Genomic DNA, 71,791 nt, shown 5'->3' on the forward strand with positions numbered 1-71,791 from the left:
TGATGGTAATAACCAGGCTGACTGACTCACCAGGGAAGCTGCTCAAGAGGGGAGTCCATGGGATCCACCCAAAACATAATCATTGGCACTGTGACCTGACTAAAGAGTTTAAGATTATGAAGGGGTTCAATAATCCAAATAGGGATTTCATGAAAAACTTTACCCAGTGAGTGGTGAGAATGTGGAATTCGTTACCACAGCGAGTGGTTGAGGTGAATAGCGTGAATACATTTAAGGAGAAGCTAGATACGTAAATGAGGGAGAAAGGAATAAAAGGATATGCTGATGGGGGAAGTGAAGAGGGGTGGGAGGAGGCTCATGTGGAGCATAAATACTGACACAGACCAGTTGAGCTGACTGGCCTGGCCCTGTGCTGTAGAGTCAATGGAACAGGGACAAATTTATTTTATAGCTACCTGTAGTGGTAGATACAGAGTCACCAAAGAAATTTGGCCAGACTTAGCAAGGGCCATGGCATTGTGAGCTCACTTAACAGAGTATGGAGCAGCCACAGCATCTCGATTACAACAAACATGTGTCTTGTGAAAGCCCTTGTGTGGCCGGTGACAATGTACGAGTGTGAAAGCTGGACTATCAAGAAGAATGAGGAGGCTCGAATGAGAGCTTTTGAAATGAAAGGCCTTAGACGAATATTCCGTGTGTCATGGACGGCGAGGAGGACAGACAAGTGGGTGCTCGAGATAGCTGGTGTTAAGAGGAACTTGTTTGAGGCAGTGATATCAGGGAAGCTCACAGAGTTTGGACACGTGATGTGAACAGGAGGCGAGTGTTTGGAAAAAGAGGTAATGCAAGAACAAACACCTGGAAAATGTGCACAAGGAAGCCCCAAGATGGAATAGATGGATAATATCAGAAGGTGGACTGACCTCTCAATGGGACAGGCAGTGGGGGCAGCAGAGAATAGAAATCAGTGGAGAAAGATTATTCATAGTGTGGCAACACTCGAAACAAAGACAGGTGAAAAACAAGATAAGACACCTGTAGTATAGGAAAAACACTATTTACTGCGCATGTTAAAATAAATGTACTTCATCTGCCTTTGTTGATCATTTCATTGGAAATGTGCACTCCCAGGCTCAAAGAGCATCAGTCCACTGGAAGGAAAGTCATAAAACCGGCCAGTCCGGCAGAGAGAAACCCTCTGACCCTCCCACTTCTCTAACTGTCAGAAGAAACATGGTTCAGTCCTGGATGTGATTAACAGCAGCAATAACGGCAGAATCCAACCCCTGTAATCACCTGTGAACTCTCTGGTGTCTCAGCCAGTGGAATGAATCACTGAATCCCTTCCCACAATCAGAGCAGGCGAATGGTTTCTGCCTGGAGTGAACTCGCCAGTGTTTCAGCAGATTGGAAGACTGAGTGAATCCCTTCCCACACAGAGTGCAGGTGATTGGCCTTTCCTCTGTGTGAACATGCTGATGTGCCAGCAGGGTGGGTGAATGAGTGAATCCCTTCCCACACACGGAACAGGTGAACGGCCTAAACCCAGTGTGAACTCTCTAGTGTCTCAGCAGGTGAAATGAATCACTGAATCCCTTCCCACACTCAGAACAGGTGAACGGCTTCTGTCAGGAGTGAACTCGCCGGTGTTTCAGCAGATTTGAAGACTGAGTGAATCCCTTCCCACACATGGAGCAGATGAATGGTTTCTCTCCGCTATGAACTCGCTGGTGTGTTAGCAGTGAGGATGAATCCTTAAATCCCTTCCCACAGTCAGAGCAGGTGAACAGCCTCTCCCCAGTGTGAACTCGCTGGTGTCTCAGGAGAAGGGATGAATTAGTGAATCCTTTCCCACATTGAGAACAGGTGAATGGCCTCTCTCTGCTGTGAACTCGCTGGTGTGTCAGCAGTGTGGATGACTGAGCGAATCCCTTCCCACACTTCGAGCAGATGAATGGCCTTTCCCCGGTGTGACTGCATCGATGAGTTTCCAGCTCAGACGGGGTTCTGAATCCCTTCCCACAGTCCCCACATTTCCACGGTTTCTCCATGGTGCTGGTGTCCTTGTGTCTCCCCCGGTTGGATAATCAGTTGAACCCTCGTCTACACTCAGAACACGTGTACAGGGTCTCCCTACTGTGAATGGTGTGATGTTTTTCAGGTAGTGTAACAGGTTAAAGCTCTTTCCACAGCCAGTGCACTAGAACACTCTCACTTGGGTGTGAGACTTGGTGCTGTTCCAGTCAAACTGATGTTAAAATGGTCAATGGTATTCACATCCCAACGAGTCAAGTGATGTCAAATTGTGATGTGACATTTGTTTTGTGATTTCGGTCTCCAAATCGCCCCTTCTAATATCCTGTAAAATGAATTTACAGAAAGTCATCACCATCAGTACAGGATGGAAATTCAGAACAGACAATTCCAGTTTCTATGGAACATTCTTTCCTCTCTCGTTCCCCAAAAGCTGTAAATCTCTGCCCCACACCCTCTCCCTCCATTCTCACTCTGCTGTACCTAATATACACCCTCCCCATTCTCCTAAAGGTGCTGCTTTAAGCTGACTGACAGATCAATACACACTACTTTCTGTCCTCGGCACAGAGATCATAACATCATAAGAAATACGAGGAGTAGGCCATTTGGCCCATCGAGCCTACTCTTTCATTCAGTAGGATCATGGTTGATCTGTTTGTGACCTTAACTCCAATTTCCTGTCTCTTGTCAGTCAAAAGTCTGTATAATTCAGCATTGAATATAATCAATGACTCGGCCTCCATTACTGTCTGGGGAAGAGAATTCCACAGAATAATGACCCTATGATAGAAGAAATTTCTCAATTCCATGTTAAATGAGACACCCCTTATTTTGTGCCTCTGCTCCCCTAGTTCTAGAATCCCCACGAGGGGAAACAGCCTCTCTTCATCTACCCTGAAAACCCCCCTCAGAATCTTATAGGTTTCAGTAAGATCACCTCTCGTTCTTCTAAACTCCATTGAGTACAGGCCCAACCATACTTCACAAGACAACATCTTCATCCTAGGAATCAGTCTGGTGATCCTTCTCTGAACTGCTCCCAAATTATCCTAAGGAATAACTCCCCTTAATTAAGGACACCAAAACTGTACACAGTACTCCAGGTATTGTGATTTGAAAGCCATTACAGGGACATAGCTGCAAGATGACAAAGGCTGGGTCCTGAATATTCAAGGGCACATGACATTTCAGAAGGACAGGAATATAGGAAAAGGTGGATGGGTAGATCTGTCAGTTAAGGATAACATGAGTACAACAGAGAGAGATGACTGTAGTTCTGGAGATCAAGATGCTGAATCAGATTGGGTAGTGACAAGAAATAGTAAAGGTGGGAAGTCACTTGTGGGAGTAGTTCAAAGGTCCCCTAACAGTAACCACACTGTACAGGAAGAAATAATAGGGGCTTGGGAGAAAGATACAGCAACAATCATGAGCGATTTTAACTTACATATAGATTGGATGAATCCGAATGACAAAGTTAACCTGGAAGATGAGTTCATCGAGTGTTTTTGGAACAATTTCTTGGAGCAGCATGTGCTACAGACAATCAGAAAGCAGGCTATTCTTGATCTGGTAATGTGTAATAGGAGGGGATTAATTAGTGGCCTCATAGTAAAGGTGCCCCTAGGTAGCAGTGATCATAATATGATGAATTTGTATTTAGTTCGAGGGAGAGAGGAATGGGTCTCAGACTAGTGTTTTGTACTTAAATAAGGACAATTATGAGGGTATGAAGACAGAGCTGGCCAAAACGAACTGGGAAATTAGACTAAGGGATAAGTCAGTAGAGATGCAGTGGCAGACATTTAAGGAGATATTTCATAACACTCAGAAAGGTACAGTCCATGAGAAAAAAGACTCTAGGGGAAAGACGTACCATACGTGGCTAACTAAGACAGTTAAAGATAGTATCAAATTGAAAGAAAAAGTGTAGAGTTATGTGAAGATTAGTGACAGGTTAGAAGATTGGACATAATATTAAAAATAACAAAGAACGGCTAAAAAATTAGGAAGAATTTAGAGTACAAGCAAAAGCTAGATGGAAATATGAAAGTACAGTTTCTACAGGTATTCAAAAAGGAAAATAGTAAGTAAAGTGAACATTGGTCCTCTGCAGGATGAGTCTGGGAATTATTAATGGAAAATAAGGAAATGGAAGATGAATTGAACACATAGTTTGCATCAGTCTTCACTGTAGAGGTAAATAGATGAAAGGAAGGGAGGAACTTAAAACAATTACAATCACCAGGGAAAGGGCACTGAGAAAATTATTAGAACTGAAAGCTGAAAACTCCCTGGGTCCTGATAGTCTTCAACCTAGAATCTTAAAGGAAATAGTTGCTCAGACAGTAGATGCATTTGTTTTAATTTTCCAAAATTCCCTAAATTCTGGAATGGTCCCAACAGGTTGGAAAATTGCTAAGGTAACACCTTAATTCAACAAAAGAGGGGGACAGAATGCAGGAAATTATAGCCCAACAAATTTAACATACGTCACTGGGAAAATGCTGGAATATATTATTAAGAAGGTTAGAGTGGGGTACTTAGAAAATCTCAATGCAATCAGGCAGAATCAACATGGTTTTGTGAAAGGGAAATTGTGTTTGAGGAAGTAACAAGCAATGTGGATAAGGGAGAATCTGTGGATGTGATGTACTAGGTTTCCAGGAATGACAAGGTGCCACATCAAAGGTTACTATACAAAATAAACTCATGGTGTTCAGGATAACATATTAGCATGGATAGGGGATCGATTAGCTAACAGGAAACAGAGAGTTGGCATAAATGGGTCATTTTTGGGTTGGCAAAATGTAAAGAGTGAAGTGCCACAGGCATCAGTGCTGGGCTTCAACTATCTATGACCCATATTAATGGTTTGGATGATAGGACTGAATGTATGGTTGCTAAATCTGTTGATGACATAAGGATAAGTAGAGGTACAATTTGCCAAAAATCATAAGGAGTCTGTAAAGTGATATAGATAGGTTAAGTGAGTGGGCAAAAATTTCGCAGATGGATTATAATGTAGGAAAACGTGAACCAGTGCACTTTGGCAGGAAGAATAGAAAAGGAGCATATTATTTGAACGGAGAGACTGCAATACTCTGAGATACAGAAGGATCTGGGTGTCCAGTATCGGAATAACAAAATGTTAGTGTGTAGTTACAGCAACTGATTAGGAAGGCAAATTGAATGTTTTGATTTATTGCAAGGGGAATGGAATATAAAAGTTGGAATGTTTTGCTTCAGTTGGACAGGTTGTTAGTAAGACCACATCTAGAGTACTGTGTACAGTTTTGGTCTCCATATTCAAGAAAGGGTATAAATGCATTAGAAGCAGTTCAGAGAAGGTTCACTCGAATGATCCCTGGGATTGGGGGTTATCTTACAAGGAAAGGTTGGACAGGCTCGTCCAGTATACACAGGAGTTTAGAAGAATGAGAGGTGATCTTATTGAAACATATAAGATCCTGAGGGGCCTTGACAGGGTGGATGCTGAAATGATGTTGTGGGGGAGACTAGAAATAGGGGACACAGCTTAAAACTAAGAGGCCTCCTATTTAAGGTAGAGATGAGATTTTTTTTCTCTCAGAGGGTCGTGAATCTTTGCAATTTGTTTCCCCAGAGAGCGGTGGAGAATGGGTCTATCAATATTTTTAAGGCAAAAGTTATATAGACTCTTGACTAACAAGGGGGTGTAAGATTTCAGAGGAAGGCAGAATGTGAACTGAAGGTTACAGTCAGATCAGCCATGATCTTATTGAATGGTGGAGCAGGTCGAAGGGCCGAATGGCCTATTCCTGCTCCTAATTCCCGCTCACCGAACAATCCCCGCCCACTCCCTCTTCCCTCACCAAGATGGCCACCCACAAACCTCGCTCCCTGAACAAGCCCCGCCTTCCTCTCTCAAGATGGCGGTCTGTTGCCTGGATAACTCGGGCCCGTCACCTGTGAGGAAGCTCCGCCTCCCTGATCCGCCCTGACTTGCAATATGGCGGCCAGTAAGCCCGCTACCCGGCCTTGTCATCACGGGTAAACGCGGGGCCATTGGCCTGTTATTCAGGGCCTAGAGCCTACCCCAGAAATTGATCCAGTTCCTAGTCCAGCCGCGGTTTCCATTCCTACCCTGTGCTCACAATCGCCTCCCGAACCGTCGCTCCTCCTCACTCTGTCACCATGACTGACACTGAGCATGCTCAGAGCGCACACCCACGCTGCACCTGCGCACTGGACTCCTAGAGTCATTGAAAGGGGACTTTCTGCAGCGCGGGGTGTTGTGGGTAAACAAAGCACCATTGACAGCTTGAACCGCTGACTGATAATCAATGACTCGGTATCCCAAGCGAGATCGGGGCCAAAGGCGCAGTACAACGTAAGCGCCTATAATATGTCGAAAATCTAAAGCCTGGACATTCCATACCTGATACGAAGTCTGTGCAATGCACCTCATCTCCCTCACCAATATCAAATTGGAAAAGGGTCAAAAAAAGGTGATCAAGGACCAGTTCTCGTAGCACTGCTACTTGGACCTGAGAACAACTAATTCAATGTCAAAATTTGCAGCTGATACCAAACTAGGGGCATTTATCTAAAACTGAGGAAAAATGTAACATACACATTACAAAACTTCCAGCCTGGGCAGTGAAGTGGCAAGTGAACATTAACATAGATAAAAGCAAAAATTTGCAGATGCTGGAAATCCAAAACAAAAACAAAAATACCTGGAAGAACTCAGCAGGTCTGGCCGCATCTGCGGAGAGGAGCACAGTTAACGTTTCACGTCCAAATGACCCTTCAACAGAACTAAGTAAAAATAGAAGAGAGGTGAAATATAAGCTGGTTTAAGGAGGGGGTGGGACAAGTAGAACTGGATAGAGGGCCAGTGATAGATAACCAAAAGATGTCACAGACAAAAGGACAAAGAAGTGTTGAAGGTGGTGATGTTATCTAAGGAATGTGCTAATTAAGGGTAGGAAGCAGGACAAGCAAGGTACAGATAGCCCTAATGGGGGTGGGGTGGGGTGAAGGAATCAAAAAAGGCTAAAAGGTAGAGATAAAACAATGGATGGAAATACATTTAAAAATAATGGAAGTAGGTGGGAAAAGAAAAATCTATATAAATTTTTGGGAAAAAAAGGAGGGGCACCGGAAAGGGGGTAGGGATGGAGGAGAGAGTTCATGATCTAAAATTGTTGAACTCAATATTCAATTCGGAAGGCTGTAAAGTGCCTAGTCGGAAGATGAGGTTCTGTTCCTCCAGTTTGCGTTGAGCTTCACTGGAACAATGCAGCAAGCCAAGGACGGACATGTGGGCATGAGAGCAGGGTGGAGTGTTGAAATAGCAACCGACAGGGAAATCTGGGTAATGCTTGTGGACAGACCGAAGGTGTTCTACAAAGCGGTCACCCAGTTTGCGTTTGGTCTCTCCAATGTAGAGGAAACCATATTGGGAGCAACGAATGCAGTAGACTAAATTGAGGGAAGTGCAAGTGAAATGCAGCTTCACTTGAAAGCAGTGTTTGGGCCCTTGGACGGTGAGGAGAGGGGAAGTAAAGGGGCAGCTGTTGCACCTTCTGCAGTTGCATGGGAAGGTGTCATGGGAGGGGGTTGTCTAGATACAGATGCTGAGATGGATGTGTGGAGTGACAAGAAAGGACAGGATTAGAAACCAGTACATCAGGGGGTCAGTGAAGATTGTGGAAACATCAAAGAAAGTAGCTGAGAAGAGATTGAAATGGTCTGGTCATCCATTGTGGAGAGAGAGAGAGAGGAAATGTGGTGAGGTGAGTGATGGACATGGGTCTGTCAGGAAAAAGGAGAAGACAAAGGTCTAAGACCAGATGGAAAGATGTGGTGGCCAGAGACAGAAATGCAGTGGGATTGGAAGAGGAATGTGTGAGTGACAGGAGGAGATAGAGAAAGTGATCAAACAGCATTGTAGTGACCCCAAGTAAAATGGGAGGAAAAGGAAGAAGAAAAAAACATATCCCAACAAACATGGTTCATTCCTGGATGTGGTTAACAGCAAAATCAAATCATGGTAGTTACTCATGAACTCGCTGGTGTCTCAGCAGGTTGGACAAGTCAGTGAATCTCTTCCCACACTTGGAGCAGGTGAATGGCCTCTCCCCAGTGTAAATCCGCTGGTGCCTCAGCAGGTTGGCTGATTGAGTGAATCCCTTCCCACACTCAGGGCAGGTGAATGGCCTCCCTCCAGTGTGCGCGCGCTGGTGTTTCAGAAGGGTGGATAAATCAGAGAATCCCTTCCCGCACTCAGAGCAGGTGAATGGTCTCTCCCCAGTGTGAATTCATTGGTGTACAGTGAGGTTTGTTGATCACCTGAACCCAGTCCCACAGTGAGAGCACTTGAATGGTCTCTCCTCAGTGTGAACACGTTGGTGGGATATCAATTGTCCAGAACTTTTATAGCAATTCCCACAATCTGGGCATTTAAAAGGTCTTTCATCAGTGTGAACTCGCTGGTGTATAAGCAAGTCGGATGACCGAGTGAATCCCTTCTCACACTCGGAGCAGGTGAATGGCCTCTCCCCAGTGTGAACTCGCCGATGATTCAGTAGGGTGGCTGACCGAGTGAATCCCTTCCCACAGTCCTCACATTTCCATGATTTCTCCCTAATGTGACTGCGCTTGTGTCTCGACAGGCCAGGTGATCGGCTGAAGCCTCGTCCACACAGACAACACACGTACAGTTTCTCTCCATTGTGGATGGTGCTTTTCCTTTCCATATTCAAAATCCGATAATATTCATGTTAACATAAATTGGGCAACTCCATCAGATCCTGATGTGATGTTTGGTTTCACTTTTCCGACTGCAAATCGTCCCCTTCTAATACCCTGTGAAATTTAAAACAAAAAAAAGTGACAGAGAACCCACAAAAACACAGACAGACTATGAAATTGTGCTGAATGAATTTATGGGACTTGCAATTGGAAAAAAGACCATGAAAGCTGAAGGGCTGTCATAAAAACCCAACTGGTTCATTAATGTCCTTCAGGGAAGGCAAACTGTCACCCAGTCTGGACCTAAAGGGGACTTTGGGCACTATAGGAGGAAAACGAGAGAGAGAGAGCGAGAGAGAGAGAGAGAAATAGAGATATAGAAAGAGAGGTAGAGAAAGGGAGAAAGAGGAAGAGAGGGAGAGAGAGAGAGGGGCAGCGGATGAAAGAGAGTCCTTTTATAAATCTACAGTTTGGCCAAAAGGTGACAGAACCTCCCAAACCGTCAAGCTCAACCACCTGGAAGGACCAGGGTAGAAGGTGTATGTGAACACCATCGCCTGCAAGTTCCCCTTCAACTCAAACAACATCCTGACTTGTCTAACACCCACTCCTGGGTGAAGAGAAATTTCTTTCAATTAAATACTGGGAACATGATTGCCATTGTCTTCAGTCCCTGCTGCAAACTCCACTCCATAACCACTGACTCCATCCCTCTCCCCAGAAACTGTCCGAAGCTGAACTAGACTGTTCACAAGATCACTGTCATCTTTTACCCCAAACTGAGCTTCTGACCACCAATCCGCATCATCAGCAAGACCGCCTATTTCCACCTCAGTAGCATTGCTCGTCTCTTTCTAGTCTTAGCTCATCTGCTTCTGAAAATCTCCTCCATTCCTTTGTTACCTCTAGACTTACCCATCCGTATCTCTGTAATCTCCTCCAGTCACATAACGCTTTGAGATACCTGCGCTCATCTAATTGCGGCATCATGACCATTCTACATTTTAATCACACCAGCAATGGTGACCATTGCTTCAGTTGCCTAGGCCCAAGCTCTGGAATTTCCTCCTTTAATCCGTCCACTTCTTTACCTCATAGACCAAGCTTTTGGTCTCCTGCTCTAATATCACCTTATGTGACTCGGTGTCTAATGTTGCTATGTAACATTTCAGTGAATGTCTTGGAAAGTTTTATTATGTTAAAGACACAATATAAATGCAAATAATTGTCATTGATTTGGACATATATTGCCATTCCTTCATCACCACTGGGTGAATAACCTGTAACTCCTTATCTAACAGCATTGTGGGAGCACCTTCACCACATGGACTGCAACAGTTCAAGAAGGTCAAACATCAACTTCTCCACAGGTAACTGGGGATTGACAATATCTGCTGCTGGTCTTGTTAGTGTCACCCAAATTCCACAAACTTTTAAAATATGCATATGTAAAATAGATTGAAGCATCTAAAGAAATGTGTGTTCCTAAATGTCCATTTAGCAACCAGATCTCCCCTGGAATTTTCCTCTCTTGACAGTTTCACAACTAAAATCGTTGGTCCCAACTCACTTCCAAGGTCCTTGAGGTTAAACCCAGCAGCTTCTCCTCCATCTCAACTCCAGCTCAAACTGATGCAACAATACAAAGGGAATTGGATAAGATCCTGGAGAGAAAAAAAAAACTACTGGGCTATGAGGAAAGGGCAGGAGAGTGGGACCAACTGATCTGCTCTTGCAGAGAGCCAGCACGGGTACGATGGGCTAAATGGCCTCCTTCTGTATTGTAACCATTCAATGATTCTATGAAAAAGGACCCATTTTGGGGGCCGGGAATCAACCTTTGCATCAACACCCAGCCCATTACCAATCAGTTCTTAATTGGTCTATCTGTGTTTCTAGACTCAGTTCTGAGGGAAACACTTGGAATAAAACAAAAGGAAAATACTGCAGCTGCTGGAAAACTGAAATAAAAAGAGCAAGTGCTGGCATTACTCAGGTCAGGCAGTAATTGTAGAAAGAACAGTAAAGTACCAAACATAGTTAAATTACAATCACTATTGCAAGCACAGGAAGTTAGACCATGGCAGAAAGGTGATCAGGGAGGGCAGAGATGAAACAGAGCAATAGATGGACACGGACTCAGATCCACAGTAAAGGGGCCACACCAGCTCCAGAGTCATGGAGCCAGAGCACAGCACTAAAAGCTCTAAAGTGTAGATGAATGTTCAATAGTAATCACCTCCGAAACAATTTCAAATTTAAAATCTCCTGCTGGAGCCTGCAGTTGGAAAGATATCAGAAGCACTGAGTCAGGGAAAAATATCACAGTTTTCAAGTCTTTAGCTCCCTGTGAAAGGAGATCACAAGAATCATAAGTGTCAGTATTGGTTAGAAATTCAGAATAGACAAACCTTTCTCTTGAGTTGAGCTTGCTGTGTGTAAATCCTCCCCTTCTAATCCCCTGTAAAAAAAGTTTCCAATATCCATCACTGTTAGTCCAGGATAGAAATTCACAACATTCCCTCCTTTTTCCAGTCCCAGAATACTTAAGGCTTATTATTTGCAAAGGAGGCAGTTCAATAAAGGTTCACTAGTCTGATTCTTGGGATGAGGGAGTTTGTCGTTTGAAGCAAGGTTAGAGGTTGTACTCATTGGAGTTAATAAGAATGGGCGAGGATTTTATTGAAACATATAAGATTTTGAGGGCTCTAGACAAATAGATGCTGAAAGGTGTTTCCCGTCATAGGGAGAATCTAGAACTAAGGGGCAGTGTTTAAAACTAAGAAGTCTCCCATTTAACACTGAGATGAGGAGAAATTTCTTCTCTCATAAGGTCATTCGTCTGTGGAATTCTCTTCCCCAATGAGCTCGGTCAAGGGACTCAAGGATTATGGGGGCTGGAGCAACAATCAGATCAGTCATGAGTTTATTTCATCAGCGGAGCAGGCTCGATGGGCCGAATGGCATATTCCTGCTCCTAGTTCTGATGTCTTCCGTTCTTCGGATCGCCGCGCATGCGTCCTAAAGCACCTGGCTCCTGGAAAGATGGCGGTCTTTAACCCGGACCTGTCAATCTGCTGCTCACCGGGAACCTGGAGCCCCGCCCACACTCTGTTGCGTCACCAAGATTGCCGCGCACGCGCTCTGCTCAGCGCTCAACAAAGATGGTGGTCGTTAATCTGGGCCTGTTCCAGAGAAAAAGCCCCGGAAGTACAAACGCTGGACCTGCAGGGTCTAATTCGGAGCTTGTGGCCTCCAGCTGTTGTTTATAAAATCTCCCCTCTCTCCACCCGCTCCACCCAGGATTCCCGGCTCCATTCCTCACTCCGCCCCATCAGCTCTCACCCGCAGAAGAAAGCGTCCATTGCACTCACGGGGCACTGATCAAAGTGACACTGCGCATGCCCGAGATGGAAACCAGCATTGCACCTGCGCACTGGGCTCCTTTACCGTTAGTAGGGCATATTCACAGCCGCCGGGCATGTTGGGTAATACTACCGCCATTGATTCTCCAAACAGGGAATGGAAAATAATTTTATTAAAAATTGGGATACGTTAACTTAAGAAATCACATATATGCTTGTGAACGGGTGCAATGCTATGTTCTATTTCTCAACATGACTCAAACCGTTGCTCTGCTGTGGAACTACGCAGAACTTATTAAGATTTTCTTAATGGTTCCTCTCTCATTTATCTCCAGATACTGAATATTCACTGCTTTATAGAATGATACAGCACAGAGGGAAACCATTTGGCCCATCATACCTATGCTGGCTCTTTGCAAGATTTTAAAACTGATTTCACAGCCCTGCTGGTGGAGTCAGAAAAGTCTGTTATCATTCTGCTGTTGTAATGCAAAAGGTGAATGGAGAAGATTTTCCAGTTGGACAGCTCTTAGACATACTCACCCTTGTGCAAAGGTCGATTGCCCAGTGTACTAAGCAGATATGAAGATTTCACTGGTTAATTAAGCACACAGAGTTACCTGGTAGAGTTTAATTCAATAATTCTACATACCCCACATATCACAGTGACATTTTTAATACAGGGTCAATTAAGGGAGTATCGCTGATGTAATAGAGTAGATGAATTAATATCCTGCAACCTCACAATTAAGAATTGGCTGGGATGTTGCAGTATGAAAGAACCTCCCATACATGTCAGGTGAAAGAGGCCATGTACAATGAACCAGTAAAAGCCACATCACTGTTAGACTCCACTGTTCATCTGGATGGATCTTTGTTTTATGAACAAGGTCTGTGCCAGACTGGTTCTGTGTCTTTGATTCCTCATGACAGCTGTAATATCCTTATTAGATATCCACCACAATATTCACCGAGAAAGCATCATCACAGCCCTTCAAACCGTTACTGAGAGAAGCACCACCATTCTGAAAGCTCCTCTAGTTGTAATTCCCTCATGTACAATCTTTCATCCTGGCAAAAAACATATGGCTTCTCGACAACAGAAAGGAAACCACTCAGTCACCACTACAAACTCTGAATGATTCAGGACTGGTAAGTGTCCAGGACAAATTGCTGTTTGTATGGTGAAGGAACGTCAGCAGCAGGAGTTAGTGAAGAGGGTGATGGTAATAACCAGGCAGACTGGCTCACCAGGAAAGCTGCCCCAGAGGGGATTCCATGGGATCCCCCAAATCACAATCATTGGCACCTGCACCACAGCCCACAGACTCCAGGGGGATGGGAACCTGAGTGGGAGACACAGAAGAGGGAAACAAAGATAGATTTGAAAGACAGGAAAGTCAAAAGCAAAAGTGGAAGGCAGAGGAAACGGGGGGTAGCAGCAAATAGGGCAATAGTACAAAAGAAGATGCGAATAAAGAGGAGTCTAAAGGCACTGTCCCTGAATGCATGGAGCATTCACAATAAGGTAGATGAATTAATAGTGCAAACAGATGCAAACAGCTATGATATGATTGCGATTACAAAGGCACAGCAACAGGGTGACCAAGGCTGGGAACCGAATATCCAAGGGTATTCGATATTTAGGAAGGGCAGGCACAAAGGAAAAGAAAGTGGAATGGTATTGTTAGTTAAGGATTAAATCAGTGCAATAGTGAGAGAGGATATCGGCTGAGAAAATCTAGATGTAGAATCAGTCTGGGTGGAGCTAAGAAGCAACAAGGGGTGGAAAACATTAGTGGTACAGACCTCCAAACAGTGGTGGTAAGGCAGGGGACAGTATTAAAAAGGAAATTAGAGATACATATAACAAGGGTGCTACATGGGTGACTTTAATCTAATATAGACTGGGCAAATCAAATTAGCAATAACACTGTGGTGGATGAAATCCTGGAGCCTGTATGAGATGGTTTTTTTAGACCAGTATGTTGAAGAACCAACTAGGGAACAGGCTATCTTGAATTTGATTTTGTGCAATGAGAAGGGGTTAATTAATAATTCCTTTAGGGAACAGTGACCATAACATGAGAGAATTCTTCCTTAGGTTGGAAAATAAAGTAGTCCAATTCGAAACTCAGGTCCTAAATCTAAACAAAGGGAACTCAAAGGTATAAGGCATGAGTTGGTGAAGATAAATTGGGGAATTTCATTAAAAGGCATGATGGTGCATAGGCAATGTCTAATATAAAAGGAATGAATGTATGCATTGCAAAAGTTATATATTCCTTTCTGGTTTTTGTTTGAGAATTTTAAAAGTTGGTGCTTCTTAACTGGGAGCCTTTGTAAGTCAGCAAGCACAGTGGCACTGGGTGAACAAGACAGTGCGACTAAACACACAAGCAACAGAGCTTTGAATGACCTCAAGATTACAGGGATGGAGGGGAATGGATTAATGTTGAAGGCCGTCTGGGAGTGTGTTAGGATAGTTTAGCCTTGCAGTAACAAAGGAATGGATAATGGTTTCTGCAGGAGCTAAACTGAGACTAAGGTGAAGTCAGGCCATATTACTGAGGTAGAAATAGGCAGCCTTGGTGATGATGTGGATATGTGGTTGGAAGCTCATCTGGGAGTCAAATATGACACCATGGTTGTGAAGAATCTGGTTCAGCTTCAGAGGAAATTTCTGCGCATCCTGTACTTGACGTCAGACAAGTCAGGATGGTGCGTGACTTGGGTGGGAACTTGGAGGTGTGGTGTTCACATACCCTCGTCTGTCTAGGTGGTGGAATCTGAGGGTTTGTGTGATTCTGTCAACATTCTTGTCAAATTATAGATATCAAGTTTTTCTCCTTCACCACCTGCCTCTTCCACCTCTCTTTCTCTCACACACACCCTCTCTCCACCCATAGAACCAGAATCTTGTTTAGGCCCAGACCAGATTCCCACCCTGAAGGACATTAGTGAACCAGTTGGGTTTTTATGACAATCCAGCAGTTTTCATGGTCACTTTTTCCTGGAGCCGGCCCCACAAATTACCAGATTCATTCAGCTCAACTTCACAACCTGCATTTGTGTCTTCTGAGTTCTTTCTCACTCTTTTTCTGTTTTATATCAATTTCACAGGATATTGGAAGGGAAGGATTTGCAGTCAGGAAGCTGAAACCAAACATCACATTGGGATCTGACAGAGTCACTCAATTTATCATAACCAGAATATCATCGGAGTTTGAACATGGAAGGAAAAAGCACCGTTCACAGTGGAGAGAAACCGTACATGTGTTCTGTGTGTGGACGATCATCTAACCTATCAAAACACAAATGCAGCCACAACAGGGAGAAACTGTGGAAATGTGGAGACTGTGGGAACGGATATAATTATCCAGTTCAGCTGGAAAGTCACAGGTGCACTCACATTGGGGAGAGGCCATTCACCTGCTCTGACTGCGGGATAGGTTTCACTCGATCATGCCACCTGACAAGACACCAGCGAGTTCATACTGGGGAGAGGCTGTTCACCTGCTCCGAGTGTGTGAAGGGATTCACTCAGTCATCCAACCTGCTGACACACCGGTGCAATCACACTGATGAGACACGTTTTAAATGTCCAGACTGTGGGAAGTGCTTCAAAAGTTCTGGGGACTTGATGTCCCATCAAAATGTTCACACTGATGAGAGACCGTTCAGGTGCTCTCACTGTGGGACTGGGTTCAGGTGGTCATCTCAACTCACTGTACACCAGCGACTTCACACTGGAGAGAGACCATTCATCTGCTCCGATTGTGGGAAGGGATTCATGCAGTTATCAACCTTGCTGATACATCAGTAAGTTCACACTGGGATGAGGCTGTTCATCTGCTCCAAGTGCGGGTAGGGATGCACCTGGACATCCGACCAGCTGACACATCAGCAAGTTCACACTGGGGAGTGGCCATTCTCTTGCCACGTGTGTGGGAAGGGATTCACTCGGTCCTCCAGGTTGCTGATACACCAGCGAGGTCACACTGGGGAGAGACCTTTTAAATCCAGACTGCGGGAAGTGCTATAAAAGTTCCAGGGTCTTGATGTCCCATCAACGTGTTCACACTGACAAGAGACCGTTCAGGTGCTCTCACTGTGGGACTGGGTTCAGGAGATCATCTCACCTCACTGAGCACCAGCGAGTTCACACTGGGAAGAGACCATTCACCTGCCCTGAGTGTGAGAAGGGATTCACTCAGTCATCCACCCTGCTGACACACCAGTGAGTTCACAAGTAAGTATAGTGATTGGATTTTGCTGCTAATCACATCCAGGACTGAACTGGGCTCTTTTTCTGCTGATGTTAATAAACTCCAGCCTAGCTATAGGTGTTAATATTCTGGATATAATTAAAATAAATCAGCTTTGTGTTAAACACACAGTGTGCCGAGTCTTTTTAATATCTATAACACAGGTTAATTCCTTTGAAGTGCTCTCCCTTTCCTGTCTCCTCCGTTCTCAAACTCCAACTCACCAGGCTCCTTAGGCAGCACCTTCTGAACCCATGACCGCTACCATCTAGAAGGACAAAGCAAGCAGATAGATGGGTACATCGTCTCCTGGAAGTTCCCCTCCAAGCCACTTACCATCCTGACTTGGAAATATATCGCCGTTCCTTCACTGTCACTGGGTCAAAATCCTGCAACTCCCTCCCTAACAGCACTGTGGGTGTACCTACACCACAGGGCTGCCTTAAAAAGGCAGCTCACCCTCACCTTCTCAAGGAAAATTAACGATGAGCAATAAATGCTGGCCTCGACTGCAATGCCCACGTTCAATGATTGAATTAGAAAAAAACAAGTGTGAGGAGCTCATGGAGTTTCTTTGTAACTATGATTAAGACAATCCTATCAACTGCCTCTGCTGCTTTCCTCCCTTCCACTAACACATTGGGATGAACTGCCTCTCAAGCTGCTCCTTCTCCTAGCCCTGAACTCACATATTTCTTATGTTTATCTGCCATCTCTCCTCATGCCCTCTCAGAGCTCATCTTGTCCATGAGAACCACCTCCTGCTCCATTGACCCTATTTTCACTAATCTGCTGATCTTCCAACTTCCCCATTTTCACTGACATTCTTAATGGTTCTCTCTCTTCAGGTCCTGTCCCTCTGTCCTTCAAATCTGCTATCATCACCCCCTCCTCAATAAAACCAACCCTTGACCACAACATATTTACAAACTCCCATTCCATCTCCAACCTCCCTTTTGGATCCAAAGTCCTTGTCACTTCCCAAATCCATGCCTATCTTTCCAGGAATTCCATTTTTGAATCCCCCCAATATGACTGTTGCCCTTTTCACAGTGTTGAAGGAGCTCTTAGAATCACAAGTTACATTCCATGTCACCAAGACGAATTCTCCCTCCTTGTCCTTCTCGGCCTCTCTGCAGTCATTGGCACCATGAACCAAACCATCCTCCCCCAAAGCCCCTCCACTGGTGCCCAGCTAGATGGGACATCATGCTCCTAACTCCTTTCTTATCAAATTGTAGCCAGAGAATCACCTGCAGTAGCTGTGATTATTTGAATAACAATGTTATAGACTCACTCACTCAACAGGTGATCAGGTATCACTGCACTTTTATATAAAAATGTTCCATTATCACCCTCACTGGTCTGCACAGGAGGGCTGCTTTGGGCTGCATCAGAGTGCTTCAGCTGGAGTTTGATGAGAGCGGGACTTTTAAGGGTTAATTCTAGCTAAAGTATAATTTTTCTTTAATTTAGCAACTAACTAAAAGTTGTTCTTTGGGTTCGGAGAAGTTGAGTTTTAGTCCAGCTTTAAAACAGAGGTTATACAAGCTCTGCTTGCAGCTGCAGCTAGTTAATTAGTTAACTGGCTTAAACAGGTTTTCAGAAGCTAGATTCAGGCAGCATAAAAGCAAGCCATCGATAGTTATGCTTTTATATTCACTGGAGTGTTGCTTTGGGTTGCATTTGAGTGCTTAAGTTGGCATTTGGTAAGAGAGGAACATTTAAAGATTAATTTCTATCTAAAGTTTAACCATTCTTTAATTTTTTTAATCATTTATGGGATGTGGGAATCATTGGCTAGGCCAGCATTTATTGCCCATCCCTAGTTGCACTTGAGAAGATGGCGGTGAACTGCCTTCTTGAACCACTGTCGTCCACATGGTGTAGGTACACCCACAGTGCTGTCAGGGAGGAGTTCCAGGATTTTTATCCAGCAACAATGAAGGAATGGCAACATATTTCCAAGTTAGGATGATGAGCGGTTTGGAGGGGAACTTCCAGGTGGTGGTGTTCCCCTCTGTCTGCTGCCCTTGTCCTTCTAAGTATTGCTAAAAGGTTAATCTTTGGGTTGGAAGAAAGTGAGTTTTAGTCCAGCTTTAAAACCAAGATTATACAGGCTCTGCTTGCAGCTGCAGTTAGACCATTAGTTAGCTGGCTTATACAGTTAAGTCATGGCAGGACAGGTCCTCCAAGTGGAATGTGGGAAGTCAGGGACACTTCCAGTCTCCAGGTGACAAAGTATGCAGGAAATGTCTCCAGTTGCAACTACTCAAAATCCACATTTCAGAGCTGGAACTGTGGCTGGAGTCACTGTGGAGCAAAAGCAAAGAAGAGATCTTTGGATAGCACATAAGGTAAGGTGGTCATACCGCATGTATAGAGTAGTGATTGGGTGACTGCCAGACAGAGTAAAAGCATGAGGCAGGTAGTGCAGGGGTCACTGGGTCCAAGCAAAGGGGATGCAATGGCGTAGTGGTATTGTCGCTGGATGAATAATCCAGACACCCAGGGTAATGCTCTGGGGACCTGGGTTTGAATCTCGCCACGGAATTTGAATCTGATAAACAATCTAGAATTTAAAAAGTCTAAAGACCATGAAACCATTGTCGATTGTTGTGAAAACCCATTTCACTAATGTCCCTTTAGGGAAGAAAATCTGTCATCTTTACCTGGTCTGGCCTACATGTGACTCCAGACCCACAGCAATGTGGTTGACTCTTAAATGCCCTCTGAAAAGGGCAATAAATGCTGACCCAGCCAGCAATGCCCACATCCCATGAATGAATTTTAAAAAGTCTGTGGCATCACGAGTGGCTCAGCTGCACAAGGTGGGGAGAGCACAAGTGAAATATTGACAGGGGATTCAATCATAAGGGGAACAGATAGACGTTTCTGCGGCCACTGACGTGACACCAGGATGGTATGTTATCTCCCTGGTGCCAGTATCAAGGATGTCACTGAGTGGCTGCAGGACATTCTGGAGGGATGGGTGAACAGCAAGAGGTCATTGTCCATATAGGTACCGATGATGTAGGTAAAAAGAGGAATGAGGTCCTGAAAGCAGAATATAGGGAGCGGGAAATAAATTAAAAAGCAAGACCCCCAGGATTCCCCTGGAATTAGGATTACTCCAAGTGCTACGTGCTGGAAAGATAAGGAATAGGAGAATATACCAGATTAATTCATGGCTGGAGAGATGGTGCAGGAGGGAGGGATTTAGATCGCTGAGACATTGGGACTGATTCTGGGGAAGATGGGTTGCACCCCAGTAGAACTGCAACCAATATCCTCACTGGGGTGTTTGTTACTATTGTGGGGGAGGGTTTAAATTAGACTGACAGGGAGATGGGAAACTGAGCGGGGAGACACAAGAGAGGGAAACAAAGATTGGAATGAGAGACAGAAAAGTAGAAAGCAAAAGTGGAAGGCAGAGGAAACAAGGGCTAACAGTAAATAGCCACAGTACAAAAAGAATGTGTAAAAATGTTAAAAAGTCTAAAGCACAGAACATTCGCAATAAGGTAGATAGATTAACAGTGCAAGTAAATGTAAACGGATACAATATGATTGTGATTAAAGAGACATGGCTGCAGGGTGACCAAGGCTGGGAACTGAATGTCCAAGCGATATTAGGGACAGACAGGAAAAATGGAAAAGGAGGTGGTGTGGCATTGTTAGTTAAGGACAAATTCAGTGTGATAATGAGAGAGGAAATTGGCTCAGAAAATCTAGATGTAGAATCAGTCTGGTTGGAGCTAAGAAGCAACAATGGGAAGAAAATATTATTGGGTGTCGTCTGTAGGCTTCCAAACAGTAGTGATCAGGTGGGGGGCAGTATTAAACAGGAAAATAGAGATGCATGTGACAATGGTGCTATGGTATTCAGGGGTGACTTTAAGCTGCATATGGGTTGGGCAAACCAAATTAGCAATATTACTGTGGTGGATGAATTCCTGGAGTGTACAAGCTTTTTTTTAGACTCGAATGTCGAGGAACAGACTAGAGAACAGGCTATTCTATATTTGGTATTGCACAATGAAGGAGAGTGATAGATGGACTCAAAATGTTAACTCTATTTCTCTCTCTCCATAGGCGCTGTCAGACCTGCTGAGTTTTTCCAGCATTTCCTGTTTTTATTTCAGACACCCAGCATCTGCAGTATTTTGCTTTTATGCTAGCATTATGAGGAAATCTTTTCAGTAACAAGTGGTAAGAATTTGGAATTCACTATCGGATGGATACAGATTCAAGAGTGACCTTCAAAAGGGAATTGGATAAATTCTTGAAGGAGCAATGATGCTGGGATGGGGTAAAGAATGGGGGAGTGGGACTAACTGGGTCGCTTGCCGAATTTGTCAGCACAGATTTGATAGGCCAAATGGCCTCCTTCTCTGCTGTGGTTTGATGACGTCCTGTCATCTATAAAAATGGAATGATTCATAATAAACATATGATAGGATCTCACAGAGCACGGATGATGGCCATTCAGCCCATTGTGCCTGTCCTGTCTCTGAAAATGTTACCAATCCGTCACACTCCCCTGCCCTTTTCTGATCACCCTCCAAATCTTTACTTATTAAGTTGAAATTCAAATCACTTTTCAAAGTTACTACTGAATCTGCTTCTACCAGTCATTCAGACAATGACTTCAGTCTTCCCAATGTTTAATTTGAAGAAATTTCTGCACATCCACCACCAGATATCAAACAGTCTGATAATTTACCAAGAGTGGAGAAGTCGAGAGAGGTGGTGGTGAGGCAGAGTTGGGAGCTGTCAGAGTAAATGTGAGAACTGACAGTGTTTTCAGATGATATCATTGTGTGGAGCAGGTTAATGAGAAATAAGAGCAGACCAAGGCTGGATCCTCTGGGGACACCAGAGGTAACTGTGGGATTGGAAAAGGAAGACATTGCAAGTGAGACTCTGGCTATGATTAGATAGAGAAGAATGGAACCAGGAGAGATTGGCCCCACCCAGCTTGACGACAGGGGAGAGGCAAAGGTGCAGAATGATGTGGTCAACATTGTCAAAGGCTGCAGACAGGTCAAGGATGAGAAGGGAGAGTTTATCTTCGTCACAGTCACATAGGATGTCATTTGTGACTTTGATAAGAGTTGTTTCAGTACTGTGACGGGGTGGACACCTGATTGGAGGGATTCAAACATGGGGTTCTGGGAAAAATGGGCACAGATTTGGGAGGTAACAACATGTTCAAGGACTTGAGAGAAAAGGGAAGCTGGAGATGGGGCAATAGTTTGGAAAGATAGTGGGGTTAAGCATTTGTTTTTTGAGAAGGGTATAATGATGGGAAATCTGAAGGAGAGAGGGACAGTACCTGAGAGGGAAAACTATTAACATAGTCAGTGGACATTGGGAAGTTGAGTGATCAGCAGTTTAGTGGGAGTAGGGTCGATGGAGCAGGAGGTGGGTTTCATGGACAAGATGAGATCCGAGAGGGCAGGAGGGGAGATGGGAGAGAAATGACAGAAAGATGTGAGTTCAGGGCTCGGGTAAGGGGGAACTTTAGGGAAGGTGAGTGGAAGGGAGGGAAGCAGCAGAAGCAGTTGATTGGATTGTCTCAATCTTAGTGACAAAGAAACTCCATGAGATCCTCACACTTGTTGTTGGAGGTGAGGATGGAGGAGACAGGAGAGACGAAGAGCCCTTCAAAAGGAACTAACTTGTGTTAGTGATATTAAAAAGATTCAACACACTGTGTCTTTAACACAAAACTAATTTATTTGACTTTTCGCCAGATTAGACCCTGTAAGTGGGCTGTAGTTTATTAACATCAGCAGAAACAGGCCCCACTAAACATGATTCAGTCCTAGATGTGATGAACAGCAAAATCCCGTCACTGTCGTTACTTGTGAATTTGCTGGTGTCTCAGCAGGTGGGGTGAATGAGTGAATCTCTTACCACACTGGGCGCAGGTGAATGGTCTCTCCCCAGTGTGAACTCGCTGGTGTGTCAGCAGGTTGGATGAGGTAGTGAATCTCTTCCCACACTGAGGGCAAGTGAATGGTCTCTCCCCAGTGTGAACTCGCTGGTGTGTCAGCAGGTTAGATGAGGTAGTGAATCTCTTCCCACACTGAGGGCAGGAAAACGGCCTCTTCCCAGTGTGAATTTGCTGGTGTCTCAGCAGGCTAGATAACTGAGTGAATCCCTTCCGACACTGGGGGCAGCTAAATGGCCTCTCCCCAGTGTGAACTCGCTGGTGTGTCAGCAGGTGGGATGACCGAGTGAATCCCTTCCCACAAGTGGAGCAGGTGAATGGTCTCTCCCCCGTGTGAACTCGCTGATGTCTCAGCAGGTGGGGTGAATGAGTGAATCCCTTCCCACAAGTGGAGCAGGTGAATGGCCTCTCCCCAGTGTGAATTCGCTGGTGTACAATGAGTTGAGATGATCGCCTAAACCCAGTCCCACAGTGAGAGCATTTAAATGGTCTCTTGTCAGTGTGAACACACTGATGGTACATCAGCTCCCAGGAACTTTTAAAGCATTTCCCACAGTCTGGACATTTAAAAGGTCTCGCTTCACTGTGAACTCGCTGGTGGCTCAGCAGGTTGGATGAAAGAGTAAATCCCTTCCCACACGTGGAGCAGGTGAATGGCCTCTCCCCTGTGTGACTGCGCCGATGTATTTCCAACTCAGACGGGAATCTGAATCCCTTCCCACAGTCCCCACATTTCCACGGTTTTTCCCTGGTGTGGCTGTGTTTGTGTCTTGACAGGCCAGATGATTGGTTGAAGCTTCGTCCACACACAGAGCACGTGTACGGTTTCTCTGCGATGTGAATGGTGGTTTCTCTTTCCATGTTCAAAATCAAATGATATTCAGGTTACGATAAATTGGGTGATGTTTTGTTTCTGCTTCCTGACTGCAAATCCTCCCCTTCTAATCCCCTGTGAAATTGATTTAAAACAGAAAAAAGGGAGTGAGAGAGAACCCACAAAACCAGGTTGTGAAACTGAGCTGAATGAATCTAGTAATTTGTGGGGTTGGCACTAGGAAAAGTGACCATGAAAACTGCTGGATTGTCATAAAAACTCAACTGGTTCACTGATGTCCTTCAGGGAAGGGAACCTGTCACCTGGTCTGGGCTACACAAGATTCTGGCCTCCATGGGAGGAGAGAGAGATGTGGGAGATGCAGGGGATGAAGATGTGTTTAATACATCTTCAGCTCGACCAGAACTTTGGCAGAATCTCCCAAACCCTCAACCTCCTCCAGCTAGAAGGACCAGGGTAACAGGTGTCAGTGAACACCATCACCTCCAACTCACACACCGTCCTGACTTGTCTGACATCCAATACTGGTTGAGCAGAAATTCCCTCCATTTAAATGTTGGGAAGATGAAAGCCATTGTCTCCACTCCCTAACCAGCTCTCTGAGGCTGAACCAGAATATTCGCAATCTTGTTGTCATATTTCAGCCCAAACTGAGCCTCTGACTACAGATCACTAAAACCACCCATTTCCACCTCAGTAACATTGCCCAGCTGTACCCCTGCCTCAGAGCACAGCCTGGCCCTCATTCCAGCGCTATGGGTTCCTGTTCTCATTGACAGGGGACTTTCTGACCCATGGGGATTCTGGGTAAACCAGCCGCCATCGAGACCAATCTGTGAATGGGCATTTTTTTCCCCCATTGGTAAAATAGAAGATCCATGGATGAGGGGGATATTGGACAGGAAGTACAATGAGAGATTGGGACACTTTATTAAATACTCACAGCAGAAGCACATTAATCTGATTGGAGTTCACTTCCTCACAAGCAGCCAGCGGTGTGGAGCCTCCGGAGATTCCGGTCCCTTTCCCGTCAGTATTTACAGGAGCTGGGACACGGAAAAGAGTCTCTGTAAAATCAGGGATTTATTTGTTCACTGTTTTAAAATGGGTCTGGCCTCACACTTGAAGTTTGTGCAGCCTGTGACTCCCTGGTTTATTAACTCTCCCCCTCCAGACTCTTTGCGCTCTCTATTGTTGGACTCTCTATTGCTTTTCAATGTCCTCCTGGCCTTGTACCTGATCCAATAAAAACCCTCCTTACATCACACAAGGAACAGCTTTAGACATGTTCTGACTTTTCACCTCAATCTTATTCTGCTGAATGATCTCACTGACCGTTCCCTTTCTCTCGATCAGTCCGTCCACCATCTCTTTTCTGGATTTCACTCCTTCTTGTTCCAGGATTTCATCTCTCTGCCTTTTATTTCTTTTACTGAAGATTCCTGTCCATTGCTGCCTCACAGCCTCGTCCTGTTCCCACATATTCTCCATGTCTAAGTGCTTCCCAGCGGCCGTGTCAGCCGTGGCCCCTATTCCAGCCCAGTCACTGATCCCTCTCTTCCCTCCACCCTTTTTACTGGTGTCACTATCCCAGGGACGATCGCAGTGTTTTCCAAAAACTGCCTTAACACCGGGGTCTTGGCTACTGGGTGGTCATAGTCCACCCATCTCTCTCCCTGCATTCTGACTTCTGAAATCCCTGGATAATTCCCTTATCAACCAAACATCAAGGTCCTTGTAGATGGGATTACATAACCTTGGGGACGGGTGTGTGGTATTCAGGGCACATAGTACAGGAACTATTTTAAGTCTTGTATCATTCTGTAGGCTTTGTGATTACGAGTGATGATTAAACCATTTATGGAACCAATTCCATGTGGCAGGACAGATTGAGGGGTTATCAGTGAAGCATATGGGGTCTTGGGCTTCATAAATAGAGGTACTGAGTACAAAAACAGGGAAGTGCACCAACAGAGAGTTGTTCTGATCGGGAACTCTCTCCCTGAAAAGGTGCTAGAACCTAATTCTATGTTTAGCCTCCACCTGCTCGTCCTAGATTCCCCAACCAGTGGAAATAGTTCCTCTCTATCTATCCTGTCAGTTCCAATTAATATCCCAAAAACTTTGATCAAATCAGCTCTTAATCTTATAAATTCCAAGGATTACAACCCTCACAGTGAGGTGATGTATTTTATCAGGAGGAATAGGGAGAGGGAAAATATTATTCATGGCACAGCTCTAAAGAGTGTGCAGGGACAGAGGGACCTGAGGCTTCAAAGCTTTGATCTCTGAAGGTGATAGAATGTATTAAGAGAGGGGTTAGCAAAGTCGATTGGATCTTGAGCTTCATAAATAGTGATACTGAGAACAAAAACAGGGATTTATGTTGAATTCTTTATAAAGCTCTGGTTAGGCCACAATTTGAGAATTGCATCCTGTTCTGGTCACCTCACTTTAGGAAAGATGTGCAGGTCGTTGAGAAGGTGCAGAGGAGATTTACCAGAATGGCTCCTCCAAAGGAGATTGAGGGGAGATTGGTAGAGGTGTACGAGATTATGACAGGTTTAGATATGGTGGACAAAGAAAAGCTATTCCCATCAGCTGATCGTACAAGGACTCAAGGACAGAGGTTTAAGATTTTGGGTAAAAGGTGTGGGAGATGTGAGGAAGAATATTTTTACACAGTGAGTGGTAATGACCTGGAGGTTACTGCCTATGAGGGGTGTGGAAATGGACATGGTAGTGATTTCAAAAGGAAATTGGACAGAAGAATGAGGGAAATAAACTTGAAAGGATATGGGGATAGAGCAGGGGAATGGGATTGATTGGATTGCTCTACATAGCTGGCATGGACTCAATGAGCCTAATGGTCTCCTCTGTGCCATAATGACTCTGTGACTCTTATGTGTAATCTCAATCTGTAATTTAACCCTTGGAGCTCACATCACTCAGGTAAATATGTACTACACTCCCTCCAAGGCCATTCTATCTTTCCTGATGTTTGTTGCCCAGAACTGAACACTGTTCTTCAGGTGTGCTCTAACCAGGGTTTGTGTGTCTCTGCATTTTTCCAGTCACACCTGAAATCTTCTCAGAATCACAGAGTTACACAGTGCAGAAGAGGCCCTTCGGCCCATTGAGTCTGCACCGACACATGAGAAACACCTGACTTACCTACCTAATCCCATTTACCAGCACTTGGCCCATAGCCTTGAATGTTGGTCAAGATGTCAAGGCCCATTGGTCCCTAATGGGCCCAACTCTTTCCCTGGTTATCCTCTTCCCACTGGCATTGAAAAAAAATTAGATCCCTGCAGTTAAATCTTTCAGACACTGAATTGTAGATTTTTCACCAAATATTAATTTACAATTGTAGTAAAAGTTCATAATTTTATTGTCAAGGGGTTCCTACTGAAAGTTTTTGAAATTAAGGGGAAGGATCACAGATGGTGCTTTTAAAAAGGGACACTGCAGTCCTGAAAATCAGTGACATCTCCAGAATATTAAACTCCAGCCAGTTATAGGGTTGTTAACATCAGCAGAAACAAAATATTGCCAGACGATCAATATTAAACAAGCTTACAAGCAGCAAGATCAGCAGAATCCAACCCCTGCAGTCATTTATGAACTTGCTGATGTCTCAGGAGGCATTGTGACTGAGTGAATCCCTTCCCACACACCGAGAGTTGAATAACCTCTTTTCAGTGTGAGCACGCAGGTTGACTTTGCAAATCCCTTCCCACACATGGAGCAGGTGAATGGTCTCTCCCCAGTGTGAACTCGCTGGAGTAAGATGAAGGAGGATGCCTGTCTAAAACTCTTTCCACAGGAAGTGCAACTGAATGGCTTCTCCTCAATGTGGATTTGCTGGTGTGACAGCAGGTGGGATGACCCAGTGAATCTTTTACCACACATAGAGCAAGTGAACAGCCTCTCTCCAGTGTGAACGCTCTGGTGTGTCAGAAGGTGGAATGACTGAGTAAATCCCTTCCCACACTCAGAGCAGGTGAATGGCCTCTCCCCAGTATGATTGCGTTGGTGTACAGTGAGTGCTGAAGAGTGCCTGAACCTCTTTCCACAGGAAGTGCAGTTGAATAGCTTCTCCTCAGTGTGAATTCACTGGTGTGACCAAAGGCCAGATGACTGAGTAAATCCCTCCCCACACACAGAGCAGGTGAATGTCCTTTCCCCTGTGTGACTGTGTTGATGGTTTTCCAGCAGGGATGGGTAACTGAATCCTTTCCCACAGTCCTCACATTTCCACGGGTTCTCCATAGTGTGGGTGTCCTTGTGTCTCTCCAGGTTGAATGATCAGTTGAAGCCTTGTCCAAACACAGAACATGTGTATGGTTTCTCCTCACTGTGAACGATGTGGTGCTTTTTCAGGCTGTTTAATTGGTTAAAGCTCTTTCCAAAGTCAGTTCACTGAACACTCTCACTCGGGTGTGTGTGTGTTTGCGTCTTGGTGTTTTTCCGGTGACACCGAACTTCAAAATCTTTCCCCACTGACAGAACAAATAAACATTTCTCCTTCCACATTCAAAATCTGAGGATATTCAGGTCCTGGTGAATCGAGTGACTCTGTCAGAAGATTTTGGGTTTGAGTTTCACATCTGCAAATCCTTCCCTTTTAATACCCGGGAAAACGAGTTTATAAAAGTCATCACTGTCAGTCCAGGATGGAAATTCAGAACAGACAATTCTAGTTTTAATGGAATATTGTTTTCTCTTTTGTTCCTCCAAAGCTGTAAATTCCTGTCCCACACACTCTCCATCCTCCCTGGGCTGAAATCCAAATTTATCTCACCATCTCCACCATTTCTTTCCTCTGCTACCAGTTTTCTCCCTCCCTCTCCTCTGCCTGGGTTCAGTTCTCCAGCTCCTGTCAATGAATTAATCATTTTCCCTCCTGATCACAGACACCCTCAAGCACTGTCCACTCTCTGTTGCATCATCGAGGTGGCCATACGTGCGTCTGCTCCCAGATGAACCAAAATGACGGCCGTTAACCTGGGCCTGCTCCTGGGAAGAAGCCCCAGAGCTGCAAACGCAGGACCTGCAGGCCCTTACTTGGGGTTTGGGGTCTCCAATGAGTGCTTCTGAATCCTCCACGCCCACCTCCCAGGGTTTCCTTCCTTCCCAGAGATCAGAGTCCTCATTGATTTCAACTGCTGAACACCCTCACCCTGGCAGGACTGTACTGAGTTTCCACACATACGAACATTGGAATTAGGAGCAACATAGGCCATTCGGTCCTTCAAACCTGCTCCACCATTTGATAAGATCACGGCTGATCTGATTGTGGCCTCAACTCTATTTTCCTATTTATCCCCTATAACCTGTGACTCCTTTGGCAATCGAGAATCAATATAACTCAGCCTTGAATATATTCAATGATCCAGCCCCACTGGTCTCAGGGGAAGAGAATTCCACAGAATAATGGCCCCCTGACAATGAGTGAACTTGCTGCCTATGAGGGGGGTTGGCAATGGACCTGGTGAATGATCTCAAAAGGAAATTGGATAAACACTTGAGGGAAATAAATCTGCAAGAATACAGGGATAGAGCAGGGAAACGGGACTGACTGGATTGCTGGCATGGACTCAATGGGCTGAATGACCTCCTCTATGTCATAATGTCTTGGTGACTCTTGTGTGCAATCTCACCTTGTAAGTTAACCCTTCGGGTTCAGATATTATTCAGGTAAATCTGTGCTACACTCTCTCCAAGGCCATTCTATCCTTCCTAATGTTTGCTGCCCAGAACTGAACACGGTTCTCCAGGTGTGCTCCAGGGTTTGTGTGTCTCAGTGCTTTTCCAGTCACACTGCTTCAGGATCACATAATAGTTACAGCACAGAAGGAGGCCATTTGGCCCTTTGTGTCCGTTCTGGCTCCCTAAAGGAGATATCCGCTGTGTGCCACTCCTCTGCCTTCTCCCTGTAGCCCCGCACATTCTTTCTTTTCAAACAATACAATCATTTCCTTTCGAATGCCTCAATGGAATCTGCCTCCATCACACTCTCTGGCAGTGCATTCCAGAGTCCAAACACTGGCTGTGTGATAAAGTTTTTCCCATATGACCATTGCTTCTTTCCCCAATTCCTTCAATCTGTGTCCTCTGAATCTCTATTCTCCCATCAATGACAGCAGCTTTTCCCTGTTCACTCTGTCCAGGCCCTTCATGACTTTGAATACCTCTATCAAATCTCCTCTCAACCTTCTCTTCTCCAAGGAGAACAGTCCGGACTTCTCTAATTTATATTTGTAACTGGTCCCAGGGATGAGGGACTTCATTCTCATGAATCTTTTCTGCACTCTCTCTAATGCCTTCACATCCTTCCCAAAGTGTGGTGCCCAGAAATAGACACAATACCCCAGTTGAGACCAAACCAGTCTTGTATCCAAGTTTAACATCACAATTTTGCTCTTGTACTCAATGTCCCCATTAATAAACCCCAGGATACCGTGTGCTTTATGAACTGCTTTCTCAACCTGCCCTGCCATCTTCACCATAGACACATATACATCCAGGTCTCTCTGCTCCTATACCCACTTTAGACTTGTATTCTTTCTTTTCTATTGTCTCCCAGCATTCTTCTGACCAAAATGAATCACGTCACACTTCTCTGCGTTATATTTCATCTGCTACTCATCCACCCTGTCTACCAACCTGTCTACGTCCTTTTGAAGTTCCACACTATCGTCCTCACAGTTCACAATGCTTCCAAGTTTTGTAATGTTTGTGAATTTTGAAACTGAGCCCTGTACACCAAGGTGTAGATCATTAATCGTTTTTCAGGAATAGCAGAGCTCCTAATGCTGATCCCTTGGGAACTCCACTATAAACCTTCATCCAGTCCGAAAAACAACCATTAACCATGACTCTTTGTTTCCAGGCACTCAGCCAATTCCGTATCCATGTTGTTACTGTCCCTTTGATCACATGAGCCATAACTTTTCTCACAAGTCTGTTGTGCGGCACTTTATCATATGCCTTTTGGAAGTCCATCTACACCACATAAACAGAATTACCCTCATCACCCCTCTCTGATGCCTCATCAAAAAACTCAAGCAAGTTAGATAAGCCGGTTCTGAGAAAGAGTCATATCGGACTCGAAACATTAACTCTGTTTCTCTCTCTACAGATGCTGCCTGACTTGCAGAGTTTTTACAGAACTTTCTGTTTTTATTTTGGATAAACATGATTTGCCGTTATTAATTTTGTCCTGAATTATCGTTTCTAGAAGCTTCCACATCACAAAAGTTAAACTGATAGACCTGTAATTGCTGATCTTAAGAGTCTTTCTGTACAAGGGTGGAACCTTTGGAATTCTCCAGTCCTCTGGCATCACCCGAGTATAAGGAATACTGAAAAGTTCTAGGCAGTGCCTTCGCTCTTCCCACTCTCACTTCCCTCAGTATCCGTGGATACAAACCATCCTGGTACATTGTCCACTTTAAGTACAGACAGCCTATCCAATATCTCATCAATTTTAAACCCTTCAGGGGTCTCAACTACCTCCTCTTTCACCATGACCTGTGCACGTCTTTTTCTCTAGTAAATACAGGTGCAAAGAATTAATTTAATACCTCAGTCATGCCCCCTGCCTCTATGTGTAAATCACTTTGTGGTTCCTAATCAGCCCCACCCATCCCTTTATCATCCTTTACCTATTTATATGTCTAGAGAAGACATTTTAATTTCTTTCTATGTTAGCCATCAATCTCTTTTCATATTTTCTCTTTGCTTCTCTTAATTGCTTTTCCAATTCTGCTCTGAACCTTTCTTATTCAGTTTGGTTCTATTTTACACCTGACATCTGCAATAAAGCACACTTTTTCTTCTTCATCTTAATCTCTGTTTTTTTTGTCGTCGCAAGTGCTCTGGATTTCTTTCCCCTATCTTTTGCCTCGTGGGAATGTACCTTGACTGTGTCCAAACTATCTCTTTTTTCAAGGCAGCCAATTTTTCAGTTCCAGTTTCACCTGCCAACCTTTGATTCCAACTTAACTGGGTCAGATCCATTCTTACCCCACTGAAGTTCATTATTCTCATGCTTACCTGAAATCTTTGCCTACAGACAAGCTGTTTCACTTCTACATTCAAACGTTGGTGATATTCAGGCTCTGATGAATAGAATGACTCTGTCAGATGTTTGGATTGAGTCTGTCAATCCTCCATTGCCAGTGTCCTGTAAATTTACAATAACCATCACTATAAATCCAGGATGGAAACTGAGAAGGGACAAACATTTCTCTTGATTTGAGTTTGCTGTGTGCAAATCCTCCCCTTCTAACCCACTGTAAAGATAGTTTCCAAAATCCATCCCTATCAGTCCAGGATAGAATTTCACAATATTCTCTCTTCCTGCTGACAGGGACAGGGATGTCCGCGCATGCGCCCTGCTGCACAAGATGGCGGCCGTTAATCCGGGCCTCTCACCGAGGAACGCGGATCGGGGTAACTGCCGCCCACAGATACCAGCGAGGAACAGGTAGCTTGTTATTCTGCTTCAGAACGTCTCAAGGTGTTTACGAAACCTGCCCGTCTACCCGCCGGCTGCATCTCTCCCTCAATTCCGCCCTTTATCTTACCGGCTGCGGACATGACAAACAAGCAGCTTTCCTTCGTCCTCACTCACACTGCTCACGCTCCAAACTCGAGCCAGGATTGCACCTGCGCATTGATGTCCAGGTGCAGCAGCCACACTGCGCATGCTCTCCGTCGCAATGCCCGGGTGATTGACGGTAGCACTGGACCAATAGGAAGAGGGTGCCAGACCAAAGGGGTGCAGCTGACTCTCCAACCAATCGCAGTGAATGAGGGGCGGGGCTGAACCAGGATCTCCCTCATTGGCTGAAACTCTGCACATTTTGAAAGCTGATTTGTCTCAAACTCCAGGAGAAAGCTGGACCTATCTGTTTCTGGTTTTAAACAGATGAAACCCTGTGGCATTTCAACATTTGTCACTGAAATGTGGGAACATGATGAAACAAGGCACAAACTTAAAGGAATAACTGGGCAGACAGGGAATGTCACCACAACAAGGGGAGTCCATGGTTTCATTAAATGAACCGGCAGGAGGGGTAGGACAGGTCAGGGAGAAGGTTAATATTCAGAACAACACAGAATGTAAAGGAAAAACTGATCTCAAAGACAATTTGTTGTAATGTGGAGGGGATGTGTTGAATCAGGTTTAAAGAGGTTAAACATGTTTTCCATATTGCACAATCACATCAAAGCTTCAAAGATGAGACATGAAAGCCTTCGACAGTAATCATGACAAGTGGGAAGCTAACTGATGATTGATGCAATTGCAAACACCAGCTGTGGGCAGGAGTTCACCACCACAGCGACATGTCGTTTCAGAAAATCCAACACAGACAAACAAGGTGTCAGCAGAGATCATCCCACGAGTCAGAAATACCTTCATACGAGGCACTTTTGCTTTACAGAATCGGCTTGTTCAGCCATCAGATGAAGTGCAGCAAATCATCTCATCTGATCTGATCTCACCAAAGTTCTGAGGCTGCATTCCCATCATCTCTCACAGATGGACAGATGCTAAACATATGGGGCAATCACGTTAAAATCTGGAACTCAGATGGGAATATGGATTGGTGTTAGGTGGGAAGGTCAAGATCAATGCCTTACTCCAGGAAGCTTTAATATCAGAATTACAGCATTTCAGAAATTATTCCTGTGATATCAGTGATCCCATTCCTATCTGTTAGTAAGACCGATGGAGACAGTAGCATGCTGGAGGATGATGTACACAAGGTTTTTCTGAACTGAGGATAATAGTGAGGGGAAAGGAAGGGATCTTGAAAAAAAAAGACTCTTCATGTTGTTACAAAGGACATGGGACCTTCCACTTGGTTTGACACAACACACACACACACAAAACAACATGGATATACTTCCTATCAATCAGGTGGACCAGGTTTTGCCTCACACCGCCAACCCGACTGCTGACTAAGACTGGCAATAAAGTATCAGTATCTATAAGGACCAAAAAGTTATGGAAATTCAAATAAATGTCACCCTTCAGGGACTCAAAGCAGATTTGACTATCTATTCCCAGCACTTTCTCTGAACCTTAATCTATAATGGGCAACATCTTGAACAGACACAATGACAAAAAGCTAAGCCACCAATAGATATTAGGTGGTCAATGGCCACTCTGGTGATCAGCCCTGGCGGGAGATTTTAGACAATGTAGAACATCTTTGCATAATTACAGCCTCTAATTTCCTATTGGTATTACAGATAATTCCCCTTATATTGATTGTCTCGGTGAAGGTCAGGCCACAGAGCAGAATGGATGAAAATATAGCTCCAAACTCCCTGTAAATCTAACCCTCTGATTTCAATTTTGTAGCTATCTTTCCGTCCATCTGCTGCCTGGCCCTTCACTCCACACAGCCTGATCTTGGTCTCCTTGTACACACTGTTATGGATAACAAGCGGGTTACAAAACAGAAAATAGAGCGAAGAGGTTAAGAGTAGTGCCTCAGACTGGTAAAAGGTGGGAATTGATGTTCCATAGGGAGCAATGCTGGGACCACTGTTATTCAAATTTATATAAATGATTTGGACTCAGAAATCAGAAACCCAATTTTAAAATTTGGGAGCAGAATTACAGTAAATCACAGATAAGAATTCCCAGTTAATAAAACTTTGTTGTACAGTTCATTAAATCTTTAATTCAGTAGCACAGTGTACAATGACATGAGGAAGTGATGAACTGATTTATGAATTAATTGATTACCAAATTGGGAAGTACAGTTAATACTGAGGAAGACTGCAACAAAATCCTAGGATCTAACACACACACACATCAATATAGCAGGGAATTCTTGGAAACATGGTGTAGGTCCTTCTTTATCTGGAGATCAAATGTCTGTTGTATAATTGTCCCAGGAGTTAAAAGGATCCTGTGAATTCCTCCTTGCGTTATTTTACAACAGACTTTACACTATTTACTTTTAGCTACGTTTTACTATGTTAAAGGTGCTATGTCAATACAAGTTGTTGTTGACATTGGCTTAAAGTAGTGGACTCAGGACTGTCACCAATAAACCTTAAAAACTTCACAGAATAATCACTACAGTCATTTTTAAACTGGAGACTTATTCCTGCCACTTCAGTTTCAGTCAGGAACAGAGCACAGTTTTACACCAATCTCTGATTTAACAGCATGTTTCCAGACTGCCTGACTCAGGTTGTACAACCGCAGTTGTAAAGGAGCCTTCTGCTCTCTGCCTAGCAGCTTTGAAACACATTGGTTACAAAACAGAAATCAGAGGGTTAGATTTACAGGGAGTTTGTATTTTCCATCCATTTTTCTATGTGGCCTTGGACTCCACAGCCTGACCTTGGTCATCTTTAGGCTGTATGTACTGCACAGAAGTGGCTGTGACACATTTCTCACACACCTCAGGATTAATCCACATGTGGGTTTTGCTGTCAGTAAAGAAATATGAGCAAGACCAAAGTGTCATTTGTCCCTCTCAGTGTGACCCTGAAGGACTGTGTCCAGGCTGAAGTTCTGTTCCTGCCGTATGATCTTCCCCTAGATTGTCCTTTGAGCTTCAGCCAGGTGATGTTAAATACTCAGGTGGGAAAAACAAAATTGTACAACAATGTGTGAAAAACAAAGTTTGACATGCTATGTGACACTTATCTAGAATATTAAACAGCAGCCCATTGAAATGGTTTATTAACTTATATACGAACATACGAATTAGGAGCAGGAGTAGGCCACTCGGCACCTCGGACTTGTTCCGCCATTCAATAAGATCATGGCTGATCTGATTGTAATCTCACCTACACATTCCTGCCGACCCCGATAACCTTTCACCCCCCTGCTTATCAAGAAACTATCTTCCTCTGCCTTAAATATATTCAAAGATTCTGTCTCAACTGCCTTTTGAGGAAGAGAATTCCAAAGTCTCACAACCCTACGAGAGAAAAATAATTTCTCATCTCTGACTTAAATGGGCGACCCCTTAAAGATTGGCCCCTGGTTCAAGATTCTCTAAGAGAAAACATCCATTCCATGTCCACCCTGAGAAGACCCCTCAATATCTTATGTATTTCAATCAAGTTGCCTCTTACCCTTCTAAACTCCAGCAGATACAAGCCTAGTCTGTCCAACCTTTCTTCATAAGACAACCCGCCCATTCCTGGTTTTGATCAACTAAACCTTCACTGAACTGCTTCCAATGCATTTACATCTTTCCTTAAATAAGGAGACCAATACTACACATAGTACTCCAAATGTGGGCTCACCAGTGCTCTGTATAACTGAAGCATAACCTCTCTACTCTTGTACTCAATTTCCCTTGCAATGAACAAAAACATTCTTTCAGCTTTGCTAATTACTTGCTGTACCTTCACACTAACCTTTTGGGGTTCATGCACTGGGACACCCAGACCCTCTGCATCTCAGAGCTCTGCAATCTCTCACCATTTAAATAATGTGCTTCTTTTTTATTCGTCCTGCCAACATGAACAATGTCACATTTTCCCACATTATACTTCATTTGCCAGATTTTTGCCCACTCACCTAACCTATTTGTATCCTTTTGTAGCCTCCTTATGTCCTCTTCACAATTTATTTTCCTACCTATGTGTCATCAGCAAATTTAGCAATCACACTATTGGTTCCTTCAACCAAATCATTTATATAAATTAAAAAGAGTTGAGGTCCCAGCACTGATCCTTGTGGTCTGCTAATCACATCCTGCTAATCAGAAAAATACCCATTTATGTCTACTCTCTGTTTCCTGTTAGCTAGCTAATCTTCTATTCATGTCAATATGTTACCCCCTACACCATGAGATTTTATTTTCCATAATAACCTTTAATGAGGCACCTTATCAAATGCCTTCTGGAAATATAGGTACAGTACATCCACCAGTTCTCCTTCATCCACAGCACCTATTACTTCTTCAAAGAGCCCCAATAAATTGGTTAAGCATGATCTCCCTCTCACAAAATCTTGTTGACTCTGCCTGATTAAACTTGAAGTTATCTAAGTGCCCTGTAATAATGCTTCTAACATTGTCCCTATGACAGATGTTAAGCTAACTGGCCTATAGTTTCCTGCTCTCCATCTCCCTCCCTATTTGAATAAAGGAGTTACATTTCCTATTTTCCTATCCTTCTCCGAATCTAGCGAATGTTGGAAAATTAAAACCAATGCATCAACTATCTCACCAGCCACTTCTTTTAAGACCCAAGGATGAAATCTATCAGGACAGGGGGAGTTGTCAGCCCGCAGCTCCAACAATTTGCTCAGTACCACTTCCCTGGTGATTGTAATTTTCTTGAGCTCCTCCCTCACTTCCAATTCCTTATTTATAGCCATTCCTGGCATGTTACTTGTATCCTCCATAGTGAAGATGATGCAAAATATCTGTTCAATTCATCTGCTATCTCCTTATTTTCCATTATTAACTCCCCAGACTCACTTTCTATAGGAGCAACCCTCACTTTGTTAACTCTTTTCATTTTTAAATATCAATATTTACTTTTACTATCAGTCTTTATATTTCTACCTTGCTTTCTCTCGTACTCGACTTTTCCTCTCTTTATTAATTTTTCAGTCATTCTTTTCTTTTTTAAAATTCTATCCAGTCTTCTGAGCTGCCACCCATCTTTGCACAATTATATTTCAGCAGAAACAAACTCCAGCTGTCAGAATGAAAGAATTCAATCCTGAACAGGATTAACAGCAACAGTAACAGATTTCAATCCCCATAGTCACTTGTGAACTCGCTGATGTGTCAGCAGGGTGGATGACTGAGTGAATCCCTTCCCACACACGGAGCAGGTGAATGGCTTCTCCCCAGTGTGAGTGCGTTGGTGGTTCAGTAAATCCTTTTTACTTTTAAAGGTCTTCTCACACTCAGAACATTTAAAAGGTCTCTGATCAGTATGAACAAGTTGATGTGTCAGAAGGTGGGATGACCGAATGAAACCCTTTCCACACATGGAACATGTGAATGGCCTCTCGCCAGTGTGAACTCGCTGATGTGTCAACAGGTCAGATGAATTGGTGTATCCCTTCCCGCACATGGAGCAGGTAAATGGCCTCTCCCCAGTGTGAATTCGCTGGTGCGTCAGTAGTTTGGATGGTCGATTAAATCCCTTGCCACAGATAAAGCAGGTGTATGGACTTTCCCCAGTGTGAATTCTCTGGTGATTCAGAAGCCTGGATAATTGATTAAATCCCCCTCCACATAAGGAACAGATGAACGGACTCTCCCTTGTGTGAATGCGCTGGTGTGTCAGCAGGTAGGATGACTGAGTGAATCCCTTCCCACACACAGAGCAGGTGAATGGCCTCTCTCCACTGTGAGTTTGCTGGTGCCTCTGAAAGTTTGATGAATGACTGATTGCCTTCCCACACACAGAGCAGATGACTGAACTCTGCTCAGTGTGAATGTGCTGGTGTCTCAAAAGGTTGGATGAATTAGTGAATCCCTTCCCACATACTGAGCAGGTGAACGGCCTCTCCCCAGTGTGGCTGCGTTGATGAATTTCCAGCTTTGACGGGGAACCAAATCCCTTCCCACAGTCCCCACATTTCCATGGTTTCTCCAAGGTGCCGGTGTCCTCATGACTGTCCATGTTGGAAGGTCAGACCAAACCTCGTACACAGTTTATCCCTGCTGTGAATGATTAGATATTTTTTTCAGGCTGTGCAATTGGTTAAAACATTTCTCATTAAAGGTTCAATGATATCTAGCACCTGATGTATTGAGTGAATCTGTCAGACTTTGACATGATTTTTGGTTTGAGTTTCCTGTCAGCAAATCTTCCTGTTCACTTCCTTGAACTGCTGTGGTCCATGTGGTATCAGCGCTGTTAGGAAGAGAGTTCCAGGATTTCGACCCAGCGACAATGAAGGAACGGCAATATATTCCCTAGTCTGACTTATGATAGAAGAAAGGTTATTGATAAAGCAGCTGAAGATGGTTGGGCCTAGGATACTGACCTGATGTACTCCAGCAGTTATGTCCTAGGATTGAGATAACAAAGAATAAAAAAAAATTAAACTGATAAATGTTAAATTGTATTGTTGATAAAAGAGATTCTCATTTAATTTTTCAGAGATGAATGATTTCCCAGGGGTTCACTCTAACTCCACTTACTGACTGACTGACTCAGGGTCCAGTCCTCAATCCCCCCCCGGATTGGTGACTGAACTCGCTGCTCCCTTTGCCCCTCCTCTTGAGCTCCTCTTGCTGTTGTTTCCCAGGACAGTCAATGCCCGCTCTCCAACATGACCCTGTCAGGTGGAGTTCAGGGGCTCAGAGGAAGAAAAGAAAATGAGGCGGTGAATCTGAGTTGGGAAAAACAAGGAGAGAAACAGGATTCAATGGAGAAACTGAGCGGGGGGCGAGCGCAGCCTCAGGAACAGCGAGTGCGGCTCTCAGAGGCCGAATGAGAGCGGCCGGGCCCGGCGGCCGTGCGGTGATCTCTCCGGGCTGGGGGGTCGGGGCCGCCCATTAAAGCGATGCTGCAGCGCCTCCCCCATCCTGGCCGCCGCTTCCCGGTTTCTTCTCCCGTTTCCACCGAGTCCGACTCACAACAAAGGAGCCGCCCAGAATGCCCCGCGGCTGGTCCTGGGGAGCATGCGCACTCTCAGCGCCTGGGGAAAGGAGCGAGTTCGATAGAGCGGTTTCTGGGACGCGATGGATTGTGGGAACCGGGGCCGCCATTAGCATAAAAATCAAATAATGGTTCCACCAGAGGAGGACGACAATTGGCCCATCTGATCTTCTAGCATCACTCTCTCTCGCCTTTTCTCCATAACCCTGCAATTGATTATTGATACAGGGTCTAGGTTAATATAAACTGAGACAGGGTCTAGCGTAGGGATGACTGAGACAGGGTCCATTGCAGTGATTACTGATACAGCAGGAGGAGTAAAATAAACCAAGACCTGATCCAGTGCAGTAATGAAAAGGATGGTGCCTAGTGGAATATTAAGCAAGACACGGTCTGACTCTAGTGCAATAATAACTAAGATATATTGTGATATGACCCACTGTAATGTAACAGACAGTGGGCCCAAATTACAGTGGTACAATCGACTGCAGTAGCTGCTTTGACAGGGCCTAGTGTAGTGCAAATAGTGGGCTGGTCTTATGTGGCAATAAGTGAGCAATGCTCAAGGTAAGTTAAAAGCAAAACAGGGCCGAGTGCATTATAAACAGGGATAGGATCTAGTGCAGTAATCAGTACACCGGGTCTAGTGTACTATAAACCAGGACAGGGTCTAGTACAGTTCAAAATAATATTAAGAAATATTTGCATTTATACAGCTCATTTCATGATCACCAAATGTGTCAAAACACTTTACACCTAATTAAGTACTTTTGAATTGTTAGCAATGTTACTAGTACAGGGCCTCGTGTAATACAGGTAGATATAATTAGAGACATGGTCCAATAACTGAGACAGGGTCTAATGAAACATAAACAGAAACATGGTCTGGTTTGTAACTGAGACAGCATCTAGTTTGTAACTGAGACATAACAGGGTCATGTACAATATAAATAGAGATATGGTCAAGTCTGGTGATAATCAGAGAGGATCGACTGCAGTAATGTCTTGAATATAGCTTCAAAAAGATATCAACACCTATTCAGGCCCTAATCAGTCTTCAGGTGATTGATAGTTAACTGTCACACAGTCAGGTAAGTCAGCTACCTGAGCAACCTTTTAACTAGACTACTGAACTCAGAGAAATTAAAGAGAAAGACTTACCAGTTCAATTCCCACTGTGCAGCAAATTGCCAAGAAGCACACTCACTCTGGCTGTGTCTCACTCAGGATGAGGTCTCTCCCCTGCTCATGTGCTTCTAATAGTCCCTTTCTGAAACAGAGCTGAGGTGAGCTGAGATGACTCACACTAGGTAAGCTTCAAATAGTAATCAACACCTATTCAGGCCCTAATCAGGCAAGGTTTGATCAGGAACAGTCAGCATGGCTTTGTCAGAGGGAAGTCATGCCTAACAGATTTGACTGAACTTATTGAGGCGATGGCCTCAGATGAGGGTAGTGCAGTTTATGTAGTTTATATAGATTTCAGTAAAGCCTTTGACAAGGTCCCACATGGGAGAATTATAAAGAAGGCAAATGCACATGGGATACAGGATAATTTGATAAGGTGATTTCAGAATTGGCTTAGTTGTAGGAGACAGAGGATGATGACAGAAGGTTGCTTTCGTGATTGGAAGCCAGTGTCATACCACAGGGATCTATTATTATTCGTCATTTATAGAAACAACATAGATGACTACGTGGGGGGTAGGATTAGTAAGTTTGTGGATGACACAAAGATGGGCTGGGTGATTAACAGTGAGGTTGAGTGTCTCGGGCTACAGGAAGATATAGATGGGATGGTCAAATGGGCAGATAAGTGGCAGATGGAATTTAACCCTGAAAAGTGTGAGGTGATATACTTTGGAAGGAGTAATTTAACAAGGAGGCCACAGCTGGAGCACTGTGTGCAGTTCTGGTCACCACATTATAGAAAGGATGTGATTGCACTGGAGGTGATGCAGAGGAGATTCACCAGGATGTTGCCTGGGATGAAACATTTAAGTTATGAAGAGAGGTTGGATAGACTTGGGTTGTTTTCGTCAGAGCAGAGAAGACTGAGGGGCGACCTGATCAAGGTGTACAAGGTTATGAAGGGCACGGACAGGGTGGATAGGGAGCATCTGTTCCCCTTAGTTGAAGGGTCAGTCACAAGGGGGCATAAGTTCAAGGTGAGGGGCAGGAGGTTTAGGGGGAATCTGAGGAAAAGCTTTTTTACCCAGAGGGTGGTGAGGGTCTGGAATGCGCTGCCTGGGAGGGTGGTGGAGGTGGGTTGCCTCACATCCTTTAAAAAGTACCTGCATGAGAACTTGGTATGTCATAACATTCAAGGCTATGGGCCAAATGCTGGTAAATGGGATTAGGTAGGTAGGTCAGGTGTTTCTCACGTGTCGGTGCAGACTCGATGGGCTGTAGGGCCTCTTCTGCACTGTGATTCTGATTTATATGTATTTCAGTAATCATCCTCATAAATCTTCTCTACTCCATCTCCGGTGCCTCTCTATCCTTTTTTATAAAATGGTGACCAGACTGCACTCTTTATTATCAGTGTGGTCTAATCAAGGTTCCAGACAGCTTTAGCAGAACCTCCCAAATTTCCAATTTCATTCCTTGCAAAATAAAACCTAGTACTTGGTTTTCTCTTGTTATGGCCTTGCTCTGATTGCTGTATTTATACTCGGAGATCTCTTTGTTCCTCTACCCCACCCAGACTCAGACCAAGTAATAAGTGACCTGCTTATTCTTCTGACCAAAGTCTGCTACCTCACATTTATCTGTGTTCAATTTCATTTGCCCCATTCTCCCCACCTCTGATCTAACAAGCTGCAGCTACACTAGAGATATTTATATTTAACTTGTTCACTACATTCGTGATGACTCTGCTCAAACCGTAACCACAAGGATATCTGTGCATTGTTCTGAGTGTGAGCACAAGGCTGTGTCACTATCACACACAAATACCGTTTCCTTGGTTCACCGCCATACAAAGACCAGCTCTTTACACATTCCCTTTCTACACAATTGCAGCAGACATGAGTAAGAATGTGAGGCTCATTAATATTCACCAACATTTCATAACAGCAAAGGTTCCACTGGGACAAAGGTTCAGGCATTTTCCATTACAGGCAGAACACAGAGAAAAGAAAGACTTGCATTTATATAGCACCTTTCACCACCTCAGGGTGTCCCAAAATGCTTTACATCAAGGAAATCCTTTTGAAGTGCAGTTACTGTTGTAATTTAGGAAACACATCACAATCAGTTTGCGCACAGCAAGCTCCCACAAACGGCAATATGATAATGACCAGATCATCTGTGTTTGTCACATTGGCTGAGGAATGGACTTTGGCTGGGGCATTAGGAATAACTCCCCTGCTCGTCTTCAAAACAAAGGCCAGTGGATCTTTTACATCCACCCGAGCAGCCAGGTGGGGGCCTTGGTGTAATATTCTCAGTTGAAAGACGGCATCTCTGACAGTGAGGCCCTCCCTCAGTACTGCACTGGAGAGTCAACCTCAGTTTTTGTGCTGAGTGCCTGAAGTGGAACTTGACCCCACAACCTTCTGCTTGAGAGATGAGAGTGTTACCCACTGAGCCACGGCTGACCCAGCAACACAGCCGCACACTGGCACCTTAACATTGTCTCATCAGCCACAGTGTTTCATTAAATACATTTACTGAGTGGATTTCAATTTAAGCCAGGTTTGCAGACGTGATGCTCCATTCACACATCGAAGGTGAGAGAGATGCTGTGGGACACACACCAAGTTCAGGAGCTGAAACTGATTAACAGGTTGAGTTTTGTGTTCAGTGATCCTGAGTGTCTTACAGATGCCTTCCCTGGATCCCAAGGCTAAGAAAGACACTCTGGAACATATGGGGAGCTGGGACTTTTCCATGAGAATAACAGAAGGTAGGAGAACTGAAATACTCCAGAGGTAAAAAGGAGAAAAGGTTCTGTCCTGGATGTAATTCTCAGCAGCAAAATCAAGAAAATCAAACTTTGCCGGTGACCTGTGAACTCACTGGTGTCTCAGCAGGTGGTATGAACAAGTAAATCCCTTCCCACACTCGGAGCAGGTGAACGGACTCTCCCCAGTGTGAATTCGCTGGTGTAAAGTGAGTTAAGATGATTTCCTGAACCCAGTCCTGCAGTGAAGGCACCTAAATGGTCTTTTCTCAGTATGGACGCGTTGATGGTACACCAGTTCTCCGGAGGTTTTATGGCACTTCCCACAGAGCATTTAAAAGGTCTCTCCTCAGTATGAATGCACTGGTGTCTCAGCAGGTGGGATGACTGAGTGAATCTCTTCCCACACTCGGAGCAGAGGAACGTCCTCTCCCCACTGTGAACTCGCCGGTGCCTCAGCAAGTTGGCTAAAAGAGTGAATCCCCTCCCACCCTCAGAGCTGGTGAATGGCCTCTCCCCAGTGTGAGTGCGCTGGTGTCTCACTAGATCAGATGACCGAGTGACTCTCTTCTCACACTCGGCGCAGAGGAATGACCTCTCCCCGGAGTGAGTGCGTTGGTGTTTCACCAGATCAGATGAATGCACAAATGTCTTCCCACACTCGGAGCAGTGGAAGGGCCTCTCCCCAGTGTGAATACGCTGGTGTCTCAGCAGGTCATTGCTTCTTGTAAAGGTCTTCTCACATTCAGAACATTTGAAAGTTCTCTTATCAGAGTGAACACGTTGGTGTTCAGTGTATTGGGCAGATTCAGAAACTCTCTTGTCATACATGGAGTGGGTGAATGGCCTCTCCCCAGTGTGACCTCGCTGGTGTTTCACCGGTGTGATAACCGAGTGAATCCCTTCCCACACTCAGAGCAGGTGAACGGTCTCTCCACTGTGTGAATTTGTTGGTGTGTTAGAAGGTGGAATGAGTGAGTAAATGTCTTCCCACAGTCAGAGCAGGTGAACGGCCTCTCCCCGTGTGAACCCATTGGTGTGCCAGAAGGTTGGATGACTGAGTGAATACATTCCCACACACAGAGCAGATGAAGGGTCTCTCCCCATTGTGAACACCCTTGTGCTTCAGAAGGTAGATTGAATGGGTGAAGCTCTTGCCACGCACGGAGCAAGTGAATGGCCTCTCGCTGGTGTGAGTGTGCTGGTGTCTCAGCAGTTCAGTATCTTTTAAAGATCTTCTCACACTTTGAGCACTTAAAAGGTCTCTTATTGGAGTGAATGAGCTGGTGCTCAGTGTTGTGGGAGGACTGAGCGAATCTCTTCCCACACTGGGAGCAGCTGAACGGCCTGTCCTTGGTGTGAACTCGCTGGTGCTCAGTGATATGCACTGACTCGCTGAACGACTCCCCACAGTGAGAGCAGCTGAACGGCCTCTCGTGTGTGTGAAGGAGCTGGTGCTCCGCAAGGTGGGAGGACAGCCTGAACCTCTTCCCGCAGTGGGAGCAGCTGAACGGTCTCTTGTCAGTGTGAACTCGCTGGTGTTGGACCAGTTCCTCAGAAGTTTCAAAGCTTTTCCCAGCGTCAGACATTGAAGAGGATCCTCATCAAAGTGATCGAGCTGGTGTGCCAGCAGGTTGGATGAACACATGAATTTCTTCCCACATGGAGCAGGTGAACAGCCTCTCACTACTGTGAGCTCGCTGTCGTGTCAGCATGTTTACCAGCTGTATCAATCCCTTCACACAGGAGGATCAGGTGAATGGCCTTTCACTAGTTTCCAACTGAGACAGTCAATTAAATCCTTCAGATGTACAAATCTTCAGATGCCGATGAATTGAGAGGCTGTCAGATTTTGATGTAAAGTTTGGTTTACTTTTCCTGACTGCATATCTTCCTCTTCTTTTTTCTGTAAAATAAGTTTACAAAGAATTACATGGAACATACATTACATAAACAGGCCATTCAGTCTATCTGGTCTGTCTTGGAGTTTCTACTCCACAGGAGTTTCCTCCCATTCTGCCGACCTCATCTCAGCCTTTCAGCTTATGTTTCTAATCTCTTTCTTCTCTTGTTCTCATCTAGTTTACTTCTGAAAGCATCTAAAGGATTTGTCTCAACCACTTCCTGGAGTAGCGAGTCCCACAGTCTAACAACTGTCTGAGGGAAGAAATATCTCCCGTTTTCCTCTTGGATTTATTAGTTTCAAGAAGTGTAAACATTCTGTCCACATCTATCTGTCCAAGCCAATCAGAGTTTTAAAGACCTATATCAGAGGAGACAAATATGGTCTTGACTTGAGTTTGCTGTGTATAAATCCTCCCTTTCTAACTCCCTGTAAAAGGGGTTTCCAAAATCCATCCCTGTCAGTCCAGGGTAGAAATCCACAATATCCTCTCTTCCTGCTGACAGGGCCAGCTTGACCACGCATGCGCCTTGCTGCACTTTGACCCTGTCAAGATGGCGGCCTGTAACTGAGAACCGCGGCCCGCAGCTACCTCCCCTTTCGCTGCGAACTCGGGAGCTCTAGCTCCTTATTCAGGCGTTGAGGCCGCTAGTGAGTATTTATGAAGCCTCCCCACCAACCCTGCCGCCTCCAATCCTCCCCATCTACCGGCTTCATTTACTCGACTGGACTCGACATTTCTGTACAGCTTCGATCAGTTCCTGGTGCAGCCTCTACTGCGCATGCCGTACTCAGCGCCCGCAAAGTGCATGCTCGACTCACCCGGTAACGCGCCTGCGCAAGAAGCTCCTGCAGCGAGGATCGGGCACGTTCTGCCCCGCCGCGAATGCTGGGTAAGACTCCGGTCATTGAAACATGATATTGTTGAATAGAAAATTATGTTTTGTGATCGATTGGAGTCACAGGGCCAAGATATAATATTATAACACTAATTGAAACGGCAACCAAAGTGCACCATAGTTCTATCCTGGGTGTAATTAATGGAAATTAATACTTTAACAGATGAAAACTCAGAGTGCACTGATTGTGAATCACATCATTTGAACTTTCAAAGTTGGTGGATTGGGAGGTGAGAAAACTAAGTAAATCCTTTCTCTTTCATGAAATATGTGAAAGGTCTCTGCACTGTGACTGTGCTGCTGTGTCAGTAAATGGGATGACCAACTGAATCCCTTTCCACTTTCAGCTGGTGATATTTTCATGCTGTGATTTTACCCATCACTTTATGCTCAGAAGGGAATCTCAAACCTTCCTGAAATGATAAAGCAAAATACTGCAGATGCTGTAAATCTGCAACAAAAACAAAAAATGCTGGAAAAACTCAGCAGATCTAGCAGCATCTGTGGAGAGAGAAACCGAGTTAACTTTTTGAGCCCGTATGACACTTTTTCAGAGCTGATGAGAAGTGGAAATGTGATGAAATTTATACTGTTAAAGGAGGTGGGGCAGATGGAGCCCTCCCTCTCTGTCAGCATTCCATAGGGACTGTTCCCTCCAGGACATCCTGGCCCACTCCTCCTCCATCCCCAACAACTTATCCCCTTCCCAAGGCACCTTCCTATGCAATCAGAGGTGCAACAACCGCCCCTTTACCTCCTCCCTACTCACCGTCCAAGGGCCCAAACACTCCTTTTAAATGAAGCAGCGCTTCACTTGCACCACCTTCAATTTCATCTACTGTATCTGCTGTTCCCAATGTGGTCTCCTCTATATCAGGGAGACCAAGCACAGACTGGGTGGCCGCTCTGCAGAACACCTGTGGTCTGTCCGCAAGCATGAACCAGAACTTCTGGTCGCTTGCCATTTCAACACCCTATCCTGCTCTCATTCCCACATCTGTCCTTGGCCTGCTGCAATGTTCCAGTGAAGCCCAACGCGAACTGGAGGAACTTTACAGCCTTCTGTACTTAACATTGAGTTCAACAACTTCAGTCCTCCATTCTCACCCTTTTTTCTAATCCCCTTTTTTCTACATTCAGTTTTTTCCACATTTTTATTTTCATTTTAATTCATTTATCCATTGTTTTATCCCCTTTTTTTAAAGACCCCTTCTATCCCATTTTCTATCTTTATTTCCAGTATTTTCTGCTTTCCTGCAATGAGTTCCTCATTCTCAGCCCTCTCCAGTTAAGGAAAAGCAAAAGCAAAATCTTGCCTATGTTGGAAATCAGAAATAAAAGCAGAAAATGCTGGAGTTTTCAGCAGATCTGCTTGCATCTGCAGAGAAAGAGACATAGTTTACATTTCAGGTCAGTGACCGTTCATCAGAACTGCACTGTGTCTGTGCATCACTCTGTTCTTCAATCCACTGAAGCTGCCAGTGAAAACTGCCCTCGATTTCACTGGAAGTGCAAGGGACAAATTTGTAGGTGTAGCCTAATGTACAATGTATGATGACATTTTTAAAAAGAGCCCAAGTACCAATAGATATTTACATTAATTAACCAAACCCCTTAACCCTGAAGTCTGCTTAAATAATTCACCTCTTTAACAAAGACAGAACCATACAGCTCACACACACTCTGTCTCCAGATTTCTGGCTAAACGAGCTCCCCTGCCATTTTATAGATCTCTCACTTTCTCTCTCTTATATTCTGACCATATTAAACAAACACGGACCAGCCTTTGAACTGCCATTTCTTGAGGTGTCCTGGCAATTTCTAAAGTCCGGAATTTTAATAACCTTACCCTTACAATGTTAATCTTCCCCAAAGTCAAAATTACCTCTAAAATAATGATATGAAACATGAACAAGATGTTTATGAAAATATTTCTATGCTTTCATTGTTTCAGTGCTTCAAAATGGTGATTGTTTTCTTGTCTGTGTGTTTGTTCAATTAAATGATTGTAAAAGGTAACGGTGGAGAAAGATTGAGAGTTTTCAGTGTATGAAAGAAGTGAAATGGATGAACAAAGAAGGAACACATTTCCAATCAGAGTAGAAATAGATGACAAATACAGAATGGCTCTCCCACCTTTAATTTCTTCACTAGCTCCATTACTCTCACTTTTGCCTTGCATCATCATGCTTTTGTTATTTAATCTTGCCTGCCTTACAACCGATCACAAACCTTCTCTTCAGTTATTTACCCCTCCCCCTTTCTCTGACTGTGCATTTGTTTAAAACATCTATTGTGTGTCTTCTTTTCCAGTTCTGATGGAATTTCAGTGTCTTGAACCATTAACTGTTTCTCTCTCCACAGATTCAGTCTGACCTGTTCAGTATTCCCAGCATTTCCTTTTTGTGAATTGGACTGAGAGATGTATGGTCAGCTCCCCTTGGTCGGGAATGCTTGATACTAATTTCCATAGTGCAGTGGGCAGAATGTTTGCTTTACACATGAAATTCCTGCTTTGAGCCAACGTGGAAACTTTGTGTTTCAATTGCTAAGGGCAAATGATCAGGTCACTGGGCTAATAATCCAGAAGTGCAAACACAGGTTCAAATCCCATCTTGGCAATGGGTGGAATTTACATTCAATTCATCAATAAGTCTGAAATTGAAAACTGGTCTCAGTAACTGTGACCATGAAGCTATCGTTGATTGTCATAAAAACACACCTGGTTCTCAAATTTCTTTTAGGGGATGAAATCTCCTGTCCTTACCTGGTCTGACCTACATGTGACTTCCAGCCTACGGTGATCTAGTTGACTTTTAACTGCCTTCTAAAATGGCCGATCAAGCCACTTAGTTCAGTGGAAATTAGGCTTTGGTCATAACTGGTCTTGACAATGACCCCACATCCTATCAAGGTATATAAAAAAATGATCAATTAACATTTTGTTCCATTTGTTTTCGAACAGGGTGACAATAACTGTTGCCTCATTCTTTAATAGCTCCTTCTTTAAACAGGTGACATTAAGTGAGAGAAAACTGATCCACAGTGACCCAAAAACAAAATACTGCAGAGGCTGCAAATTTGAACTCAAAACAGATATTGTTGGAAACACTCTGCAGGTCAAACAGCCTCTATGGAGAGGGCAGCAGCATCAATGCTTAAGGTGAGTGAACCTTTATCAAAAGTTGAAGAACTTAGAGATTTAACAGTTCACAAACAAGTACAGAGTCAGGAAAAAGAGGTGAAGAGGAGGAATGAACATTGTTGATGGAAGGCAGGAGTGATTAAATGACAAAGAGGAGGATAATACAAGACAAAATTTTGTGATGAGACAATAAGCTAATGACACAAGTGAACAAATAAAAGACAGGCCCAGAGTAGGCATAAATATAATAGCAGGCAACCATTACCGGCATCTACTGCCTGAAATAATGGGAGTGGTGATTATGATCAGTGCAGAAGGCTAAGGACAGAGAGATCAGACCGGGCATGGGACTTAAAATAGCAAATGACCAGATGCTCAGGAATATATTTGAAGATTGAATGGTGATGTTCCACAAAGCAGTTGCCCAATCTTGATTTAGTCACCTTAGTGTGGAGGGAATCACATCATAAGCAGTGAATACATGTTTTCCTAAATGGAAAGAAGTACAAGTAATTTGCTGTATCACTTGGAATGTGTATTTGGGGTCCCAGAACATGGGAACTGAGGAGGTGAAAGGGTGATTGCTGCATCTGCATTGGAATGCACTGGAATAATGCCAAAACTGCAAGGTTATACCTATCAAGAAAGACTGAACAAGCTGGAGGTGTTTTCTCTGGTAAAGAGAGTGAGAGATGACCTGATCGAGCTTTTCAGATTATAAAAGGGGCTGACAGGGCCGACAAGTGGAAGATGTTTCCAGTTGCAAATGGATGAGAATGGAGAGAAGGATAAGTTCATCATCAACAAAACGCATGTGCAATTTGGGAGAAACATCTTCAACAGGAGATAAAAACAGAAAATGCTTCAAATCCTCACCATCTCTGACAGCATCTGTGGATTGGGAAACATAATTAACATTTCAGCTCTGAGCACTAAGACAGTGCAGTTCTGATGAAAGGTTGCAGATCTGAAATGTAAATTATATTTCCCCTCTGCAGATGTTATCAGATCTGCAGAAAATTCCAGAACTGTCTGTTTTAATTTCCAATTTACAACATCTGCAGTATTTTTTACTGAGAACATGTTGAGAATCTGGAATTCATCACCAGAAGAGGTTGAGTTCCCCGTCTGAGCAGGAAACTGATGGGTCAATTCACACCCATGAATGGATTGTTCACCAGGTGAACGTGGAAATGGATTCACTTAGTTATTCCATTTGCTGACACAGCAGCACAGTCACTCCAGAGAGAGACCACTCAGATGCTCCAAGCGATCAATGGGATTTCTTCAGTTTGCCCAACTGTTTACAGCCCAGCTTTAAAAATTCAAAGGATTTTATCCACAATGGGTGCACTTATAGGCAAGACATGGTTTAAATATTCCATGTATGGGGAAGAAAAATCACTTATTCACCCCCCCCCCCCCCCCCCCCCCCCCCCCCCCAGCTGCTGAGGCTCCAGTGAGTTCACACTTAACTGTCATGGTTTGTTCTGTTGTTAATTACACCCAGAATACAATTATGGGTTTGTTCTGTTGTTAATTACACCCAGAATACAATTATGGTGGAGGGCCACTTTGTTTGCTGTATAACTTAATTTAATAGTTTTGTAGCTTGGCCCCATGGCTCCATCGTAATCCGATCACAAATCATAATTTTCTGTTCAACAATGTCATGTTTCAATGGCGCGGGTCTTACCCAGTATCCACGACGATACAAAATGTGCCCCAGTACTCCATTGGTGTCAACTTGGATTACGTGCTCAAGTTTCTGGAGTGGTACTGTGAATCCACAACCTGATTCAGAGCTTTTAAAAATGTATTGGCCTGAGGGAGCGCCACATTGTCGGTGGTGCCATCTTTCAAACAGTGGCGCAAGCGCAGTGGTAGGTTGTGAATGGCGCATGCGCATTTCAGGTGCTGGAGCGACAGTGAGGCGGTCATCTCAACTTTGCAACCGGTGAACAACAGCTGATTATAGGACGGTAATGGAGGGGGCGGAATGGGTGGGGCGGCCTCATAAACACCAGTTGGAGCCCTGGGAACAAAAGTAAGAATGTACCAGTCTCGCATTTAATCCAAGCGGGGCAGCAGCCGCAGAACTGACCCTGATGACAGGTCCGAGTTAACGGCCGCCATCTTGAGCGGGGTCAATGTGCATCAGGGCGCATGCGCGGACATCCCCTGTCCCTGTCAGCAGGAGGAGAGAATGTTGTGAATTTCTATCCTAGACTGACAGGGGTGGGTTTTGGAAACTCCTTCTGCAAGGGTTTAGAAGGGGAGGATTTACTTTTAGGTGGTGGAGGTTGAGGGTTTGTAAGATTTTGTCAAAGTTGTGATCAGGTTGAAGATCCATAAAACCTCCGCCCTTTGCCCCTTCTGCTCCCCGTCTCTCTGTCTCCTTCCTCCCATAGATGCCAGGGTCTTATAGGTCCAGACTGACCGGCAGGTTATCCTAACCTGAATATCATAGAAATGTGAATGTGGAAGGAAAAAGCAGTGTTTACAACAGGGAGAAACCGTACATGCGTGCTGTGTGTGTGGATGAGAATTCAGCCAATCATCTAGCCTGTCGAGACACAAGTGCATTCATACCGGGGAGAAACTGTCTCAGTGTGGTGACTGTGGGAAACATCTGGCTATAAAATCTCTCTCCTTCACCATTTCCTTTCCCTCTTTCTCTCAATCTTCCCAGAGAGACCAGAGTCATGTGTAGAGTGACTCGGTGACAGGTTCCCTTCCCAGAAGGACATTAGTGAACCAGTTAGGTTTTTACGACAATCCAACAGTTTTCATGGTCACTTTTTCCAAGTGCCGGCCCCACAAATTACCAGATTCATTCAGATCAATTTCGCAACCTGCCTTTGTGGATTCTCTCGCACTCCCTTTTTTCTGTTTTAAATCAATTTTACAGGATATTGGAAGGGTAGGATTTGCAGTCACAAAACTCAAACTGAATATCACATTAGGACCTGATACAGTCACCCAATTTATTGCAACCTGAATATCATTAGATTTTGACATCTGATGGAGGGACCAAGGGGGGCAATCTATGGGTGGAGTCAGAGGACATCGGTAGAGTGTTGAACGAATATTTCACATCGGTCTTCACTCCAGAGAATGAGCGTGAAGGTATGAAACTCGGGGAGAGAGACTGTGAGGTTCTTGAACAAATTGACATAGGGAATGACAAGGTATTGGAGGTGTTGGCAGGTTTAAAATTGGACAAATCTCCAGGTCCAGATGATTTGTGTCCCAGATTGCTGAGGGAGGCAAGGGAAGAAATTGCAGGGGCTCTGACCCAAATTTTTAATTTCTCTCTGACCACAGGGGAGGTGCCAGAGGACTGGAGAACAGCTAATGTGGTTCTGCTATTTAAGAAGGGTTGTAGAGATAAGCCAGAGAACTACAGCCAGTGAGTCTCACGTCAGTGGTAGGGAAACTATTGGAGAAAATTCTGAAAGAGAGAATCTATCTCCATTTGGAGAGGCAAGGTTTGATCAGGGATAGTCAGCATGGCTTTGTCAGAGGGAGGTCACACTGAACAAATTTGACTGAAATTTTTGAGGAGGTGACCAGATGTGTAGATGAGGGTAGTGAAGTTGATGTAGTTTATATGGATTTCAGCAAAGCCTTTGACAAGGCCCCACATGGGAGACTTATAAAGAAGGCAAATGCACATGGGATACAGGGTAATTTGATAAGGTGGATTCAAAATTGGCTTAGTTGTAGGAGACAGAGGGTGATGACTGGAAGCCAGTGTCCAGTGACGTACCACAGGGATCTGTGCTGGGTCCCCTATTATCTGTCATTTATATAAACGACATAGATGACTATGTGGGGGGTAGGATTAGTAAGTTTGCAGATGACACAAAGATTGGCTGGGCGGTTAACAGTGAGGTTGAGTGTCTTGGGCTACAGGAAGATATAGACGGGATGGTCAAATGGGCAGATAAGTAGCAGTTGGAATTTAACCCTGAAAAGTGTGAGGTGATACACTTTGGAAGGAGTAATTTGACAAAGAAGTATTCAATGAATGGTATGACACTATGAAGTTCTGAAGCACAAAGGGACCTTGGCGTGTGTGTCCATAGATCTCTGAAGGCGGAGGGGCATGTTAATGGGGTGGTGAAAAAGGCATATGGGACACTTGCCTTTATCAATCGTGGCATAGATTACAAAAATAGGGAGGTTATGTTGGAGTTGTATAGAACCTTGGTGAGGCTACAGCTGGAGCACTGTATGCAGTTCTGGTCATCACATTATAGGAAGGATGTGACTGCACTGGAGGGGGTGCAGAGGAGATTCACCAGAATGTTGCCTGGGATTAAACATTTAAGTTATAAAGAGAGGTTGAATAGACTAGGGTTGTTTTCATTGGAGCAGAGAAGGCTGAGGGGCGACATGATTGAGGTGTACAAGATTATGAGGCGGGTTGCCTCACATCCTTTTAAAAAGTACCTGGATGAGCACTTGGCACATCATAACATTCAAGGCTATGGGCCAAGTGCTGGTAAATGGGGTTAGGTAGGTAGGCCAGGTGTTTCTCACGTGTTGGTGCATGCTCGCTGGACAGAAGAGCCTCTTCTGCAGTGTGTGATTCTGTGAGAAAGCACCGTTCACAGTTAAGAGGGCCCGTACATGTCTTCTGTGTGTGGACGAGGCTTCAGCCAATCATCTGACCTCTTGAACCACAAGTGTAGTCACAACGGGGAGAAGCCATGGAAATGTGGGGACTGTGGGAAAGGATTCAATTATCCAGTTGAAGCTCATCGGCACAGCCACACCAGGGAGAGGCCATTCACCTGCTCTGAGTGTGCAAAAGGATTCACTCTGTCATGCAACCTGTTGGATCACCAGTGAATTCACAGTGACACGAGACCTTTTAAATGCCCAGACTGCAGGAAGTGGTACAAAAGTTCTGGGGAACGAATACACCATCAACGTGTTCACTCTGATGAGAGACTGTTCAGGTGCTCTCACTGTGGAACAGGGTTCAAGCAATCGGCTGTACACCAGCGAGTTTACACTGGAGAGAGGCCGTTCACCTACATGGAGCAGAGAAGGCTGAGGGGTGACCTGATCAAGGTGTACAAGATTGAGGGGCATGGACAGGATAGATAGGGAGCAGCTGTTCCCCTTAGTTGAAGGGTCAGTCACGAGGGGACATAAGTTCAAGGTGAGGGGCAGGAGGTTTAGGGGGGATGTGAGGAAAAACTTTTTTACCCAGAGGGTGGTGACGGTCTGGAATGTGCTGCCTGGGAGGGTGATGGAGGTGGGTTGCCTCACATCCTTTAAAAAGTACCTGGATGAGCACTTGGCACGTCATAACATTCAAGGCTTTGGATTGTGGGAAGAGATTCACTCAGTCATCCAACCTGCTGAGACAGCGAGTTCACAAGTAATTATTCTGATTAGATTTTGTCATTAATCCATTCGTCCATTGGAGTCTGTTTCTGATGTTAATGAAATCCAGCCCAGTTACAGTGATTAATACTCTGGGCAAAAGTCAAACCAGCCTTGTGTTAAACACAGTGTGTTGGATCTTTTTAATATCTCTAATTCATGTTAGTTTCTTTTGAAGGGCCCGTCCTCTCCCCTGTCTGCCTCATCCTCAACTTCAAAATGATCGAGGAGCCTTGAGTTCTTTGAGGATGTAATAAGCAGGGTAGATAGAGGGGAACCAGTAGATGGAGTCTTTGGATTCACAAAAGACCTTCAACGAACTGTCATATTAAAGGTTACTGCACAAGATAAGACCTCATGGTATTGTGGGTGATATATTAGCATGGATAGAGGACTGACTAACTAACAGGAAAGAGTGAGTTGGGAAAAATGGGCCATTTTCAGTCTGGCAAACTGAACGAGTGGACTGCCACAGGGATCAGTGTTGGGGCCTCAACTATTGACGATCTATACTGATGTCTTGGCTGAAGGGACCTTAGCATTGTAGCTAAATTTGCTAATGATACAAAGATAGGTACGGAAGCAAGTTGTGAGGAGGATACAAAAAGCCTGCAAAGGGATACAAAAAGGTTAAGTGAGTAGGTAAAAAAAATGGCAGATGGAGTATAATGTGGTAAATGTGAGGATGTCCACTTTGGCAGGAAGAACAGAAGAGTAGAATATTATTGAAATAGGGAGAGAGAGAGACTGCAGAATGCTGCAGCATCGAGGGATCTGAGTGGCCTTGTACCTGAATTGTGAAAGGTCAACATTCAGCTACTGCAAGTGATTAGGAAGGCAAATGGAGTGCTGGCCTTTATTGCAAAGAGGATGGAGTATAAAAGTACAACTGTACAGGGCATTGGTAAGGCCACACCTGGAATACTGTGTACAGTTTTGGTCCCCTTACTTAAGGAGGGATATACTTGCACTGGAAGCAGTTCAGAGAAGGTTCACTCGGCTGATTCCAGGGATGAAGGTATTATCTTATGAGGAAAGGTTGGGCCTGTATCTGTTGGAGTTCAGAAGAATGAGAGGTGATCTTATTGAAACATACAAGATTCTGAGGGGTCTTGACAGGGTAGATGCTGAGACTTGTTTCCTCTCGTGGGGGGATTGAAGATTAAGGAATACTGTTTAAAAGTGAGGAGTCTCCCATTTAAGATGGTGATGAAGAGGAATATTTTTCTCTCAGAGGGGCATTAGTCTTTGGAATTCTCTTCCACAGAGAGTGTGGAGGCTGTGTCATTGAATATTTCAAGGCTGAGTTAGACAGACGTTTGATCTACATGGGAATCAAAGGTTAATGGGATTGGGGACAGACAGGAAAATGGAGTTAAAACCACAATCAGATCAGCCATGGTCTTATTAACGGGAGGTGCAGCCTCAAAGGGTGAATGGCCTACTCCGGTTCCTATCTCTTATGATCTTGCCTACCTGAGCAGTACATTGTTATCTCCCTGCAGTCTCCAGCTTTCTATCTCACGACAAAGCGCACAGCCATTTTTGTATTGTTATTCATGTTCTGACATTTAAGTCTGAATCGATAATATAAACCATGAATAAAGGAGCCAGTACTGAGCCCTGTGAAAACCCATTGGAAACAGCCTTCCAATCACGAGAAAACACCTATCGACTGTCATTCATCACTTCCTGCCATTGAGCCTATTTTTGATCCAACTTGTAACTTGCTCTGGGATCTCATGAGGTTTTATTTTTCTGCCCAGTCTGCCATGTGAGACCTTGGAGATGGAGAGAGAATGTGGGAGAATCCAAAACTAGGGGCCAGAAATACAAGATAGTTACTGATAAATCCAATAGGGAAATAAGGAGAAATGTGTTTACTCAGAGCGGTTAGAAAGTGGAACTCACTACCACAGGAAGTGGTTGTGGCAAAAAGCTGAGATAATTTCAGAAGGAAACTAGGCAAATGCGTGAGAGAAAAGGGAATTGAAAGATAAAGTGAAAGACTGAGCTGAGGTAGATGGAATGGAATGAGAAGCATGTGGAGTATAAAGACCAGCAGAGACTAGTTGGGCTGAATGGCCTGTGTCTATTCCATATATTTTGTGTAATTCTCTGTAAACTTTTTTTACAGGGCATTAGGAGGGGAAGATTTACAGATGGGAAACTAAAACCAATTATCAAGATCTGACAGAGTCACTCGATTTATCAGGGCCTGAATATCATCGGCCTCTGAACATGGAAGGAAATATGTTTGTCCGTGGGAAGAGATTTCAAACATCAGTGTGACTGGGAAAGCACCGAGACACACACACCCGAGTGTGAGTGTTTCAGTACACAGCCTGAAACGAAATCACACCAATCACAGCGAGGAGAAAATGTACACGTGTTCTGTGTGTGGACGAAGCTTCAACTGATCTTCCAAGCTGGAGAGACAGAAGGGCACCAGCAATATGGAGAAACCATGGAAATGTGGGGACTGTGGGAAGGGATTCGTATACCAGTCGCAGCTGGAAACTCATCGACGCACTCACACTGGGGAGAGACCATTCCCCTGCTCCTTGTGTGGGAAGGGATTCACTCGGTCATCTGACCTTCTGAGACACCAACTCACTCACACTGAGGAGAGGCCGTTCACCTGCTCCATGTGTGGGAAGGGATTCATTAATTCATCAGATCTTCGGACACACCAGCGAGTTCACACTGGAGAGAGGCCGTTCACCTGCTCCGCCTGTGGGAAGGGATACACTCAGTCAGCCCACCTGTTGGCCCACCAGAGAGTTCACACTGGGGAGAGGCCATTCACCTGCTCTGAGTGTGGGAAGGGATTCTCTCGGTCATCCCACCTCACTGCACACCAACTCGTTCACACGGATAAGAAACCTTTCAAATGTTCTGACTGTGAGAAGAGCTTTAAACGCAGGTACCAGTTGCTGACACACCAACACATTCACACTGGGGAGAGGCCGTTCACCTGCTCCGAATGTGGGAAGGGATTCATTCATTCATCTGACTTTCTGATACACCAGCGAATTCACACCGGGGAGAAGCCGTTCACCTGCTCTATGTGTGGGAAGAAATTCTCCCGATTATCCCGCCTCACTGCACACCAACTTGTTCACACTAATCAGAGACCTTTTAAATGTTCTGACTGTGAGAAGAGCTTTAAAAGCAGGCGTGAATTGCTAGCGCACCAACGTACACACACTGGGGAGAGACCGTTCACCTGCTCCGAGTGTGGGAAGGGATTCGTCCATTCATCCAACCTGCTGAGACACCAACGAGTTCACACTGGGGAGAGGCCGTTTACCTGCTCCGAGTGTGGGAAAGGATTCACTCAGTCATCCCACCTGGTGAGACACCAGCGAGTTCACAAGTGACTGCAGGGGTTGGATTCTGCTGCTATTGCTGCTGTTAATCATGCCCAGAATTGAACCATATTTATTCTGAAAGTTAGTGTTTCTTTCTGCCGATGTTAATAATTGAACTGAAGTTTAGTATTCTGGTTATATATCAAGTAAACTCCCTTTGTTTTAAACATATTGTAGATTTTTGTCTTTCCCACCTGAGTTATTAACATCACCTGGTTGGAGCTCAGAAAGGACAATCTGGGGGAGGATCATTCGGCAGGAACAGAACTTCAGTCTGGACACTGTCCAGGAGCATGATGACCATCGTGTCCCTGTTGGATAAAATCAAACACAGTTTATTTTCCATCTAGTTATCTGACCTTTTCAGTTTGTAGAGTTTACACTGATTTCCATGGTAACACAGATATTGTGTTTCCTTCTCTTGTTACTAAATACTCAATCTAAGATTTGTTTCTCCCAATCTATTTAGATCAACATATGGACCTTCCCTAGTAGCCCCCCAGACTGACCCCCTTTAACAATGTTTTTAACATGACTTCATCTCCCATCGAACAGTTAATGTAACAGGTGGGGTGCTTTTCCCTGGAGGTGTTGAGATGGGCAGCACCATCTTCTCCACTGCCTGGAGGCAGGATGCTGAGGTTTGTTGAAGGTTCTGAAGAAACTGGTCATGAGTCTGTCAAGTAGCCATGGGACCCGGGGGGGATTCACAATCTGGATTAGCCGACCTGTCATGAGCTGAAATGGGCTGTGACTGAGGGAGTGAACAGGAGTGGAGCGAATGGTCATTAAGATACCAAGCAAGGCTGTGACCCAGTCAATGGGCTTGACCAGATCATGATGTCCCTCCATGATAGCTATCCTCTGTGTCGTTTCTCCAGGGTGATTAATGATCTCGAGCATCCGACTAGATTCTGGATGGTTGTGAAGGTGGAACTATTGTTCCACACCCACAAGATAACAGATCTGCTGCATTACTTCAGCTGTGAAATGAGAACCGTTATCACTCCCTATCCTTTTCAGAAAGCCCCATCTGGTAAAGATTTGTTCCCACAAAATTTTAGCTGTTGCGACTGCATCATTTTTACAGACAGGAAAAGCTTCAATCCACCAGATAAATATCTCAATAGTTACCAATGGTCTCCTCCTTTTACTGTGAGTATTGGGCCTGTATAATCAATCTGCAATGTTTCCCAAGGAACACCATTCAGAAGGGATGTGTCCATTGGGACCTTTCATTTTGCAGGGCTGGATTAATTTGGACCCAAATGAGACACAGGTTCAGGTGGTGATGGATATCCTGGTGCATCATTGGACACCAATAGCAATTGTGTAACCTTTCAAGGACATTTAAAAGAGAAACATGTCCCAAATTTCATCAATGAATAAAATTGATTCTTTTTAAAGGCATCAAAGTGTGATCTAATTCAAATCCTTGTGATAGAAAACCTCATCATGTAGGATGAGTGAGTTCTTACTTGCTGCGAGGGATGAGGGAAAGTCTTTCTGATGGTGTATGGCCTCTTTGACGACAGTCACATCAGGGTCAGGGTCCTGACAAGTTTTTAAATCAGGTTTAACTGGAATCTGTCGTACCAGTGCCAATGATTGTGTTTTCGGGTGAATCCCATGGAATCCCCTCTGGAGCAGCTTTCCTGGTGAGTCAGTCTGCCTGGTTATTACCATCACCCTCTTCACTAACTCCTGCAGCTGATGTACCTTCACCTTACAAATAACAATTTGTCCTGCACACTTACCAGCAATATCCCAAATCATTTGGAATGACGGGTGAGTGGTTTCCTTTCTGCTGTAGAGAAGCGGTGTTTTTTTTTGCCAAGTTTTCTGTGAGGTAATTACAACCAAAGGAGCTTTGAGAATAGACAGTGATTCTCTCAGTAACAGTTTGAAGGGTTGTGATGAAGCTGCCCTCAGCTTTCTGTGGTGGGTATTTAAAAAGGATACTATGGTTGTCACAGGGAAGAAAAGGTGCAGCACCCAGTCTGATATGGACCTTGTTCAGAAAACTGAGACCCATCCACATAAGCCCCAGTTGAGACTGACAGTGCTCTGGCTTTAACAGGTCCATTGGACACAGCCTCTTTTATCTGACAAGTATGTGGGCATCTTTCACACTGCAACATCCCAACCAATTGGCGATTGTGAAGTCCAGGATATTTATACCTTTGCTTTGTAATTTCATAATTCATCTACTTTATCACACCAGCGATACTCCCTTAACTTGGCCTTTTTATTAATAATGCCACTGTGGTATGTGGGATGTGTAGAATTTTTGAATAAACTCTGCCAGTTACTCTGTGTGCTTAACTAATCAATGAACCCTTGATAGAAGCAAAATATTGAGGATGATTCAAATCTGAAAGAAAATCAGAAAATGCTGGAGAACCTCAGCAGGTCTGGCAGCATCTGTGGAGAGAGAAACAGAGTTAACATTTCAAATCCATATGACTCTTCTTCAGAGCTGAATGAACACATGATATCTGCTTAATACACTCAGCAATCAATATTTTCACATGGACGAGTGTGTCTGAGAAGTATCCAACTGGAAAGCCTTTTCCATTCATCTCACAGATTACCACAGCTGATATACATTATCCTGACTCTGCCAGCAGGGCTGTGGAATTAACTGAATCGATATTCCAAAGAGGCAGCACAGGCATAATGGGCCTAATGACTTCTATCTGTGCTGTATCATTCCATAAAACTGTAAATATTCAGTATCAGGGAATTGAGAGAGAGAGAAGAACCAGTGGCTGTGGGGTTGAACCCAGCCAGTCTCAACATCTTCATGGGAGGAGGGGAGGAGGGGAGGTGGAGGCGGAGGGGGAGGGGGTAGGGGAGGAAGAAGGGAGGTGGTGAGGGGGGAGGGACAATGAGAAAAACTTTAAAAGTTCAGTGTTTTCCCAGAGGAGAGCAGTGATTTAAATCAATTCGAGAAGCGGAGCATGGCTGACCACACAGCCAGTAGGATTTATGTGTGATTTTAAAAATCAACTTATCTTAATTGGGAAACAATTATTTTCGATTCCCTGTTTGGTGTTTCAATGGCGCTGCGGTTACCCAACATTCCCTGCGGATGTGAATGCGCCCTATGTACGTTACAGGAGCCCAATGCGCAGGCGCAGTATTGAAGTATGCGCAGTGTCACTTCGATCAGAGCAGAAGGAGTTTTGGTGACGCTTTTTTCAGCGGGTGAGAGTCGCGGGTGGAGGGAGGAATGGAGCCGGGAGTCGGGGTCGGGGGGCTTCATAAACACCTGGTGTAGGCCGCAAGACCGGAATAAGATCTTGCAGGACCCGCGTTTGCATCTCTGGGGATTTTTCCCGGGAAACAGGCCCAGGCTAACGGCCGCCATGTTGGTTCAGCTGGGAGCCGAGCAAAGAGAGTGGGCGGGGCTTCAGGGTTCCGGTGACCAGGAGAGAAAATAATTGACTCATTGATTTAATTTTCGCTCTGCACAGAGGAGCTGGCCTGGCCTCATGGTCACCATCTCTACAGGGGCAATGTGCTGCGGGTGCATGCGTAGCCATCCTGGGTCAGGCAGCAGGATGCCTGATGCCTGTATTTACAATACAGAGATTTTAGTGCGATACTGTGGTCCTTTACTGTGGATCTGAATCCATGTCTATGTTGTGAATTTCTTTCCTGGCCTGATCGGGATGGATTTTGGAAACTCCTTTTACAGTCGTTTGGAGGAGGGTTTGAAGACAGAAAACTCAAATCAAGAGAAATTTTGTCTCTTCTGAATTTCAATTCTTTTACAGAGGATTAGAAGATATGAAGATTGCTGGATTTTTCTCTGACTCCAATGCTCCTGATATCGTTCCAGTTGCAGGCTCCAGCAGATTTTAAATGTCAAAACAGTGAAATTGTTTCAGAGGTGAGTATTTTTGAACATTGATTTACAATACAGAAATTTTAATGCTGTGCTGTGGTTCCATGGCTCCGGGGCTGGTGTGGTTCTTTACTGTGGATCTGAATCCATGTCTGTCCATTGCTCTGTTTGAGCACTGGCCTCCCTAATCATCTCTGCATCATTGTCAACCTTCCTCCACTTCTAATAATGGATGTATTGGAACCATATTTGGTATTTAACTGTGATTTCCACCAACTGTTTCTAAATGAGGTTTCCGCTGCTGCCCATCCCCCAGCCATTCACTCCTGATTTACCAAATTTATCTTTCCATGGTCAGGAATTGTTTTTCTTTCATTCGAGATAATTTTCCTTCCATTTCTGAGTTTATATTGACCATCAAATTCTGTCCCGTTTTCATCCTGGGAGTTGCGGAGCTTGAAGTCTGGACAACTGAAAGAGCAGCCATCAATGGCAGAATGATTAAAATTGAGAATCCTTTTAAATGCCCTCTGAATGATGGCAGTTAGGGATGGGCAATAAATGCTGGCCTAGCCAATGACACCCACATCCCATGAACAAATAACACTGGAATTGGATGAGCGCAGAGCTCTCAGAGGGTTGTGTCATTGGAGGAGATTACAGAGATGGGGATGATCCCAGCCATGGAAGGATTTTAAATCAAGGATGACAGCTTTCAAATTTTTGTGCTTCTTGAACAGGAGCCTTTGTAGGTCAGTGAGCACAGGGGTGATGGGTGAACATGATTTGGTGTGAATGAGGACATTGGGGCAGCAGAGTGTTGATGACCTCAAAATTACAGGGAGAGTGAATGTGGGAAGTTGCCCGGGAGTGTGTTAGGGTAGTTAAGTCAAGAGGGAACAAAGGAATGGTTGAGAGTTTCAGCAGCAGAGGAGCTGAGACTGGGGTGCAGTTGGGCGATGTTACTGAGATGGAAATAGGCAGCTTTGGTGATGATGCAGATATGTGGTTAGAAGCACATCTCAGGGTCAAATATTACAGCAGAGCTGTAAAAAGTCTGGTTCAACTCCACTTGTTAAGGAGAGGGATGGACTGGGTTGCTAGGGAGTGGAGGTTGTGCGGGGACTGAAGAATATGGCCTCCCTCTTCCCAATATTTAGCTAGAAGAAATTTCCATTCATCCAGTACTGGATGTCAGCCAAGTCAGAGTGATATATGACTTAGAGATGATGGTGTACACCTGCTACTCTGGTCCTTCTAGGTAGAGGAGTTTGGTGGTTTGGGATGTTCTGTCAAAGTTCTGGTTAAGTTGTAGGTAAATATAACCACTCGACTTCATCTCCTGTCTCTCCTATCTCTATCTCTCTCTCTCTCTCTCCTTCCAAAGGGTCTTGTGTAGAGCCAGTCTGGTGGCAGATCCCCTTCACTGAAGGACATTTGTGAACCAGTTGGGATTTTATGACAGCCCAGCAGTTTTCATGGTCACTTTCTCCTGGTGCTGGCACTGCAAATTACCAGATTCATTCAGCTGCATTTCACAACCTATCTTTGTATTTTTTCTGATTCTCTCTCACTCCCTTTTTTCTGTTTATAATCAATTTCACAAGGTATTGGAAGGGGCGGCTTTGCATTCAGAAACTCACATTCAACATCATATCAGGATCTGATGAAGTCACCTAATTTATTCTAACCTGCGCATAATTGGACTTTGAACATGGAAGGAAATAGCACCATTCATAGTGGGGAGAAACCGTACACGAGTTGTGTGTGTGGACAAGGCTTCAGCCAATTACCTGGGCTGTCAGAACAAAAACACTGCCACACCAGTGAGAAACTGTGGAAATGCGGGGACTGTGGGAAGGGATTCAGTTACCCATCCAGGCTGGAAACTCATCACACCAGGGAGAGGCCGTTCACCTGCTCCATATGTGAGAAGGGATTCACTAAGTCTTCACACCTGTTGACTCACAAGTGAGTTCACACTGGGGAGAGGCTGTTCCCCTGCTCTGACTGTGGGAAGGAATTCACTCAGTTATCCACTTTGCTGACACATCAGCGAGTTCACACTGGAGAGAGGCCGTTCACCTGCTCCAACTGTGGGAAGAGATTCACTCAGTCATCAAATTTGTTGAAACACCAGCGAGTCCACACTGACAATAGACCTTTTCAATGCCCAGAGTGTAGGAAGTGTTATAAAAATTCCAGTGGACTGATGTACCTTCAACGTGTTCACACTGACGAGAGACCATTCAGGTGCGCTCACTGTGGGACTGGGTTCAGGCGATCATCTATCCTCACTGTACACCAGCGAATTCACACTGGGGAGAAACCGTTCACCTGCTCAGAGTGTGGGAAGGGATTCACTCAGTCACCCCACTTGCTGAAGCACCAGCAGGTTCACAAGTAACCACAGTGATTGGATTTTGCTGCTAATTACATCCAGGACTGAACCCTGTTCATTGGGGTCTGTTTCTGTGGATGTTAATAAACTTCAGACCAGTTATAGGTGGTAATATTCCAGATAAAGTCAAATAAATCAGCCTTCTGTTAAACACAGTGCATCGGGTCATTTTAATATCTCTGACACAAGTTAGTTCCTTTTGAAGTGCTCTCCCTTTTCTTCTCCATCCTCATCTCTTGGAGCTTCTTTGTCACTAAGATTGAGACAATCCGATCAGCTGCCTCTACTGCTTCCATCTTTCCATTAGTCCACTGGCACAAATGGTAACTAGCGTTTCCCCCTTGCCTGAGCCTTGAACCTGCTTCATGGATGCAATGACATGATGGATCCAATGGCCTCATTCTGGAACATAAATATTTCTATGCTTCATTGTTGCAATGTTTAAAAACAAAACTTCCTTTGTTGATCTGTGGATTTGTTCAATGAGATATTTGTAAAAGGTAATAGTGGGGAAATATTGAGAGTTTTCAGTGTGCGAGAGAAGTGAAATGGATCAACGGAGAAGCAACACATTTCCAATCAGAGTAGAAATAGATGACGGATACAGAATGGCTCTTCCACCTTGTGTTTCTTCACTATCTCCATTACTATCAATTTTTCCTTGCATCACCATCCTTTTGTCATTTAATCTCTCCTGCCTTCCACAAAATCATAAACCTTCTCTTCAGTTCTTTCCCCTCCCCCTTTCCCTGTCCATGAACTTTCTCAAAATCAGTAACATCTCTAACTTTTTTCTGGTTCTATGAAAGTTCAGCGACCTGAACTATTAAGTGTTTCACTGTCCACAGAGTCGGTTTGACCACAGAGTATTCCCAGCATTTCCTGTTTGTGAAATAGAATGAGAGATTTATGGCCTCTGTCTGGACTTTATGACACTGATATCTGTAGTGTCGTAGTTATCACATTATCTTTCCACACAAAAGCCGCTGATAACCTTTTATACAAACCAGAAGAATTTAGAGATTTAATAGTTTACAAGGCAAGTACAGAGTCAGGAAAAATAGAGGTGGAGAGGAGGAAGGAACAAACAGTCTCATGATAGCATTGAAGGCTGGAGTGATTAAATGACAAAGGGAATGATGATTCAAAGCAAAATTGGGTGATAAGGAGACAAGTAAATAAACTAATGGGACAAGTGAAGAAACAATAGACTGGTCCAGAGGAGGTATAAATGGAAACAGCAGAACCAATACCAGCACCTACTCTCGGAAAAGATAGGAGTGGCGATTATGGTCTGAAATTGGTGAAATGAATGTGGAGTCTGGAAGGTTGTAAAGTGCCTGATCAAAGATGAGCTGCTGTTCCTTGAGTTTCCATTGAGCTTCATTGGAACAGCACAAGAAGCTGAGGAGAGAGAGGTCAGAGTGAGGTGGAGAATTAGAAGGGTAAAAGACCAAAAGCTCAGGATCATACTTGCAGATGGAATGATGATGTTTTGCAAGGCAATCACCCAATCTGGATTTAGTCTCTTCAATTTAGAGAAGACCAAATTGTGAGGGGTGAATACAAAACAGCGAATTGCAAGGAGTACAAGTAAATCACTGAGTCACTTGGAAAGTGTGTTTGTGGCCCTGGAACATGGGAAGGGAGGAGGTGAAAGGGCAGGTGCTGCATCTGTGGTGCTCACATGGAAATGATTCACAGTGATGTCCATAAGAACACAAGAAATAGGAGCAGGGATATACTATACGGCTTTTGAGCCTGCTCCATCATTAAATGACCTTACACCTCAACTCCAGTTTCCTGCCTTATTCCCAAATCCACTGATTCCCCTAGTATCCAAATATTCTTGGATTTCCATCTTGGAATATATTCAAGACAAAAAGTAATTGATTCAAGTCAAGTTTTAATCTAGAAAATGCAGAGAGGAGGCAGACACAGTTTGAAATTCTGTCCTCTTGCTCTTGTCAATCTTATGAATGGAACTGTATCCTGGCCTGGTGTCACTGCACTGAAATCCAGTCATTCTCCAGCATGTTATGTTTAATGTGGCATTGGTGGATTAAGAGTGAAAATTGCCCGGCCTTCACCGTAAGGGCAAGAGACAACTTTGCAGATGCTCCATAGTGTTAAAGACCAGGTGCTTGGAGCCGATGGCACAGTGGTATTGTCACTGGACTAGTAATCCAGAGACCCAGGGTAAGGCGCTGGGGTCCCAGGTTTGAACCCCACCATGGCAGATGGTGGAAATTGAATTCAATTGGAATTGGAATTAAAAGCCTAATGAAGACCATGAAACCATTCTCGATTGTTGTAAAAACCCATCTGGTTCACTCATGCCCTTTAAGAAGGTAATCTGCTGCCCTGACCTGGTGTGGCCTACATGTGACTCCAGACCCACAGCAATGTGGTTTACTCTTAAATGCTCTTAAAAAGGGCAATTAAGGATGGGTAATAAATGCTGGCCCACATCCCATTAACGAATAAAAATAATTCAGCTAATGGGATTATGTCTGAAATGGAGGATGGTGAATAACAGCTGGAAACACAGACCTCTCTCCCACTGCAGTAAGGATCCTTCCAATATGCAGGCATTTGGTTGGCAAAAGATTGTTTGCCAGCTGAATGTGGAAGTAACAAAGCAGCACAGTCACACTGGAGATTTACTGAAGGTATTTACTCAGTTTCCCCACCTGCCAATATTCCAGTTTTAAAGATTCAAAGGATTTGAACCACCATCAGTGCATTCTTAATGCAGTTTAAGTGTTCCGTGGATGGGAAAAAAAATCACTTTTTTGTCCCATCTTCTGAGGCTCCTGACTGTAGGGAGTTAGGTTCACACCTAACTGTAGATTTTTGCTCAGTTGTTTAATACAGCCAGGACTGAACTCTTGCTGGAGGGTAGTGCACGTTGGTTGCTGTAGCAATGGATTTTATTCCCAAACACTCTTTTCAAGTGAAGCAGCATTTCACTTGCACTTCCCTCAACTTAGTCTACTGCATTCACTGCTCCCAATGTGGTTTCCTCTACATTGGAGAGACCAAACGCAGACTGGATGACTGCTTTGTGGAACACCTTCGGTCTGTCCGCAAGTATTACCCAGACCTCCCTGTCACTTGCCATTTCAACACTCCACCCTGCTCTCGTGCCCACATGTCCATCCTTGGCCTGCTGCATTGTTCCAGTGAAGCTCAGTGCAAACTGGAGGAACAGCACCTCATCTTCCGACTAGGCACTTCACAGCCTTCCAGACTGAATATTGAGTTCAACAATTTTAGATCGTGAACTCTCTGCTCCATCTCCACCCCCTTTCCGATCCCCCTTTTTCCCAATAATTTATATAGATTTTTCTTTTCCCACCTATTTCCATTATTTTTAAATGTATTATTGTTTTATCTCTACCTTTTAGCCTATTTCGATCCCTTCCCCCCACCCCACCCCCACTCGGGCTATCTGTACCTTGCTCATCCTGCTTTCTACCCTTAATGTCATCTATTATCACGTTCCTTAGATAATATCACCACCTTCAACACCTCTTTGTCCTGTTGTCTATGACATCTTTTGGCTATCTCCACCTATCACTGAGCAGGCGCAGTACCGGGCAGTGAGCGGAGCAGGTGCAGTGAGTGCAGCATGGGCAGTGAGTGGAGCCGAAGCAATGCAGGGCAGTGGCTGGCGCATGCGCAGTTGGGGCTGTTCCCGGGGACAGGTGGAAGGGCTGGCGGCGGCGTGAGCTGCAGAGTAATGGAGCCGTTGGCTGTGGGAGGAATAGAGCCAGCGGACTGGGCAGGGAGCTTCCAGAAACACCCGCTGGAGGCCTGCAGCCCCGAATAAGGAGCTCCCGGTCCTAGCTGCGGGACATCCCCACAGTGACGGAAGCATTAACTTTGTCCCCACGTTCAATGCAGGATTGAAGTGAACCCAGGCAGAGGAGAGGGAAGAAGAAAACTGGGAGTAGAGGAAAGAAATGGTGAGATGGGTTTGGATTTCAGCCCAGGGAGGAGGGAGGGTGTGTGGGACGGGTATTTACAACTTTGGGGAAACCAGAGAGGGAAAAATGTTCCATAGAAATGAGAATTGTCTGTTCTGAACTTCTGTCCTGTATTTACAGTGAGTTACAGTGTGTTCAGCTGATCATCCAACCTGGAGAATCACAAGGACGTCCACAGCATGGAGAAACCATGCAAATGCGGGCACTGTGGGAAGGGATTCACTCGCCAAACTAAGCTGGAAAGTCATCGATGCACACACACTGAGGAGAGGCCATTCACCTGCTCCCAGTGTGGGAAGGGATTCACTCAGTCCTCCGCCCTCCAGTCACACCAGCAAGCTCACACTGATAAGAGACCATTCAGCTGCACCGACTGTGGAAAGAGGTTCAGGTGTTCATCTAACCTCACTGTACACCAGAGAATTCATACTGGGGAGCGGCCATTCTCCTGCCCTGCATGTGGGAAGGGTTTCATTCAGTCAACTGCCCTGCTGACACACCAGCATGTTCACACTGGGGAGAGGCCATTCACCTGCTCCAAGTGTGGGAAGGGATTCATTAATTCATCCCACCTACTGACACACCAGCGAATTCACACCGGGGAGAAGCCATTTACCTGCTTCAAGTGTGGGAAAGGATTCGCTCAGTCAAACAACTTGCAGTCACACCAGCGTGTTCACACTGGGGAGAGGCCTTTCACTTGCTCTGTGTGTGGGAAGGGATTCACTCAGTCATCTAACCTGATGAAACACCAGCGAGTCCACAAGTGATTACAGGGGTTGGATTCTGCTGTTATTGCTGCTGTTAATCACATCCAGGACTGATCATCTGACGATATTAGATTTTTTCTGCTAATGTTAACATTCCCTCTCACTAGTTGGCTGGAGTTTAATATCCTAGAGGTGCCACTGATTTTCAGGGTCGCAGTGTCTCTTTTCAAAAGCACCATCTGTGATCTTTCCCCTTAATTCATTGTCTTTCACCAGGAGCTCACTTACAATAAAATTATGAACTTTTACTTCAATCCTAAATTGATCTTTGATGGAAAATCTACAATTTAGTGTGAAAGGTTCCACCGATGAACACCTCCAATTAGAAAGTGCTGATTAACCCTTGCTGACATTTCTTACTGACCTACACATTCGTCACAGTGGCACCTCCATTCTGAAATTAAATTATCAAGGAACATGAAACAAAACAGTAAAATATTTTTCAGGCACATCAATAAAAGAGGAAGCCAATGATGTGAATTGGACCATTAAGGGACAGGCAGGATAATACCACTGGTGATGATAGAAAGATGGCAGAAATATTCAATCATTGTTTTGCCTTGTTGTTTCCCAGGAAGAGAGAACAGGGAAACATAATTTTAATGATGAGATGAGTATTGACATAAGTTCATTTAAAGTTAAAAAGGATGTGTTTATTAAACTAATAAAACACAAAGGAAATACAGTGGTCCAGTTGGATTGAATTTAGATACTTTAAAAGTATCTAGGGAAGAGATAGTGCAGGCAGTACTGCTCATAATTCATTCACAAAAGGTGTAGCACCAGAGGAACATGTGAATATACATCCAGAGGACTGGTGGATAGCTAATGTTATTCCTATATTTAAGGGGGACAGAACATGCCCAGGAAATGTCAGGCCAATCAGCTTAACACAGGAAAGATAATGTAAACCTTATGAAAGGAAGGAATTGAAGAACGTCTAGAAATGAGAATGAATATTCAGAATAGATTTCAAAAGGGAAAGTCTTGTCCAACCAACCCTATTGAATGCTTTGAGGAGATAACGAAGAGAGTAGACAATGGCAGTGCTGTCAATGTAATTCATCTGGATTTTCCAAAGGCCTTCGATAAGATGCCCCATAATGGACTAATGAAAAGGGTCAGAGAATGTGGAGTCAGGGGACAAGGGACAGAATGGATTGCCAGCTGGCTTCAAGACAGAAAGCAGAGAGAGAGTAAAGGGGAGTTATTCTGAGTGACAGAAGGTGGGAAGTGATATTCCACAAGGATCAGTGCTGGAACTATGTTCACAATTTACATTAACCATTTGGACTTTGGAATAAATTACACAATCTCAAAATCTGCAGATGGCACCAAATGGGGGTGGTGGGTGGTGGATGGATGGTCAGTATTGAGGAGGACTAAATTACAGGGTATTTATAAAATGCTGAATTGGCAAATAATTGGCAAGTTACGTTCAATACAGAACTGTGAGGCAGTACATTTTGGGAGGAAGAATAGGGAGGACACATCACTTGTGCAATTACAGATGGGGGGAGAAACAGAAAGATTTCAGAGCCATAAATAAAATAAACCAAGAACTCGGCTTTATTTCTAGAGGGACAAAATTGAAACACAGGGAAGTTATGCACATTTTTTATTGGACCTTGGTTAGACCACACTTACAATTAGCGTGCAATTCTGTTCAGTATATCTTTGTCATCCTCATCCTATTTTGTGAGACGATGGTTTGCATCTTAAGCATTCAACACTATGTTAGACAGTGCTGGGAAGACAGCTGAACACAATTTACATTAACCATTTGGACTTTGGAATGGAATGCACAATCTCTAAATTTGTGGATTGCACCAAATTGGTGGGGGGCAGGGTTAGTCAGTACTGAGGAGGAGCACTGCAACATATTATAGGAGGATAGTAATAAACCTGCAGAATGGACAAATATTTGGCAAATGAAATTCAACACAGAGAAATGTGAGGTAGTACGTTTGGTAGGAAGAGTAAGGAAGTCGGTTATTCTATGGAAGGTGTGATCCTGGGTGGGATAGAGAAACAAATGGAACTCGAAGTACAAATACATTAATCACTAAAAGTTGTCCCCCAGATTAGCAAGGCTGTAAAAAATAAAGAAACCAAGAAATAGTTTTTAAGGAAGATTATGCTAAATCTTTATCAGAACGTGTTAGACCACACCACTGTGTGCAGTTCCGTTTGGCATAGAAGCCTTCTGTCTCATTTGGTTTGAAGCCTAAGTGTTCAACTCTGTTTTAAACATCACCTGGTGTAATTCAGGAGCCTCACTCTACAAGGACAGTATCTGTTATAATTGCTGCAGTGGAAGACCATGAGCTGAGAAGGTGCAGGATTCACTGGTCTCTGTTTTCTCTGGACCCTCTTAGCAAACTGAGCTTTCCATTTCTCTGGTCCCTGTATTATAAAATGGATATAGAGAAACTGGAGAGGGAGCAGAGAATATTTGCAAAGCTGATACCAGAAGAGGACTGGAGTACAGCTAATGTGCTTCTGCTATATAAGAAGGGTTGTAGAGATAAACCAGGGAACTACAGACCAGTGAGTCTCACATCAGTGGTAGGGAAACTATTGGAGAAAATTCTGAAGAAGAGAATCTATCTCCACTTGGAGAGGCAAGGTTTGATCAGGGATAGTCAGCATGGCTTTGTCAGAGGGAGGTCATGCTTAATAAATTTGATTGAATTTTTTGACGAGGTGACCAGGTGTGCAGATGAGGGTAGTGCAGTTGATGTAGTTTACATAGATTTCAGCAAAGCCTTTGACAAGGTCCCACATGGGAGACTTATAAAGAAGGCAGATGCACATGGGATACAGGGCAATTTGATAAGGTGGATTCATAATTGGCTTAGTTATCGGAGACAGAGGGTGATGATAGAAGGCTGCATTAGTGACCGTGCCCTGTGCCACAGGGATCTGTGCTGGGTCCCCTATTATTCTTCATTTATATAAATGATATAGATGACTATGTGGGGGGTAGGATTAGTAAGTTTGTGGATGACACAAAGATTGGCTGGGTGATTAACAGTGAGGTCTTGGGCTACAGGAAGATATAGATGGGGTGGTCAAATGGGCAGATAAGTGGCAGATAGAATTTAATCCTGAAAAGTGTGAGGTGATACACTTTGGAAGGAGTAATTTCACAAGGAAGTATTCAATGAATGGCATGATGCTAGGAAGTTCTGAAGAACAAAGGGACCTTGGTGTGTGTGTCCATAGATCTCTGAAGGCAGAGGAGTATGTTAGTGGGGTGGTGAAAAAGGCATATGCGTCACTTGCCATTATCAGTCGAGGCATAGATTACAAAAGTAGGGAGGTCATGCTGGAATTGTGCAGAAC

The 71,791-nt window shown here is 44.4% G+C and overlaps 4 protein-coding genes across 7 annotated transcripts; 2 read left to right on the top strand and 2 right to left on the bottom strand.

Moving 5' to 3' along the window:
* Positions 1-22,098: 22,098 nt before the first annotated feature.
* LOC121270237 (zinc finger protein 239-like) lies at positions 22,099-31,815 on the bottom strand. 4 transcript variants are annotated; one of them, XM_041175558.1, is made up of 3 exons: positions 31,767-31,815; positions 24,113-24,215; positions 22,099-23,283 (listed from the first exon to the last, which is right to left on the bottom strand). In XM_041175558.1, exon 3 carries the CDS (start codon positions 23,193-23,195, stop codon positions 22,242-22,244), a length of 954 nt encoding a protein of 317 aa, XP_041031492.1. In that variant the 5' UTR covers positions 23,196-23,283; positions 24,113-24,215; positions 31,767-31,815; the 3' UTR covers positions 22,099-22,241. The 4 variants fall into 4 exon arrangements, with proteins under 4 accessions (XP_041031492.1, XP_041031489.1, XP_041031491.1 ...); XM_041175555.1 differs by having other exon boundaries at positions 31,234-31,803; XM_041175557.1 differs by having other exon boundaries at positions 24,113-24,236; positions 31,234-31,803.
* A 4,589-nt stretch (positions 31,816-36,404) lies between these two features.
* Positions 36,405-38,778, bottom strand: LOC121270243 (zinc finger protein 436-like). The gene is made up of 3 exons (XM_041175564.1): positions 38,337-38,778; positions 38,180-38,203; positions 36,405-37,850 (listed from the first exon to the last, which is right to left on the bottom strand). Exon 3 carries the CDS (start codon positions 37,810-37,812, stop codon positions 36,943-36,945), a length of 870 nt encoding a protein of 289 aa, XP_041031498.1. The 5' UTR covers positions 37,813-37,850; positions 38,180-38,203; positions 38,337-38,778; the 3' UTR covers positions 36,405-36,942.
* Positions 38,779-56,509: 17,731 nt separating this feature from the next.
* On the top strand, positions 56,510-57,545 carry LOC121270260 (zinc finger protein 2-like). The gene has a single exon (XM_041175581.1). It carries the CDS (start codon positions 56,510-56,512, stop codon positions 57,434-57,436), a length of 927 nt encoding a protein of 308 aa, XP_041031515.1. The 3' UTR covers positions 57,437-57,545.
* Positions 57,546-67,797: 10,252 nt separating this feature from the next.
* LOC121270247 (zinc finger protein 239-like) lies at positions 67,798-68,690 on the top strand. The gene has a single exon (XM_041175576.1). The coding sequence runs from the start codon at positions 67,853-67,855 to the stop codon at positions 68,441-68,443; it is 591 nt and encodes a 196-aa protein (XP_041031510.1). The 5' UTR covers positions 67,798-67,852; the 3' UTR covers positions 68,444-68,690.
* The last annotated feature ends 3,101 nt before the right edge of the window (positions 68,691-71,791 follow it).

The sequence above is a fragment of the Carcharodon carcharias genome, chromosome 27, assembly GCF_017639515.1.
Source record: "Carcharodon carcharias isolate sCarCar2 chromosome 27, sCarCar2.pri, whole genome shotgun sequence".
NCBI classification, from domain to species: Eukaryota; Metazoa; Chordata; class Chondrichthyes; order Lamniformes; family Lamnidae; genus Carcharodon; species Carcharodon carcharias.

Bases quoted from the DNA above. Each gene is read 5' to 3' on its own strand.
- LOC121270237 (XM_041175558.1), bottom strand. From the start codon at position 23,195: ATGGAAAGAGAAACCACCATTCACATCGCAGAGAAACCGTACACGTGC.
- LOC121270243 (XM_041175564.1), bottom strand. From the start codon at position 37,812: ATGGACAGTCATGAGGACACCGGCACCTTGGAGAAACCATGGAAATGT.
- LOC121270260 (XM_041175581.1), top strand. From the start codon at position 56,510: ATGGAGAAACCATGGAAATGTGGGGACTGTGGGAAGGGATTCGTATAC.
- LOC121270247 (XM_041175576.1), top strand. From the start codon at position 67,853: ATGGAGAAACCATGCAAATGCGGGCACTGTGGGAAGGGATTCACTCGC.